Here is a 59,729-nt window from a genome sequence, read left to right as displayed (position 1 = left end):
CCCGGGACCCCCCTTTCTCCCCCGGGAGCGGGACTTGGAGCGCGGCAGCAGCCGGTAACAGCGCCGCGGATGGCAGAAGTACTTTTCCTTCCCCGAGGTTACTCAACTCCTTTCGAAATCGTTTAAAACGAGCCCGGTGCCGTTCCGGGAATCGCCTCCCCGCCCGCGGAGCAGAGGATCACGCAGCGTGTGGGCTCAGAGGACCCGGAACCGGCCCGTGCGGAGCCCTCAGAGCCAGGGGTTCGGACAGGAAGGCTCGGAAGCGAGCTGTTCGGTTTGGGCCGGGCGCTTTGGGGTTTGGGCAGTTTTTTTTCCCCAACGTGTCCAGATTCAGCAGTTTCCATAGTTTCTGTTGGTTCTAAATTAGAAAATATATGAAGTTATGTCCCTGCTTGCAGGCTACGATTTGCAGCTTGTGAAATTATGTGAAAGTACTGTATTCCTTATAGGCCCACATGGTATGTTATTATGCCCTTCTTCTGTCATTTCTATATGAAAATATGTTGGAAGGCAGAAATCTCAGCTTTAAGTCGTAAATAAAAATGGACCAATTTCAAGTTTCTTTTAAGGAGAACCTATCTGCTCGTTTTGAGAGGCTCTTTTCGTATTTACAAGGAGAGATTTATCCAGATGTGCCCTCTCCTGCTTCAGAAATGCAGATATCATTTGTATGTTGCATAGAATTACATTAATAGTAAGTATCCCAAATTACCTGAAGGAGTTTGTGGAACAAGGATGACATTAAAATACTAGTAAAACTGCCTATTTAAAAAAAAAGAATTAAAAAAAAGGATGTAATGCTCCTTTAAAATTCATCACTCTAAAGTTAAATTCCTTCGTTAGCGATCATACTATGAGGCAGGAAATTGTGTTAGATGAGCAGTAAGATGTGTGTTACTCCTTTTAAGATGGGTGGGACAAAGTCCCCCTGACCGGAGAACCTGTAATCTAAGGACCGGGGCATGGATTTGAATTTCTGCCTACAGTAACGTGGTGGTGTATTAATTGACCAGCAAAGGGAGCGATTTACTGTTCAGCTTAGGGAGCACAGAGTGGGAGCTAAGGGGTCTTATCTTTTGACCCTTCATGGGCCAGAGCTGCCATCGATAATTATTGGAACTTCTAAATGTCTCCTGGTCTGCCCTTTCATCTAAATCTCCTCCTTACGGTGATGCACAGGGCTCTCTCCTCGGCTTCCCAGTTCTTGTGACAGCCCGCTTCGTCCAGGACGCCTCCACATGTCACCACGCGTGTCCTTCGTGCAGTTGCCGCTGACAGTCGCGTTGCGTGTCAAAGAGTGGGCATTACAAGTTGTGTAGCAGCCCTTTTGTATAATGGCTGAAAAAATCAATTGAAAGCAGCAATTAAGAAAGATGGAAATTACTAATTACTCTCTTAACTTTTTTCTTTTCAAATTTAGATACAAAATCAGTTGACAAACTCGCTTTGCTGCTGCTACTTATCTCATTTTAGTCTGCAGTCACAGCCAATGTTTTCAACCAGAAAGAGTAAGACAAGAAGTACTTTAATTTTAAAAATTAAAATTTTAAAATAGGGACTGGTCCTTTACCTGTACAGTTGCAACAAGTGTAAACTGCCCAATCTTGTATAGAAATTGCTATGACCAGATTTGGGGGCATGAGTTAGTCTGAGCATAATGGTTTTGCAAATTATGCCTGTAGATTAAATGTGACCCTAATTTATATAGAAGCCCAGACCAGAAGTTGTTCTTGATTTTTTTTTTGATAGTAAATGAAATCTTTTCAATCCTGTAATTTTTTTTTTCAAAAGACAGAAATTGTAAATGATCGAAGCATATAACTTGTGCCAGTAATAACAGAGATCTGCTTCTAGCCCGGATAGACATTACTTTTACTTTTGGGGACGTCACTTACATGTTTTACACCTTACTTTTCTCAAAAATACTGGGATTACTAGGTGTGCTTCAGTATTCTCTGTGTGTGTTATACTTTTTAAAGATTGATATTTCATTATCTGATATAAAGAAAAACTTAAGAGCTAACAGACAGGAAAGCAACTGCCATTTTAAACTTTTCTCCCTTTGCATTGGATTTACATTCCACTATCTTTTTATTTATTTTTTAAAAAAAAGTTTGCAGTTGCATTAGAGCTACGGGTAACTATTTTCATCAACATCTGCCTGCGTATTCTCTTATGGGGGAGATATTTTTGCTCTGCCATCTCCTGATTCATTCGTGTTTATGTGATACAGGATTCTCTGCCAAAGTTTTAAGAGTTTCTTGGAATTCCAGTCATGTGACAGGATTATTCAATATTGGGCTGGAAAGCAAATACCTCCTCTCTTGGGAATTCCAGAAAAAGAGGAGAAGAAGGATTTATTTTTTCTATGCTGAAACAGTTTGCTTGGTTTTTTTTTCCTTTCTAAGCAGCAGCAAAGGCACTTGTGTTCTTCTAAGCAAAAGGTAGTCCTGTGCTCAGTCACGTTTTTTCTGTTCCCAAAACATGAAAAGCTCACCTCCTGAGTAACAGTTTCCTTCAGTATTTATAAGAAATTTGACCCAAATGCATCCAGCAGTAACTGCCTCAGAGAAGGCCACAGAAGAGTTTCCAGTCTAATCTTCTGTTTCTGCTAACAGTGTTCTTATCCCTTTATCTCTAAGGTGGAAATTTTCCATGTTTAATCTTTAGAAGTTTGTGGTCTTCTTTACGAAGGAAAGTGATTTTTCTCTCCCTTACTCAACTGAGAAAAATGTGGCTGCTGCCAGCCTCGGATTTATTCTGTTTGAATGTTTGACAACAAATACTCAGCAGCCGTGCTTGAGAACCTTCCCAGTTTTAGAGAGGAGTTGTTTGAGGGGATGTGGCTTTGGTATCCTCTGTCCTTCTAGGTAGGAAGAACAGTACCTTTACCTTAATTGGGACACTGGAAATAATGTTTTCTCTTGGCACAATTTCAGCACAGCATGTCCTACTGAACCTGGCCAGTGTCAATGATGGCAAGACTCGCGAGTGCTGCACCACATGCCTTGTGGATCCTTTTCTTTTCATACACAACGAATGAAGGTACATTTGTCAATATTTTAAATTATTGTACTGACGTTTCTGTCAAGAGCGTTTTCCTATCACTAGTAGGCAACACTCTTACATTAATTAACTAATATAAAATATGTAAGTTCAAATGTTAGAAATATGTGTGTACTAAAATAAATTCTTAGGTTTTTGTTTGTTGGGGTTTTTTTTACTTTTTATTGACCTTTTCCATATAGGCAAGAAAACCAGGAATTTACAGGAAGGAGAAGCTGAGGTTTGGAAAGTCGCCTCCCTGTTTCCCCGTTTCCTAATCTGTTGAACCCCTTGCTGCAAACAGAGTGCTCTGCAGCGACCCAATGACATCTCTGCAGAAATCCCCTCAGGGCAGACAGCACTAGTCTCCCATTTGCCTGTTTCCATACCTGCCCCAGTTTGCCAGGCAGGACCTTAGTTAACTGCATGTTAAGTTTCTTCATTGTGTTATTCTAGTTGAGGATTAAAAAAGAAATCCAATATTTCAGTTCCCTTTAACTACACAAACTGAAAACAATCTCTCTGCTGTATGTGATTTCAAATGAAAGTTCTCAGATACCTGAGGCTTAAAGAAAATACAGTGTAGCAGAGATGGAAAAGGGAGGAAGTCACAGGAATACAGAAGGTAATTTATAGTTCTGAAAAGATATGAGGACACAGAGAGACAAGTTGCTGACCACCATAACACAGCAGGAAGAGTTTAATTTAATTTAAGAATTCCTGAAAGTGTAAGATCATTAAGACATTGATAAATAATGACATACATCTTTAAAGTGCTTAAAATATTGGTGCTTTTACAAGTGCATCTTGAAATTAAAAAAAAGAAACTATCAATTAAATGACAACCAAATACAAACAACGGCAACACTATAAATAGATAAGGGTTCTTATAAAATCAAGGAGCAGCATGACTGTTACAGTATTGCAGAGGTTTAATCTTTGACTTGAGTGAGTATTCTTAGGTACAAGTTAAATACCTAGCCTTACTAACCAAACCAAAACATTTTCTGAATATTTGGATACCAATGAAACAGTGAGCTGCAGTCACTTCTGAGTTTATAACCAGACAATATACCAGAAAATTTAGGTTATGACTTTGAGAGAGTTATTTTAAAATATTTCCTTGACATTTCCCACGTATCTGTAATTGTGTAAATGAGCCTTGCCAAGGTCATTGAGCTTACTCAAGGGGTCCAGGACTGCTTGGTGGCCAGATTTTGTGGGAGGCCTTTTAGAAAGGCAAATGAAAGCGATGTGTGGATTTTAATAAGGGTGAAAGACCATATGCTGACAGTCCTAAACAGTTGTTTCTCAAGTGGTCAGCTTTTTATTGAAGTACCAGAGGGTCTGGTGGTAGATCCTGTGGTATGGTTTGAACCACGTCTGCTAAAAGGCATCTGACCATCTGTTTATTGCATTCGCAGTTACTGTGCTGTGTCAGAGTATGCAGGAGTTATATCAGAGTAGATAACACAGGTGGACTGAAAAAAGTAGAAATGTAGAAAGGACAAAATGAAATATTTTTTTTCAACGACAGTAGTTTTTGCTTGAGAGGAATAATCTGAAACTGAGGTATTGATTGGAAAAAATAAGCCTGTGAAGCAGCAGTGGCTGAAGGACAAGGACCTTACGGGATGTGAATTTTTGGCAACTTAACCTTGAATTTGCAATGCAAATGACAAGAATGGAGAGGCAGTAATATGCTGGGCTGTGCAAACAAAATTAGCCCTTGTATAATTGCCACACGAACCTTCTAGCAGAATCCCTTAGAAAACTATCAGAAAAATATCAATCAGTAGGATCTAAAAACCTGTCAAAGATAGTCTAAATTTTTATGGGGAATTGAGATGTAGAGCAAGAGAGAAGGATTTAGATCTGTACAACTTGTGCAAGAAAAGGGAGGTATTGTTAATATTTACCAATAACAGAATTCACACGTCAAAGAAGGCGAATAAAAGTGTGGAATGATAAAAGTATTATCTGTTGCTGACTGCTTCATTTAGAAATGACCACATTTCACTACCATGTTTGGCACACTGTTAGTCTTAATAACAGCATGACCTCACTGTTGCACATCTCCTCTTCTGCTCCTCACTTCACTCATGTGAAGCGTGAGTGTGAGTCTGCGTTGAGATAATGGGAAGTGAGGCTGAAATACCGAGGATTGTGTATTGCATTTCCTTTTCCAGTTCTGACAAAGACCATTTGAACCAATTTTGTAAATAGAAACATTGGGAGTGCGTTGGGGAAGCTTAGAACTGTTGTAGATAAAGCACAAGTCCATGCCTGTAGGCAGCGATCTTGGTCTGACTTGGTTAATTATCTGCATTTCGGCCTTTGAAGCTTTTGTATTGCTGCATAGGATGGTGCTGGTTTATCAGATTTTCTACACTTGGAATACTGTGCAGGATGAGTTTTGCCTTTCTGTTTCAGTATTACTACTGCAGACTTTCTTCGTCTTCAAGACTGGAGACATCTCCAGAAAGGTGGAGGCATTTGGTGGCATGGATCTCTTTCCATTTACCCAGAACGTGAAAAATAACAATGTTTTCATTTAATTTGTAGGGGGTTGGTAGCTCTGATTAGATGGAAAAGATAATGTTTCTCCTAGTTCAGTTTATTCTTTCGATTCTCCTGCGTCTCATCATTTGCTGCTTCTCCCTAGTTATGGCTGCAGGACGTGTACAGGAATTTGCATGCTTCACTGACTATGACAAAGAGCTGATTTGTCACTGGAAGGTGCCTGCACAAACAAATTGCTCCAAAGAATTCCTGCTCTACTATGAGAACGAATTTTTATTTCTGCCGTAAGTGTTTAATAAGATGTTTCATTATTATTACTGGAACTTCATGTATCTTATAGCCATTATCAGCTTCAATTTCCTCTACCATGAGTGTCTGGGATGAAATGCAATCCAGATTATTCTGCTTGCCAGGAGGAAAATGGGTTGCTGCAGCTAACAGCAGTTCAGTGTTCAGTGGTCCACACTTCTGCAGACCTCTCGGTGCAGAGGAATGATCAAGTCCTACTTGTGGAGTGGTAGGGCTCCCATAAGTTTACCCAACCTTCATTTCATGCAAAATTTTACCTCATTCAGGAGAAATCTTACCTGATTTTCCAGTCTGTAGCCTGTATGAAAGATACTTTCCCCTGGAGTCCGGGTTATTATCTCTACATGCAGTCTAATTCCATATTCAAGCACAGACTTTTGTCTCTGTTCTGCAACAAGGACAGTAGTCATCCTACGAAGGAAGATGCATCTGGGCTCTCCATATGATTACTCCACACAGACATCCAAATAACTTTGCTTTGTATGCTGTAGTAAACCTGTTCCTATACGAGCAAGCTGTGTTAACTTTTCTTCTTGGGATCAATCCCTAGCCTTTTAGTTTGTGCGATACAGATACCCCAGGGATGTTTGGGGAGAATGGGTTGTTTGGGAGTTTGGGGGAGCTCAGTTACAGTTTGGATTTTTTTGGGCTAAATTCCTGTAGGAACTGAACTTGTTTGTCTCATATTTGATCAGCTCTCCACACTGGAAAGCTTGGTTTCATCTTTTCAAGAACTAGCATACTCTTTGAACATCACGTAATTTTTTGCCTGTTTTTCAGAAGGAATGTATGTGTCCCTGGGAACGTAAAAGACAGTTCGAGGTGCACTTGCACAATATATCCGGATTGTTTTGTATCAGGCCTCACCTATATGCTAGCTCTGCAGTTCAATGGGACTGATACATGGAATTACAGTGTTACACCATCTCTTGTTGGTAAGAAACTGTTTATTTTGTCACTAGGATGTCTGGTTCCAGGCTTTGCAATCCCAGCTAACTCCTTGTTCATGTCACTGGAATGTTTTTTCCTTGTCAGAGGTGAAAAGTGCCATGCTGTCTTAAATGCAAAATCCATTTGACATAGAAACCTGATTCTGGAGTACATTCTTAAGGAAAAAGTACAAGTAGTGGGGCAAGCAGAGAGTGGTTCTTCCTCTAGCTGTATCCTCTCAACTGCCAGTCAGCAGCAGTTTGAGGGCTTACATGTCTTTAGTGCATTTTACTTGGAGCTGTAGAATTCAAGGATGAAGAGGAATGTGCTGTTTCCAGTTTCTGGGAAGACTCTGGGTTATCCCTACCGAAATTTCTTCCTGCCTCTGTCATACTCTGATTTTTCATGTTAGCTTTTCATGTTAGCTGAATCATCGCCCCAAACAGAGATTTTTACATTGATTGCTGTTGAATTATAACTGCCAGTGACTCTGCTCTTTCACAGGACAGAGCATAGACACAGTTTATATGTCTCTGTATAGACACCTGGGTTGTTTAGAATAATGTGCTTGTTCATAACACTTGTCACCTCAGACACTCAGAGAAGTCATTCACATGCCTTAGGCAGGCATTCGTCTGCCTCCACGAGCTGATTCTTTTCAGAATACTTGGTTGTTGTTGCTGCGTACCAGCAGAATAAGCAGGAGCCTGCATCAGTTTCTAAGAGACAGGTAGCCTGGACAGCTTGGCTGCGAAGTTGTCGGAAGCTTCTGTGCCTGCCCCATGGCACAGCTGCTATTTTGAGGGTCAGGCTGTTCCCATTTTTCCAGGCTGAAAGGTGCATCCAGTGCACCAAAAGACTGAACTTGCAGTTTATTCAGCCAACTTGAAGATTCAGTGCTTGTTAATGAATACGTTGCAGTTGCTCTGTTTTGGCCTCTCTGTCCTTGTGCCACAGCGTAGTGAAAAGAGCTAAATGCATTGACTGCGGTGAGATTCTGGTCTCTGGTGAGTGTTTGTCTCTCTGCTTATCCCCATCAGTGCTTCACCATTGCCATGTTCTCCTTAATTGTATTTTTTAACATACAGTTAAGCCAAGGGCCCCCAAAAATCTTGCCATTGAGAAAACTGAAAATGGTAATTTCAATCTGAGCTGGGAGGAGAGCTACTCTCCTTCCTCCATGCTCTCTGGAAAGCCGGTCATCTATGAAGTGAAATACTGGAGGAAGCAGCACCCTACAGAGGTAAGAGGCAGCCAGTCTCTTCATTGTCTCTCTGGAGCTTTCAGGTTTAAAAAGTTCCTCTGAAAACTCTTAACCATTTCATGAATAATGGTGTAGGGGCCAGCAAGGGCAATTCACACAGTGTTCCTGATCACACGGTTGCGACAGGTCACATTGCCCCAGCATGGCTCAGCTGGGCTGTAAAGGATTGAAGCTCTGCCGCTCACAGCAGACAGGGCAGAGATTGAAAATATGATGCCTCTATTCCCTGAACTTCATTTGCTCCTTATACATCAGGAAGCCAGAGGCTGTTCATGACTCTGTGGTGTACTTCAGGCATTTCAGACACTCTGCTGAACTATTCAGCGCTTTAGGGCTGGGCTCTCTCTGGTAAGGGACGAACACACAGGGTGGCATGTCAAAACCAGCACCTGCTCATGATGACGTAATGCAGTATTGCACACGGCAGATTACGTATGGAGTCATTCGTTTATTCATTTATGAAAGGTCGCTGAAACACGTAACACTATTCAGTTCCTGTCACTAACACTTCACCTTATAAAGAAATCAAAGTAAACTTTCTCACTTTCTTTTCAGGTTTCTATAAAAGCAATTAACTACGAGGCAAAAAGCTTTGAAATTACTGCAAGCTCCTTGAGGAGAGGCTATGATTATGTTGCAAGTGTAAGGTGTAACTATACAGGCTACCCAGCCTACTGGAGTGAATGGAGTGAAGAAGTTGAATTTCACTGTGGTAAGTGTTGTAATGAATAGCAGCCTGATAAAGGGGTGGTACAGTTTTATAAACCATGTGATGAATACCTTGCTGCTCTCCTCTAAGAGGAGAGTAGTTATGGAATCATCATGGTGGATGAAAAACGAAATACGAGCCAGCAAGGTGTGCTCACAGCCCAGAAAGCCAATCTCATCCTGGGCTGCATCAAAAGCAGCATGGCCAGCAGGTTGAAGGAGGCGCTTCTGCCCCTCTGCTCTGCCCTTGTCACGCCCCACCTGCAATTCTGCCTTCAGCTCTGGGGCCCCAACATAAAAAGGAAATGGAGTGAGTCCAGAGGCCATGAAGATACTCAGGGGGCTGGAGAACCTCTCCTATGAGGAAAGGCTGAGAGAGTTGGGGCTGTTCAGCCTGGAGAAGAGAAGGCTCCGGCGAGACGTTATAGCATCCTTCCAGTACCTGAAGGGACTACAGGAAAGAAGAGGAGGGACTCTTTTATCAGGGAGCATAGTGATAGGATGGGGAGTAACGGTTTCCCATTGAAAGAGGGTAGATTTAGAATAGATACTAGGAAGAAATTCCTTACTGTGAGGGTGGAACAGGTTGCCCAGAGAAGCTGTGGAAGCTTCCTGCTCCCTGGAAGTGTTGGATGGGGCTTTGAGCAACCTGGGCTGGCAAGAAGTGTCCCTGCCCATGGTGGGGGGTGGAACTGGATGAGCTTTAAGGTCCATTCCAACCCAAACCGTTCTGTGATTCTATTGTATTTAAACTGAAGAACAACATAGAGGTAAGAACAAGGGGGGATAAAGGAATAAGAGATATTTAGACTGCAAATCAAGCACTACTTCTAACTTCCAGGGGGCTGAAGGTTTATAGAAATCTTTGAAGAGAAATAGAGAGGACAAGAAGCCTAGCTGCACTACAGTGGAGATGATAATGCTCTTTTAGGGACAGATTTGTCCCCGAGAGCTGACAAATAGCCTCACAGTACACGTTGGCTCTCCCAGCTCCTAACACTCACAGTAACTGACTGCAGTATCTGCTCTGATCTTTGAGACATGCCACACACCCTTGTCACTGCTAGCTGCGTGTGTGTTCTGTTGTTTATCTCCTGGAGGCTTTATCTTACATCTCAAAATGAGTGAGTTTTTAAGGTGCAAAAGAAGAGCAATTAATTTGGTATTGCCAGTACTTGTATTTGTATGCACATACACGTGTAAACATACCTGCTTATTTAACAGGTTACCAAATAACAGCTGAAGGCATCCTGCGTATGGCTGTTCCCGTATCCTGCATACTGATCATGGCAGTGTCTGTAATTTTTTACTTCTGTTTTACCAAGTATGTATCACACTGTTCACGGGTTTTATAGAGTAGCAGTTTGCACAGAAATCAGTATTGCTTTTGATTAGCTGAGTGTCTGCTCGTACAGGAATCTACTGTTTTGTTCTTCCTCGGCACCTTTGTCTTGCTCTCTCTGAGCAAACATTTTATAAATATGAAACAGTTGCACAGTGTCATTTTCTGAATAGATAACTGAATATTCTCTGTTAATCTTACTAGAATGGGCTTGGTTTAGCATCCAAAACAGTTACGCTATTTGTCAGTTTTGGACTCCAATCTTTGCTGGAGTTCCAGTAATAATGGTCAAATGCCTGTATTTCTTTTTGATTTTTTTTAATGGTTGTGTGAAAGTGGGATCCCATCTGTTTCACACATCTTTTCAATCATGATTAGAAGAACGTGTGACTGTGGTGGTACAGAGCAGTGACACACCAAACATAACAAACATCTTTGCACTTGTTTAGTGAAAAGCAGCACTTGGAGATGCACAGAGCAAGCACTTCATGTTGCTGTGATGGCTGAGAGGGAGAGAAGAACAGAAGAAGGCTGTGGGCACTGATTAAGCCAAAATGCAGTCAGCACAAACCATTTTAATTCTTCCTTTGCAGAGTGAAGAAAGAATGGTGGGATCAAATCCCAAATCCAGCAAACAGCCATTTGGTTGTAAAAAATGTCAAGGTAACCTAAAGACTTTGCAAAAAACACTTTTTCCTCATCACCAGAAATATAATGTGTTATAAGTGCTATTGTCTGGCTAGTGCAAAGGATACTAGATATAATTCATGTGTCCTAAATCTCATTTATATCTTTATTAGTTTTCAGTTTTGTGCTACATTGATGAAATTAAGTTCCCTTTCCATGACTTAAAGCAGAATCACACAGAAAACCAAATGTAAGTAAGATAAAGCAAAAAAAACCCCAACCTCTGCTTTACAGCATAAAATAGTTTCCTGTTACATAAACATTAACTGTCCTTTCCTTTTGACTTTCAAAAACAGGAGCTGCAAGAACTGTCTGGCTCAAAGTTTGTCAGGCCAAAACTTCAAGGTGCAAAACATCAGGAATGTTGAGAAATCTTGCAGATGCCACAGCAAGTCTGGAGAGTGGTTTCCAAAAGGCAGCAGTGCAGTTTTAACCCCTGAGAAAATTCAGGTTGAGGAGTCTGTAGAAGTCTGTGAACGTTTAACAAACATTGAGGCTGAGAGTCAGGAAGAGACTAGTGACCAGCTCACTGTGATTGAGCCTTGTGAGAATAGTGTCAGTGCTTTCAGAGAGCACACTGAACACAATGATGTACTAGCTAGCATGTTTATTGACATCCTGACAGATGAAAACAACATGCAAGACAATAAAGACCCACGCATCATCACAGGTGAGAATCAAACTTTTCAGAAACTTCAGTCAGAAAATCCATCACAGCAAAATCCAGAAGAAAGTGCAGCCCAAAGTCAGCAGCCATGTGATCTTTCTCATACAGTCCCCCTCTTCACCAACGCCTCACAAGATGACTACAACTGTAGTACAGGCAGCAAGAAGTCAGAACAATCAGAAGAATCTTTTGAATCTGGCTATCGGAGCTCTAGCATAAATTCTGCTCTGGATGCAAGAGATCTTCAACATATGGTTAATCAAAGCCTTTTTGCATGCAGTTCTGAAAGTCAACAGGACTCCTGTGTCCTGATCCAGGAATCTCCAAATAAACTATCCTTTGGGACAAAAAAAGACAGAGTAAGCAGCCCTGCATACAGGAGTTTTGATACCCTTGTGTCTTCATCCAAGGGGCTGTGTAGTTCTGCATATAAGACTTTTGACACCCTTATCTCTCCATCAGTGGAGCCCTGTGGGTCTGCCTACAAGAGCTGTGACACCCTTATGTCTTCATCCGTGGAGCCCTGTGGGTCTGCCTACAAGAGCTGTGACACCCTTATGTCTTCATCCATGGAGCCCCATGGGTCAGCCTACAAGAGCTGTGACACCCTTATGTCTTCGTCCGTGGAGCCCTGTGGGTCTGCCTACAAGAGCTGTGACACCCTTATGTCTTCGTCCGTGGAGCCCCATGGGTCAGCCTACAAGAGCTGTGACACCCTTATGTCTTCGTCCGTGGAGCCCCATGGGTCAGCCTACAAGAACTTCGATATTCTCGTGCCTGCATTTAAGGAACCAAGTAGCTGTGTATATAAGAGCCTTGATGTGCCTGCATTTAAGGAACCAAGTAGCTGTGTGTATAAGAGCCCTGACACCCTTATGTCTCGGTCTGTGGCTAGCAGTAGCCTTACTCCGTGTTTGGAAGATGTGTGCTCCTCACCACGTGTGACACGGTTTTCAGAGACACCAGAGCATAACTGCAGAGATCAAATCTATCGCCCGCCTCGCCACTACAGATCTCCCTGCACTGAGCTTGATTTTCAAAACACCTGTTCAGAACATACGGATTTTCCATTGTTCTCCACACATATAAATGGCAGTGCTTCAGCTTTCTTACCAGAGGAAGAAATACATAAGCAGGTAACCTATCAAAATGTTCAAAAGAAAACCAACATAACTTCTGGTCCCATTGGGCTTCAGCCGTCTGGCTATCAAACTTCTGATCGTGCAGTTAAATGTAATGGTACATACTGTGACAACAACAGTGAGTTTATCTCTGGGTCACTCTGTGAACCTTTCATTAATCTTTTGTACAAAAACCTGGGAGAAACACCTCTGGATACTGTAATCTGTGAACCTAGCCAGAGGACAGGTGACCCCCCAGGTTTGACTGTGGAGTGTTTTGACTGCAGCACTGTCCCAGGTTTAGCCTCTAGTGAGAATGTCACACAGACCAGTGATGGCAGCCTTTGGATCGTCAGCTCTAATGAGCTGTCTGGTGGTAGCAAAGATGAAGATACCAGCAGAAATGAACAGATGTTGCATTTGCTAGAGCTGAACCATCAGGATTTTAACAGCAGAGAAAGAACTATAAAGGAGACAAAACCTAACAGCTTTAACGATACTGGTAAAGGAATGCAAGAGAGCAGCAGCAACAGACTAAATATTGACTTTAACTGCATGCACAACCACTTCAGGAAACTTGGAAATGCAGGGGAAAACAAAGAGATGATAAAGCATGTGGTTGGCAGGAGGTGTGGCTCAGCAGCTGGCTTACCAGAAGAATCACTGGGCAGAACTGAGCTGAACTTTAAAACTGCAGAGCCTCTGGAGCTCCTCGTCTCAGACAAGTTGTCACCTTCTCTTTTTGTGGATGACTCCTGTCCTTCTCAGACCAGTCACAGTACGGGCTCCAGGCTGGCACCTGCAGTTAAAAAAAGACCAGTAGAACTATTGAGGGAAAACAACAGGAAGAATGAGAAAAAAATGAAACTTGTACAAGCCCTTGCACAGGAGGACAATTGCTACATGAAGGTAGCCTAGTCACACTTACCAAGACTGAACCAAAGCAGCCTGTGGAAATAAATGATATGGCAAATTGAAATGTCACTTGTTCTTCCAGTCTTACCTGAAGTGAAGGCTGCTGCGGTTCAGACGCGGGTTCGGTGAGTGGCAACACTCATGCCTGCTGCAGGGCTGACGCTGGCCTGTGCTGCCAGCCCCTGGGGTGAGAGGGGACAGCACCTTACCATCATAGCTACCACTCTGTCTACAAAGCTGAGGTTTCTCTGGCCGTGACTGTTCTCTGAAAGTAAGCAGCAGCTGCATAAAGCAGAAGTTCCTAGTCTAGCTCCTGTGGTTATTGCCCTGGCTCTGTGCTTTGCCTGGGAAGCACGCGGAGGTGAGGGGAAGGTGCTGACACACCTGGAAGTGGGACGGAGGTGCCTGTCAAAGGAGAAGGGACAACATCACACAGCTTCCATAATTTACTGGGAAGGAGGGAGGTCCTATGTGCCTTACCCCCAGCATGGGATATATGTCTCTATACTTGTGCAATCAAGACCTGAAATAAAGAATACTGTCCTTTGAGCTTAAGCAGTGCTGTTACTGATGATTCATTTCTTATTCTGTAGAAGCAAGCAGAGTTACTTCAGACTTCAACAGCTGTAAGCGGAATCAGACCTTTCTAAGTGCTGTTCTAGAAGGTTTATCCAGTTATGGTCAGACTGCTGAAACTGATGAAGCATTTTTTCAGCTGCTGCTTCTTGTCCAGTCAGAACAGGAATTACGACTGCAGCTTTAAGGCAGCATATCCTTCTTATTGGGCCATTGTTCCAAAAGTTTTACTCGTGCATCTCAGGGCATTATCACATACTTTTATATGGTAAATTCTACTCTAGTGTGTCGACAGCAGCACAAATTAATTAAGAACCATTAAGGAGTTTTATGTGTAACTGTTACCTTATTTTATGTGTATTCTCAGTACTTAGAAAAGCCCTGCATTGTCATTCCTAAGGAAGGAAACCATAATAATAAGTACAGAAACTGATTTAATGTTTTGTAAGTAAGATTTTTGTACTGCAAATCTCTCTTCAAAGTTCGGATTGGCTAGGAGCAGAGGTGTCTATGAATCAATTTTGAAGTAGTAAAAAAAGAGTATGTAAGCTCTGGCAGGAGACTCACAGTGAAGTGTCTGTAGATGTGAGAGCATTTGTGTAGGCACTGGTTTGTAGCTCACTTGCACTAAGGTGGTGGTTAGTGAAAGGTCTGACTGCTCACCTCATTCAGGTGAGATTTAATTCTATGAGAAATACTCTTTCTCTGCATGAGGGGAGTCACTGCTGTAGTGAACATCAGCACAGGCTGTGAAGTAGGAAGGCTGTGAGGCAGACCGATGAAGAGGTTTTCCGGGGCCCGCACTGAAATGGTGGAACAGGCTGTGGCCTGCCTCGTGAGTCAGCCAGCTCACTTCCCTGATTCCAAGCAAAGATGAGTTTAAGCAAAATCCCACAGCTAGTTATTGCAGCTGCGCGGAAGTAGCTACTCACCATTTCCTGCAGTAGTGTGGGCTGTTGAGGGACACCAGTGGCGCTTTCTTCCCCTGCTGCTCCTGCACCCTCCTGTGTGCTCCTTGCAAAGTCCTCCTGGAATCCTCGCACTTGGCTGGAGCAGGTGGGAGGGGTCTGCGCCGGCCAGGAGTGGGAAGCTGCTTGCTGCACCACTTCCCCGCTGAGCCCCGACTTCATTCAGCCTTTCTCTGGCTTTTTTTTCTTCTAAATAGCTATGACCTCCTCTCTGCTCATTTCCGTTGGATGGCTTTCTGTGCATGGGTATTCTTCCACTTCTCTCCCCTCAGTATTTCTCTGGTGACATTAGACTGACTCTAGGAGAAGGGTGAGTCCTGTTCTTATGCCTCTGTATAACCCAGGCTGGTGGTAAATGCCAGGGCTGGCTGCTGGCTCACCCTCTGCCCCACCGTGGGCTCTGTCGTGCTGTGGTGGGAGCCAAGTTCTTGTTCTGTCCTCCACTGTCTCTGCTTTTGCTGTCTGGAGCTGTTGCTGGGCTATAAAATGCAGGGAGGTTTCAAATGACAGATTTCTGGACCAAGATGATGATTTTTCCAGAGTGTGTGGGAGTTCCAACCTTGGGTGGCTCCCAGGGCTGCCAGCAGGTCATACTGGCCGGAGCCACGGCTCCCAGGGACCAGCTGTGCCCAAGAGAGGAGCTTTGCTCCTAAAGTCAGAATCTCCACGCATGTCCCTTTTAGCTAGTGGAGGGCTCCTAGCGGGTCGGAAAATTGCTGATTATAGTAAGTGATTTTCAGATTGTTTTTTAAGACTACTGTATAACTGGAGGCTTGTGCCAAGTTTTAGGGTAGTTATAATGCAATTTATTACTCACAATCTCTCCGCCTCCACATCTTTTTCACCTGGCTGCCTACCAAGTATAGCAACCTGACTCACCATGAGTGAAATGGTTCCTGAGAAAAGCAGGTGTATTCCCAGTTCAGGATAAACTAGTTCTTATACACTGCTTTTCCTTTGCAGAGAATGCCACAGCCTTGCTTTTCTTCCTTTCTTGTCTTTCTGAACAGTGTTACCTCCTTGGAAATCTGCACCTGTATGGAACAGCTGTTAGTGAATTCCTATCAATCACAAGGTTTGCCTACAGAAAACTAACAATAACCACAACACAAGAGCGAGCCTAGTACGGAGCAAGGGCTTGAGGATGTGGTGTCAGGTTCTTGGGGGTAGGGACAAGTTAATTTAGGGGGATGGAGGGGTCAGCTTTTTTTAATAAATTGTCTCTATATCTTGCTTGGAGACCCTGCATTGTTCAGGCAGGGTGCAAGGGTGTCCATCACAAGCTGTAAAGGAGCTACAAACCACCCCGAGCTACAAACTGTACCTAAGAAAACAAGTTCTTTTAGGTAGTGTATTCTAGCGGTGACATTGCCAAAGGAACAAAGGGCAAGAGAACAAAATGAAGGGGTTGTGACTTCCAAAACCCTGCTTCCTAATGCCTACGTGTGACTGTGGAATTATTTGACAAAACTCCTTAGTGAATAGAGACTGAGAGGACAGTTTGCTTTCTCCTAGCCCTGCCTTTTCTCTAGAAAACTCCTCAGGGAGCATGGCTGGTGCAGTTTGTATTCGAGCTCTGACAGAGCTGCTTCCAAAGTGTGTAATTTCACGTACAGTTGCTTTCACAAAGAATAGGTGATTTTGACTAATTTTCAGGAGAACTGTGCCTGTGCAATGCACAGGCATGTGCGCGTGCACACAGAGATCATTTCTTCCCCTCTGCAGATTGCTGAGTATAAGGTCTGCCACAGGCTGCTACATGATGATGTATCATGATTGCACATTACCTGGAATTTTATTTTTTTCACTATGCTGCCATGACTGAGGCAGCCGTTCATCAGAGGTTGCAGCCACAGCACGCAGCCTTCAAGGCCGCTCTGACTAAACTGTGGTGACGAGTTTGGAAGCCAAGTAACAGCTCCGCATAAATTTGATGACCATCAGAGCAGTGAGACCAATGAACCAGTCTGGTTTTCAGCTCCAGGACTACCGTCTCCGAAAATAGATTGCTCTAAAGTAAAGGGTAAAAAACAGCTGCATGAGGAACTTTAACCAAAGTTAAAGCTTGCTAAATTGCTTAGTGTGTTTTCCCAGAGTACTTAGTAACAACCGTCAGCAGCACTACTGGTTTGACAGCTCCTGACTATCCTCATTCCTTTCACTAGCTGGGTAATCAACATTGAGACGTCTCTGCTGTACTCTGGCCAAAGGTGCTTCACTGCCTTTGTCCTTTGTGCTGCCCCACTTCCATCCTGTCTCTTCTGTGTCTTTCTACAACATGGAAACTCCCACACAGCCACCTTATACCTCTCCGGGAAGGCTGCAACATGAAACAGAAGGAAAAGCTGGCTGCGGCCCTAGATGAGCAGCGTGGGGAACTGGCTGCAATGGCCCATTAAGTTGCAGAGGGGGACAAGCAGATGTTTTCTCTTTCTTTGCACTTATCCAGGATACTTTCTATAAAACTCTGACCATCTTTGCAGAACATCTAAAATTCCATATTCTGAATGCAGAGAGGCGATTGTAATGGCAAGAGCTAGTATAATACCAGCCCATGACCTGCAGCCTGTGTCTGGTAGAGGGATGACTGACTGCTCTAGACCTGCCCTGGTCCATGGAGCATGCAGGTGTCCGCAGGAGCTCCCATCCTGGTTCAGTGATGATCGGCTGCTTCCGTGGTCCTGTCTGTGCTCCAGTGTATAAGAGCAGGACATTCACAGCAGTGTGGTGTTTGTGCTCAGCTTAAAGGTTACTGAGTCAGTGACTAACATCGCTGGGACTTTCCTACTTGCTGCTGTTTCCCCAGCTCTTAGACACGGGGGGAATTAGTCATAAGCTGAAGAATTTGAGGTTGGCTGCTTCGCCTCAGCTCAGCCACTGCTGGTTTCACTTGCAGTGAGCCACCCACACAGCAACAAGAATTACAACAGGATGAGAAAGGACTGGACTGCCTTCTGTGGATAGAATTTCCACACCTGGCTCAGGGTTGTAACCAGTCCCTGGTTCTTGCCTTGATGCTCTAGAGAGCTGCTGTGAGAACCTGAGAACCAGGTCTGGACCGGCTGTGGTTGGCCCTGAAGTTAGTGCTCTTGGCCGGTGGTGAGCAGGGCCCAGCTCTCGAGGAGCTGGCTCTGGGAGGCTCACGCTGTGCTGTGTTCACCAACCAGTGCTTGTGTCTGATGGGCACGCGGTGTGAAGGTTGTGCAGAGCAGTTCGTTGCTGGGTGCTCTGCCCTCCCACTGCCTACCTGAGGCACTCCAGAAGCACAGAGGATGCTCATCCACAACATGAGGAAGGCAACAGAGCCATCTTTTCCAATCTTAATGATTTCATGATCAAGGGCTTCATTTCCTCCACAGTGGCAGGTATTGGGACCCATAGTTTAGCACGTGCTACCTGTTCCATGACCTCATTCAGAGCTGTGCTGGGCCCCTGCAAGAGACACTGTGGTCCAGCAGTGCCAGGGATTCTTCCCATTCTGGTCAGGCCACTTTGCTCTTATGACTTATCTTGAAAACCTCCAGCCATGCTCCCCGATGTGAAGGACCAACACATTCAGCTGCTTTCCATACTGTCTCTGCCATTGTTTTAGCTTCTCACTGCTCCCAGCACATCACTTTCTAAGTTCTGCACATGCCTGGTGGCAGGGTGAGGAGTGTGGAAGCTGGGCTATGCAGAGCTGGTCACGTAACAGCAACCAGGGTACCCAAGCAGCTTCCTCATTTGAGCAAGAGTCTCACACCACAACCAAAGCCACTGTGGAGTGTGGAATCCCCCAGCCCCTGCGTTTTGTGGGAACAACCTTCAGACTCCTCCTCTTCTTGCTGAGCCCTGTAAATGTTTACCACTGCTGATTTGGAGGCAGACACACCAATGTGACAAAATCTCATTGCATTTGTCCCTGTGCTCTAGCAGAGCCAAAACTCCCATGTTTTTGGCCGTTTTAGCCTCAAATTAAACAAGCTCCTGACACCTTACAATGAATTCCTACCAGCATCATAGCAAAGCCACAGCTTCACAGAGCTCACACTGACCCGAGAAAGTCTCACAAAACCTTTTGGCTTCTCTATGCAGAAAAATATTTTGAATTTTTGGAAAAATTGGTTCCTTAAGAGAGATCCGATTCCATGCCCAATGTTATTAATATGGGCCAACATACTGCAAGGTGCTTCTCATAACTCTGCCTGCACCTCCTTCCCACCTTTCCTCCTAAAGGCACGGTACATCCATCCCTGCCAGCGACATGAGAAGCCACTGACTGTGTTAGGGCTGCATGTTCTCCAGGTGTGGGATGCAGCCAGCAGTGCTGCTGGAGTCTGCGGTCTGCCGTGCAGTCATTTCCTGCAGCTCATGGCTTGCCACGCGGAGGCAGCATGCAACGTGAGCCATTAGCTTTTGCTTTGAAAGTGCTTCCCCAGACAGAGCTTGAAAATAGCTAGTGTGGTTTTCACCCTATTAAAAATGCCAGAAGCAATCCAAGGCTCCTGCAGCTGCTGTACTCAGCCCCGGGTGTGGAAGGCCTGCTGTAAAACGTGTGGCCAGGCAGCAGGAGTGAGGCATCTGATTTTTAACAGCTGTGGTAAAGCAAAGAGCCAAGAACCTCCAGTGAGGATCTTGTGCTAAGTAGCTGTATGCCAGCAACAGAATTTTTGTCTTCCTGCATCCCTGTGAGCAGAGATCTATGGACAAGCTGATGGATGTTGTTGCTAAATGGGTCAGTGTCTGCCAACCTGCATGAAAGGCGCAGATAGTTCTGCCAGCATTGCTCACACAGGTGAGCACTGTGGGAGTGCGACAAGACTCGCTGACCCCATGTAGTCAGTGCTCTTTGGAAGCACAAACATAGATGATGTGACATGGGATCAGTCTGAGGATGGCTGTGATAGGGAAGGGTGGAGAGGATGGGACACATCAGTTGAGCAGATGAGAAAAGGCTGATGCTTGGCTTGTGAAGCTGCAGGAACCGAGCTGCGGGGCAGGGCTCCGACAAATACATATGCCAAGAGTACTGCTCTCGGAGGAAAGCACTGTGGAGGCTGCCTTGGGGAGAGCACATTTTTCTGTTGGCTGAGTATGTACAGCGTGGTGAGGCATCTGGGGAGATGTTGTGGGCACGTGTTGCATGGTGCAGATGGGGGTGGTGGGTTTGAGCCTGAGTAGGGCTGTAGGTTTCTGTTCCAGCTGGTCAGGGTGAGTTCACAAGCACAGTCATTCCTGTTTCTGTTTACCAGCATGTGTCTGGTGATTTCCTAAGAGAAGATACAAGCCTCTGCGATCTCGTTCATGTGAGCAAGACATAATCTGGTCAGAGCTCTGTGAAGGTAAGCCCCTTTCCTCTGGCAGGAGCCAAACTTATGTCCTACTACTACAACCTCCAGGCAGAATGGCTTCAGGCTTGATAAATGTCAGGGAAAACAAGAGGCTGAGCGCAGTGCTGGTGGCTACAAAGAGACAACTAACAAAGCCAAAGGAAGGCAGGAGGGCATTGGGGTCGGTAAGTCACCTTCGGCATCCCTCAGCCTGAGAGTGATGCGCAGCCCTCTGTGCAGCATCCTGTGTCAGCTCAGGCTGCCAGCTGGGGAGCTTTGTTGTTTTGCAGGCGACTGCTTTGCTGACTAACACCTCCACTTTCTGCCTCGCTCAGTCATATTTCACCCCATTTCCTGAGCTTTGAGGTGGTTTCTTCTGTTGCCTTCCTTTCCAGTTACTCATGTCTCAGTTGTTATGCCATTTTTTTACTCATTACTTATCATAATGTATGATTATCTTCCTCCTAAATGTGACTAGCCACTAAAAGTGCCTTTACTGTAGAGTTATAGCAGGTCTGTGTCTTTGATAATTCTGAGCATATTGTTTTAATTCCAGTGACAGTTAATTCCAGTGACAGTTATTAGCAGTTTCCCCACAGATTTGTCTTCATGGCTCCAGACTTGGATCAGCAGCCTTTTAAGTCTGGATTTCTCCTTTTCAAACAGATATTATATATGCTGGAAGCAGTAATCTCCTGATTATTTTTCAAATATCTTGTGAGTACATGAGAGAGACAGAGCTGCTACTGCTGAATATGGAGCTGGGACCTCCTATCTTGAGCAGCTTCTGGCAACCTTATGCCCTCTGTGGCCTGCAATTGCTGCATCCTTGCCTACATGAGAGACAGGCTTTATTTTGTTCTTTGACTACCATAAAAATATTTTTTACTTTGACAGACCAGTCATGACTCTGCCATAGCTGTAGCTTCCCTTACAGCTCTCTGAGGAGCCCCGGGGTAGGGGTAAGAGCTGCCCCAGCGCTGTGTACCTGCTGCCCCGGGCTGCTTGGCTGGGCTGTGCTGCACCGAGTCCCTGTGTCCGCCCTTGCCGTACAGTGGCTCGAAGGAGACAGCGGGCCCTTCAGCTCGGCAGGCCTCGGGGCTCACCCTGCACCCAACTGCTTTGTGCCCACTTGGCGGCTGCAGTCTCCCTGAGTTATTCCAGCTCCTTGTTCTTTACCCTCCTACCACCACTGTGCACTGTGTGCGCCGAGTTCTGTCCCCTTGCCCGAGGACACAAGGAGTGTGCACTGGGCTCCTTGGAGCTCCTCTTACAGTTACATGGAGGTGACCTGACCCACCTTCCTTCCACGTCGGCCTCGCAATGTGCAGAACCCCAGCCCAGACAGAAGCTGCAGGCATGAGGTTGGGTAGGGGTGAGCCGCTCCACCTGTGCAGGATCCAGGCCGCTTCCCTGCCTGCGGTCTGAGGTTTGGTGCTGCTGCCCCGGTCCCAGGGGCTGTTTTGGGGAAGGGTAGAAGCGGAGCGTGGTGGCACTTGTCTGTCTCCAGGGTGGCACACACTGTGCTATAGGGTTAGCCGTAACCATTTAATGCCCTGGCACTAATGCCTCCCTGCTGCAAGACTGTGACTCCACCAGCCCCACTATGACCTTTTAGATCTGAGGCTAGTGAGTTTTTATCTGCTCTCCCACATTTTTCTCACATAAGAATAGGACAGTAGAGTGATACAGTAATAAATGTGTGGGTGTTTGTACCTGAATTCATTGCCTCCTCTGCTTACCACATCCTTCTATCGGCACAGTAATACTGACACAGCGGTGACGTCAGCTGCCATTTACCACCGTATATTCCAATACACCACAGCCCCTGGCCGTGCACACGCAGGCTTCACTCTCATTCCGTGCCGATGAGATCCACATGCTTTCCAGTTTTGGCAAATGCAGTCACAGCAATGATTTAGCCAGGCGAGCCGTGGAAGTGTTGGAGGGCTGAAATGGACAGCTGAAAGAATGGGGCAAGGTAACGTCCATGTTTCAACCAATTTTCCCTGCTTCCAGTTTGTTATTGCTCAGTATTACTGTAAATCTTTCTTATAGCTGATGTGGCCCTCATGCCCCTGCTGTCATGGCTGCTGGCCTCTACTGGATGGACAGCTAGGGAATCCTTCCATTTCCCTGTCACTTTAGCTTTCTGGTTAGGTGGCAGTGTACATTGATAATGAATTTTTTCAAGAAGAAAGCTTGTTTTTTGCATAGATCTGGTAGGCTGAGAGACTTCTACTCTTCTTTTCTGGGGTGTAGCTAAGTCATTTATTTTCTCATGCTTGGAAATACCACAGTTTTTTATTTTTTTTATTATTATTTTACTTACACTGTTTTTAATTATGCTTTTTTGTGTGTGTGTGTGTGTGTGTGTGTGTGTGTGTGTGTGTAAGTTTTGTAAGTGCATACATTTCCTGGAGACACTTTGAATTTTGAGTTTAGGTTGCATCCATCACAGGTTATAACATCATATATCCAGATCCTTAACAAAAATAATCTTTGTAAATGTTTGTGTATTATTTCCTATTCTCTGGTATATTAAAATCTTATAACATCATTTACATGTGCACACCTATATGAATGGCTCATCAGCTTTATTACTGTGCTCTCACATGCCGTTCCGTAGGATACTACAGAGTTTGCAGCAATGGTGCTTAGCAGCTGCACAGCGTTTGTCATTTTAAAGAATTAAGCAACTGTGTTTCAAGGCTCCATGAACCTGTCTCAGACTCTCCATTTCACAGACAGAAACTGAAATGAGGTGGTAGAAAGCAGTTTTCTATTGCCAGGTAGGGAATAAGTTCCTGCCTCTGCCCATTGCCCGCTGCCATTCTTCCCTCCAAGTGAAGAATCACATGAGCCAGGGTGCTGATGGGTGGAAGCGAAGGAGAAGGGTGTAACGAATGGAGGGATGGAGGAAAGATGGGGATCTTTATCGGACTGGAACTGAGGCCTGCAGAGAGCCTGACTGGAGGAAGCTTCAGATCGGGGGCTGCTGCACGTCTCTGTGAAGCCATGAGTTCTTCCAGCCATCAAAGACCACAGAGATGCTGCTGCAAGAGCTGCATCTTTCTCAGCTCTGCTGCACACACATCTGTGTCTTGTCATAACGACCTGGAGTACAGCCAGGATACACACAGCACTGACCCTTCCTGTGGTGCTCTCGGAGGCAGCAGTCCTTCCCCACCACCCTGAGGTAGAACTGTGCAAGAAGTGAGTGGTGTAAGCGTTGGGCTAATCTGTGGGCACTGGCAAGGGTGAGAGATGAGACAGTGGAGTCCTAAGTGAGGAAGAATTGTCTCCTTGGTTTACCTGTTTTAACAGATCCTTCTGCTTTTCTGTCTTCTTTTTGCTGCTGTGCTCTGATTTAGGAAGTTTCCTTCTAGAATTCAACCTTGTATCTTAACCTCTATCCAGTGTGTAAGGGCAGCTTCTGATGTCTCTGGAAGACGTCTTCCCTATGAGCTACTTGGGCTGGTCACTCTGACTTTTTCCTGTTCAGTCCTTCCTGTCCCATTGGACTGATAGTACTATTCTCTGAGCAGAGGAAGGAAAACAGGGAAGGCACTTTGAAGAAAACACAGTCCAGTATTGGAAAAGCAGCAAAGATTTCTCTTGCATTGCTCTGTCCATTTAGGCAGGAATGGGGTTAAAATGAGGGAGCTACAGAAATATCGTGAAATGAAACACTAGGGGCACTGCCAGCTGGATTCTGAAACAAGCAGCAGGTCTGCAGAGCTCTCTGAGGACCCAACCCTTCCTTCCTCTGCTGAAGAAGACGCGGCAAGTTGCCTTTCTTGGCCTTACAGGGAGGCCGACACTGTGGAGCACAACAGTCACAAAGCCAAGTGATGCAGGGGTGGGCTTCTGCAGCAGGGCCCGGGATTAGGTGGCCCTGGTCTGTCCCACAGCCCAGGGCGTGTGCTGCAGTCAGTGAGAGGGCATCGAGGCCCGAGGAAGAACAGCAACAGCCCTGGGGACTGTGCACTCTCCTGGGGTGGGAAGGGGCCCATTTGTGCAGGTTGTTGGTATCCTAAGCTGGAGGACCCCTGACTATTCTGAGCACAGCAACAGTAAGTTCTAGGTATTTTTCAGGGAGAAGGACAATTTAAAAATCCAGTGGACAACTGCATGTTTCCTATTTCTAGGGTTAGTGATCTCTAGGCACCAGTGGCCGGTTCATTTGGGATAGTTCTTCTATTAAATGTGCTGCAAGGAATAGGGCCCTCGATGCTAGGAAGTAACAAGCAAATGCTGCACCAGGAGACCATCCATCCTGAGGGAGTCTGTCTTCAGGATGCAGCCAGTCTTAGCATGAAGCCGTGTGAGCAGGTTCAAATGGCAGGATAACAGGATGCCTTCCTCAGAAGAGTGACAATTTGGAGAAGAGCAGTGGAAGGATGAGTGGGAGCACAAGGTGGGGTCAGACACCTGGCTGCGTCTTACTAATCAGGGACTGCACCACCAGAAGTGGTGGTAACGACAACAGTTGTTATACAGAGGAAGTTCGGAGAACTGGGATCAGAGGAGTCCAGAAAGGGTGTTTCTTCAAGGAAATGGTGCAAAAAGAGGGGCTGGAGGGTGGCGAAGGAGTTTCTGTCCTGCCACTTGCAGCAGGTGAGAGAGACAAGCAGGATGCTTGGGGTTCTTGCTGAGCTGGGGTGTCTGCAGGAAAGGTGGGGCGGCAGCAGCGAGGCTGCTCCCACCACAGAGCTGAGGGGCTGCAGCCATGTGGGGTTTGTGCACCTCCTGAGCGAGCCTTGCTGATCTCATCAGGACACTGCGGTGCCTTGAGAGCGAGTCTCTGAGCTCACGTGGGACTGCAGGGGCTTTTTTGTGGCTGCTAAATTTATTTTGCTTTCATTATTTGAGTAAACGTGGGAAATTTTTAAACACCACAAATGTTCCCCGAGTGGGAGAGGCCTTGCTGGCATTCTCTCTGCTAAGAAACTGCGTGTTTGCTGCTGGTGCTGGGGCAGGCACAGGCACCCCAGAACCTGGGTCCTGCACCTGGGCTGAGAAGGCTCAAGGGAGACCTTGTGGTAGATTTACAGTACTTAAAGGAGGCTACAGGAACAAAGGGGACAGACTAATATTCAGCAGGGCCTGTTGTCACAGAACAAGGGGTACTGGTTTCAGATTAAAAGAGGGTAGATTTAGACTAGATATACAGAAGAAATTCTCCACTATAGGGATGGTGAAACACTGGCACAGGTTGCCCGGAGAAGTGATAGCTGCCCTGTCCCTGGAGGTTGGACAGGACTCAGATCTAGTCGAAGATGTTCCTGCTCACTGTAGGGGGTTTGGACTAGACAAGATTTAAAGGTCTCTTCCATCCCAGAGCATTCTGTGATCTACACCAGGCCCTGCCAGGAGCTCTGGGTATCTTCTGGTGGCTGCAGCTTGCTGCCCAGCCGTCACCCATACCGATTTCACAGGTGCCTCTGTGCAATCTAGGGCAGGGCCTTTTGCAGAGCTCTGGGACTCTGCAGAGACACTCCAGTGTGTCCAGTCACTGACAATGTTGTTGCTCTGTGGCATGGCATGTGGGTCTTCCCTGCTGTCTGTGCATCCTTGCAACTTGCTGCCAACAGGTGTATGTCCCCAAAATAATACAAGATGCTGCTCCAAAGTCTTCTCCCCAGACAGCCTAGTGCATTTCAGAATAGCTTGAGAAAACAGTGCTGAAATCTGTACTGCGTATCAACAGCCAGTACTCGGCAGGGAGCTCGGTTAAGTCTTTCCGTGCATGCCCGCGTGTTTCCGTAAATGTGAAATACTGTGAAAACACAGCCTTAATGTGTTCTGTGGCTTGAGGGCCTGGTCTTGTAGCAGGGGCTATGGGCTGAGCAATCATTTGTATGAGATGCAGTTTCCTCATATTGTTGTAAACATCCTGCTGTCTTCTTCTCGAAAGACTTCACTGTAGGTTCTCTTCACCAAACTGCATCAAGACAGTCTTCCCCTGAAGCGAGTGCTGTACATCATTCTTTCCTGTGCCACATAGGAGGCTGTTATCTCTTCTGTCTGATCTGCCTTCCTGGAGTCCTTTGACTAGATATGCGATGCTTATTTAACCATGGGCAGGCCAAAGCAATGAGTTCTCACAAACCTTCCTGATGCAGACCCACAGTGACATTCAGACTCTGTTTGACTAATTCACTGCACAGATGTTTAAGCCACAGCAATGTCACTTCTCTTAGTTGCAAGCCATTTCTAGTTGCAGGAAACAGATGAAGAACAAAATGGGTTAGCACTTAACCCAAGAGGCTTCCTGTTGCATGGATAGACTGAGGCTGCAGTCACTTTGCTGCTTTTATTTTTGCACATGCTGCTGACAGGGAACAGTTTCCACTGGCCTGGTTTACGGCCAGTTGGCAGGGCTGTTGGTCATCTTCCTCCGAGCCTATGGAGTAGATACATACAGAAGAGCTGAGGTGTCTTACCTAAATTAGACATTTTACTTTGAGACATTTAATGCAAGGTGAATGCCACCTCAGCCTTCAACATATGTGTAGATGAGCTGAGCTTTTAACTGGTTGTTAAACTGGTTGTTAAACTGGTTGTTTTTGTTCTTTTTCCCAGGACATCCAGCCAGAATGAACATGAGGAACAAATTGTGGCTCCAGAGTGTTTCCTTCTTCCTTTTATTCCAGTACAGTAAGTTTCCAGATATCTCATCTGAGCTGTACACCCACAGGATTTATCCTAGTGGCTGTTGACAGAGGCTCTGCTGAGATGCGCATGGCACAAGGTTGTCATGCGATAGCAGGCACCAGATAGGGTACCGGGGGAGTGGGTTCCATGGGATAGCAAGTCATGGAAGAGTCCCTGTGGGCAGTGGAGGGCAGGTGCAAGAATGTGCTCAGCTGGGCAGAGCTCAGCCAGCCTGCATGCCACTCCAGGGAGCAGAATTGCAGAAGTAGTGCCTGCCCTGTGTTAAAATGACTCCTGTTGACATTAGATTAAGATTTCCCTGACCAAAAAACAGCTTTGCTGTAGAAAAGGTTCTGGTGGTCATGACCAGAATATCCCCGTGGCTTATGGCCACTGTTGGCAGGCCAGCAAGGGACAGCAGAGCGATCGTCTCCTGGTCTGAGCCTCTTTGCTAAGGACGGCATTGTGCAGTCACTGCCTTTTTCTTGGGGGTTCCTACCCACTGCGCAAGCTTCGTCTTACTCAGAGCTGACTTTCTGAACAGGTCAGCTGGACAGAAAAAGGCAGCGATAATAGTGTCTGCAAGGAACAGGTGCAAGTTTAGCATTTCACATGCTGCTTCTAGACAGAGCATTGGACCTGCTCCAAACCTAAATCAGTAGAAAAGATAAGTTCACAGTCATATCTTCTTGCCGTACAGAACCATTGTGATGTCTGGTCTGAATTTTGTGTAACGCAAGCCGGGAAATTAGCTTGTACTAATTTCAGTTTGGGCCAAACTAGATCAAATACTGTTAAAAGTGTTTGATTTTTGTTTCTGAAGCTGCCAAGGATGAACAAGTCAGTATTTTAGGACACTTAATTGTTCCTTGCAGTTTGAAGTTTACTAGCTACCTAGGAATAGGTAGCATAGAAGAATTCTGCTTAGCAGGGCTTATTAGCTTATTGATACTTGCTGCGCTCTCTAAAGGAAAACAAGAGCTTTAGAATCCCATTTTTGCAGGAGAGTAAAGTTAGGCTAAAGGAGAAAAAGCATGTTTCTCAAGACTCTGGAACAAGCAGTGCTTGTATCAGGGTTTTCAGAAGAATGTACTGGGGGCTCAAAATGAAAAGTTAAAACTTAATGAAAATGTTAGGACAAAGTTCTGAAGTCAGTGTGAAATGAAAAAGTCAAAATGAAACAACGTGATAACCACATAATTTGAATCACTTACAGTTTCATGAGCATATGTTCACCCTTGGGGCCAATTTGTTGCCATCCTGACTTTTTGAGTGGGGTAAAGAGAGGATGGGTCTTGCACACAAATCTGAGTGCTGCCCAGAGCTTATGGAAGGAGAGCAGCGTGTGCTCTGATGCAACAGGACTGGGAAGAAACTCTTGTGATGCGTGAAGTCAGTGGGAAAAGTTGGGCTTTCTTTTCCTTTGAACTTAGTCTGTCCTAGAGTTAGGCTGCTCCCTCCAGCAGGCGTGGCTGCTGTGCATTTTGCTGTAAATGCAGAGACAACTTGTGAGGACTGTCATTTGATCTGGAGCGTGGGACAGATGTTTCAGGTCTGCATCCCATGTTGACTGTTCTCTGCATGCAGCATTCTCTTTAACCCATGTGTGCCTGCCCTCATCTTATGCAGAGAGCTGTTCTGAATACAAAGCATGTTTAACAAAGGGAAGGTATGAAGCCAAGAGTGCAGCTTCTCTACCCAGGCAAGCAGCAGAATAAAAAAGGGAGGTGAACTCACCACATGGTTAACATCAGAGGATTTGGGTGCCTGGCAGCTGTGAAGTAACTGAGGGCAGCCCTGATGGTGGGGGAGGACCCATGCTTGATTTAAGCATGGATGTAGCAACCTTGAGTCATAATTTGGGTATTTCCTGGTATTTTGGCATGCCATTTGCTGCCAAAGCATTTTTAATACATTTTTGATTGACGTTTACCTTGCTGCCCATGACTTGCCTCCCTGAAGAGATGGAACACATCTTATGCTCCAAGACTGGGGACTTTCAGGGGGGCTAGCACAGAGTGGTCTGTTCCCTTCAAATTTAGTGGGAGCCCTGGGGACTCTGTGTGTCGATATAAAGTTCTGCTGGCTTCATCATGGACATTGATATTGTGTTTTCTCTTTCCAATTCTACAGCTACGTGTTGCGAAAACCTCACTTGTTTTGTGGACTATGTACAGACCCTGTCCTGTACCCTGAGAAATGACTTGGGTGCCAGTTCCTATAATCTCACTGCAACATGGTACGTCTCAGTAGGATGAGCCAAGTGCAGCCAGTAGGATGTCTCTTCTAACATGGCCATAGCAAAGTGATGTCCTTCTGTTCTCTGTGTTAGACAGAATTCTTCTTGTTTCCATACTGTTTTTTCTTGGTACTTCACACTTCAGTTATCATCTGGCGTCTCCCCTAGCAAAGGATCTCTGGTTCCTGTGTCCACTGGTTGCACTGCTTGTCACAGACTGCTACACTGACTCTGGCTTTCTTGGCATTGTTTTCTCTCCTGCCCCAGGAATACCTTGCCGTTTGCTGCTGTTAACAATGGACTTTTGCTCGTGTGTGCTGGCAGGGCTCACATAGCTCGTCCAAGCCCCGTATGGTTGCTGTTGTGTGGGTGCAGCCCTGGGATGTGCAGCCCTGGTGGGCACCTTTCCTTTCCACAAACACTTTCCTACTTCTCTCAAAGGTGCTAAGCTGAGCAAACAGGAGGAAGAAACAATCTGTCAAAGTCAAAGACAAACTTTTATTTGAACATGTTGCCTCTTTTTTTTATTATTATTAATTTCTATGCCTAGTGATTCAGCAACAGATTAGTCCAACCACAGGATGTGGACCTGTTTGTTTGTTTTGGTGGTTTTAGGGTTCCAGAGGAAGATCCAGAAAATACAGTGGCTGCCTGCAGTCTCCTGCAATTGTCCAGGAACACCAGCCACACACGGTACATGTGCACTGTGGACATGACTGCACTCCTGGCAGATGTCAAAGTCCAGGTGGATGTTACAGAGATAGCTGATAGGCAACATGTGATTTCCAAACACTTTTACATGGCAGAGAACAGTAAGTACAAAAATGTTGGATTTGATAAAAACTGTCTGATCTTATGTTTATATGCTAGGATAGTCTGGGCAAGGAGCAAGCATAGCACCCAGCGATGTGCCCTCATCCACACAGAGCCCTGTGCTCTTACTGTTGCTGTTGTAAACCACAGAAGCATTTATGATTGAGGCTGAGCTTAGAGCTGGCTTAGCCCCAGCCTTTTCATGGGGAATTCCTTTTCCCCATGAGGCAGTGGGTGATAAATTTCCACTTTAGACTAATGTCATACCTAGACTATGCAAGTGTTTGTTCTTGGCTAGAATCTAAAGGTCAGGAGGAACTGCTTTAATTGCAAACACCATAAATGTCCTCACAGGAATCCCAGAAGGCCCTTGCAGTGGACACCTGAACCAACATGACATTATTGTGTGTGGCATAAGGTGTCCCAAATACCACCAGGTGTCACTTTCCCTTTCTGGGGCAATTCCTAACCATCTGCACTGCATGACAGGAAGACTGGGTGCAATCATATAGTTGCAGCAAACCGTGAAGAAAAGGGGTCGTTAGTCAGGTAGACAGGTACCATGCAGGCATATGAAAAAGGAGTCCTCCTATGTCATGAGAAGAACAATTCTTTCCGTCTCTGAGGACGTATTATCCCCTTGTGCTGTCTTCTGCTGCTCCTTAGGTGGTGAGGAGGTTCAGAAACAGGCAGAAGGCCCATATTCAGAGAAATATGGGCCTGACTTGACCGTGCTGCTGAGGTGTGAGGTTCTGTGCATGGCTCAGGACTGCTCACCTGAGAGGCAGGAATGTTGTAGATGTAGTCCTAAGTGGGAGGATCCACCCCTGCCAGAGCAGTTTCGCTCCCTACTTGCTCTGCATTGCTGATGCCATGCTGGGCCACCTCTTGTCTGCAGTAATGGTATGAAAGGTAACACCATTCTATCTTCTAGTCAAACCGCAGCCTCCGTTCAATCTGACTGCTATGTTCTCAGAGGGCTACAATATTTCTTGGGAAACTGTCTACCAGAACTCTCCTTTCTACTTTCTGAACGAGGAGCTGGAATACCAGCTGCGTTATAAAAGAAGAACTGACAGCTGGGAGGTGAGTGCGATGTCATGTTGCCGTAAAGTAGGCTGTATCAGCAAAGAGGAGGCCAGCACAAGCAGAAGCAGAACACTGGTGTGGAAGAAGCGGTTTCATGGTTTAGAAAAGGTGCCTCTTGGACTGAAAACGGGCAAAACTGAACTTTGGGAAGATGAATAGTTCTTTTGCTTCTCATGCTGTCCTGCATGGGAGGATCCCCATGCAGCTGCTCTCCAGCCAGTGCCTGGCCTTGCAGAAACAAAGTGAAAGCAGAGATTACTTTGCAGGGCTCCTCACCGTGCAGCAGTGAGGATAAAGTGGGAACAGTCACTCCAGCCCTGAGTGTTTGGTGTTTAATTGTTCACAGACTCAGAAGACTAAAGCTGTTCATGAAGATAAACGGACACTGGTGATTCTGCTGCAAGAACTCCAGGCAAACACTGAGTACGAGTTCCAAGTGAGAGCCCGACCCCGAGAAGACACAGGCTACAGTGGATTTTGGAGTGAATGGAGTCATCCACTGATGTTGAAAACCAGCCCTGACGGTACATACTACCATCTCTCCTTGCCCTTCCAGTTGGTCCAGTGTCAGAAAATTCTTATGGAACTCTAATCACATCTGATCAATTAGAACAAATTCTAACTAGCGTAGTAAAGACTTGGCTTCCTTACTGAGTACATGAACCCCAGGCCTGGGCTGATACATGCTGTCTCTACTGACCTTCTAACTGTGCTGCAAAGCGTAACTTACAGCCAGGCTCACAGGAAGAGGGTTTGGTGGGGTTGGCTGGAGGTCTGGGTACCACAGCAGGAGGGCAGCCTCCCCAGCTTCAACTCTCCAGGGTCTTGCTCGCAGCTTTCGGAAATGAGGGAGATCTAGTAGAGGTGCCTTCACCACGGGGCTACTGAGCTGAGGGCAGAGTGCATCCTGCTCTCAGGGCTAGGTTCTGTGAACTCTGATGTTTGGTCATTCTGGGCACGGGCGTTTTGTTTGGTAGCCACCACTCCCGTCCTGCAGGCAGCGCACAGTACCTTATACATGGAAGTACAATGGTGCTTGTCATGGTAGAACAGAAACTATGAAAATAGGGAGTCTTTGTTCAGATAGAGCAGGGCAGGATGACTGTGCTCAATGTCAGCAGCATATGCTTCCCTGCTCTTACTGATCTGCAGCAAACCAAAGTATTACATGGTGCTGTGGCAGCAGGGTCAGGCTCCGTTTGCGAATGGTTTTCTGAGTTCTGCTTCTCAAAGGTGCTCCTTTACATCACGAAAGGGGAGCAGCCAACAAGCACTCACCTAGTCACCTCCTTTTCTTCACATGTCTCTGGCCAGCTGCACTCTTCTCACTTCATGGATTATCTGTGGAGGTGTCCCTAAACTAGGAGTTAGAAACACCACGGGGTTTTGTATCAGGGAACTGTCCTGCCCCAAGTGTGTTGGCTATTGGTCTGTTATGCAGCCAGGACATAGGGCAGCTGATTCACTGCTCCTTTCATTGAGCATCCTCACTCAGATCTCATGTTTGGAGTGCTGAGGCCCAGGTGACTGTTTCTGTAAGAGAAAGTCTTGTTGACCAGAGTAGAAATGCAAAGTGAGCCTAAATGACTCCTTCTCTTTCTCCAGCAGTGACACAGGCAGCAGGCATGGGATGGCTGCTGCTGTTTGGTGTTGTCATGGCAATCATTGCCTCACTCACAACCATTCTGGCCAAACAGTGGAGGTAAGACTGCTTCAAGAAGCTGGAGTAAATGCTCCTATTCTGCCTTGCTAAAGATGGGGTGTTCACATGCAGCCTTCTTTGTGTCTTGTATACCCATGCACGGCCTCTGAAGCCCATCAGAATATGGTCTCCAGCTGGTGTACTGCCAAGAGCATCTTGCTTTTCTCTGGGGTTCTGTTGCCATTCACTGGTTGGGACAAGACTATGGCACATGAGGACCTTCATGGGGCCACCCAGCCTGTTCTCCTGTCTGTGCTGTGCAGCTGCCAGAAGGAAGCAATAGCCAAGGCTGGCCTGCCCCTTTCCAAAGGTGACACGGGCCTCTCTCCTTTTTGGAAGGCCAAGTGCCCTTGCAGAGAAGTGGGGTGCACGCTGCTGTGGAGGAAGGTGCTGGACTAGTGCAGCAACAGGGCTGCCACAGAAGTGCACAAGGCAGAGTTCTGCATGTGCAGACCATGAGCCAGCCCAGACTGCGGGGAAAATGTATTTTCAGTACTTACTGCTTTTCCAGAAAGGAAAAGATTGGAACCTCTTTCCTTGGCATGAATATTGTGTGCACAAGTCCTGAGGGCTGAGGCCCCATCTCCTGTGAGACTCCAAGGAAGGCCATTAGATGGCTCTGACAGCAGGAGACATCCTTGGATCTGTAGCCACTTGCTAGCCTGTGAGGCCAGTGAGGCTGGGCAAGTGATTTCAGCTGCTTGAATTGGATCTGGAGATGCCTTGATTTCCATCTGTAATGTGTGCTTAACCTCAAAGCCTTTCTCTTTTTTCTTCCAGCCTGTGGAAGAAGATGGCTTGCATCCCAGACCCTGCTTCCTTTTTCAAACCTCTTTACCTGGTGCATAATGGAGATTTCAAGGTATAAATGCACTACACAAGCAAGTAGAGCACATGACAAAATGAAACTGAAAGGCCCATCATGCTATTCTGGGCCAGGGAGTCTCATTAAGGCAGTGGGAGGGGGAATCTATCTAAGGGAACACCAACAGCTCCAGAAAAAAGGACCTCTCCAATGTCTAAGTCTTCGTCACAACTGTGCTGATCACTCCCTGTAGGTGCTGTCTCAGTGGGTGAGCTGAGCTCATTTGTGATCTGTAGCCTGAGAACCCAAAGGGAGTGGGCGAGGGGATACCAGGACAGTAACTGTGATTTTTCCAAAGCTCCAGTCCTGTGCAGCCATCAAGGCGGTGGAGCAGACTTCATTGTGGAGCCAGATCTCCTGCTCCAGCCTGTGCAGGGAAATGCACTCAGCATTAAACCTTGTAGTTCTCTCTGAAGAGTCACTCCTACAGACCACAGCTATGCACATCATCCTGGAGAGATAGCTAGAGCTTTGGGAGAAAATAACTGTTATGGGATAGTAACAGTGCAGCTGCCTCCATATGAAGGAAGTGTCTTCGAGTAACTTTGCCTGGCTGTCCCAAATTCTCATTTCACACCAGCCAAACTTGCTCATATGACAAAATGGTTTGCAAAGACTGCAGAGTTTACTGAAGTCTCAGGGTACAAAAGTAAAAGAACATTGAACATCCAGAAGTAATGATTGTATTAAGCTGAAGAGCAACTCACAATGCCATTATGAAACTGTAAAAGTGCTGGCATGTGAGTGTAGACATCACTACCTCTTTCTGAACAAGTTCCTGTTGTTACAGCAGCACTGATCAGAGACACTTCAGTGTCTGCTTTTTGTTTCTGCTTTTTCTAGACCCTCTGTAAGAGGGACACCAGCTGGACCCTAAAGATCTTAATATAATTTCCCACCACTGCATGGCTGATGTTTGCAGTTAGGTTAAGAAAATCTTGGATGGGTGCCATTCAAGCTGAAGCCTGCATTGACTGTCTCCCTTCCTGCCTTCCTATTTCAGCCCTACTGTGGCTCCTAATACCTGCACCAGAGGGGTACTTGCATTCTCTTGTAAGGCCAGTGGCACTAGTTGCTCTTAGGGACCAGTGGACTCAGTGTGGGAATTCCTGAGAGTGACGGGCTAGTGCTCACAGTGGAAATGGAAGCACTCTGCTTGCCAGGAGCCATGCTCCTCACAGGGATGAAGCCATGGGATTCTTTGTTCTGTGGAAATTGCATTCCTGATAGTTTCTAGGTAATCTGCTCAGTGCTGCTGGGAAGGGAATGACCCTCAGCTGCTAAAGCTGAGTCACTGGTCAGTAAATTTGCAGATTAAAAGAGCAGTTGCTCACACAGACACAGCATAAGATACACAGGCTGTCAAGAGGGTGTGGTGACATCGTTAATATGGGAACAGACTCATCATTTTTGACTGGCGAGAAACCAAGTGACGTAGGGCTCATTCAACTGCATCCTGCCTTCATCAAAGCAAGTAGTTTGGTTGTGTCAGTGAATAATGATCAGCAAATTACAACAGCAATGCTCTGCAGACAGCAGTCCTGGATTGGGTAGGAAGCAGTGAAAAAGTTAGAGGAAAAGTTAAGATGAAAAGAGAAGGGAAAGCAGAGGAACAGAGTTTACCCTTGTGTGTACATGGGCCCTCAGAGTCGTAGTGGGTGGGAATTTGCAAAGAACTGTCAAGAAGGAAGAGGAAATATTCTGACTGCTCAACTCTAAGAAAGGGGTTTCTTGCTGTTCCTTCAAATACCTTTTTGCACCTTAGGTGCTTTCTATCCATTACAGCTTTAATAATGAGTTCTTTTTAGCTTAGTGACAAGTGTTAGGGGACACTCAGGTTGAAAATAAATTAAAGTAGACTTGCTGCTTCTTGGTGTAATGAAGGGTTTATTTCCATGCCCTGTCAGAGGGTAATAAGCTATGTCCAGCTGTTTTCTTCTCAAATACGGTCTAGTTATGCTGGGTGCAGTTTAGGACAGGAGGTTGATATGATTAAGGCAGTCTGACAGCTGCGGTAACGCCCAGCACTTTGTCAGAAGACTTCACAGTGCTTATGAAACTCAACACTGTCACCTATTTATACACAGCTGAAAGTGATGTACTTAGAAGAGCATTGACATAGCTCAACCATTAGGCAAGTCTCAGACAGGGAGCAGAACCAGGACTTGAGTTTGTGCTTTGCCCAGCCCCTGGCCTGCAGAATCCTGCAGTAGGACATACTGGCACTCATCAGTGGCACATGGCTAAAATTTGCTGTGATCTCAGTGTCTGGTTCAGAGATTTCTTCAAAAAGAATAGAAGCTTTTACTTTGTTCTTAGAACAGAGAAATCTAGATATGTCTTTATTCCCAGATGTAACAAGGCAAGCAGCTTGTGATCTAGAGATAATGCATGGCACAGGGCAGAATGCAATACTAATGGTGATGCGATGATTCAGTGTGTGGCACTTCCCAATTATCTGAGTAAGTGTTATCTGCAGCAGGTTTTGGCTACAGTTCTTGGAGGTCCTTATGACCTGCCTAGCTTTACTTGCTTCTTGGCACTGTGAGAGAAAAGGCTGTGGCCGGTTAGCTCAGTGGTTTGAGCGCAGTGCTGGCAACAACGACAACACCGAGGTTGCGGGTTCGATTCCCGCTCGGTCCCCATGTGTTGCCTGGTCTAGTCGACAGGTGGTGTCCCTGCCCAAAAGAGGGAGGTTGGACTAGATGATCTCTAAGGTCCCTTCCAGCCTAGGCCATTCTGTGATTCTATGTAGAAGATCGGGAGAAGCCTTCCTGAGTTCCTTCCTAGGGAACTGAGGTGAAGGAAGTGACAGAGCAGCCTGCATTTGTGTTGAGTGCAGAGCAGCCCACAGCAGGGGAAGCTGAGAGAAGCAGTGCCCCAGATAAGAGGGCAGGGGAGACTTGGCTGCTTGAGTTGGGACCTCTGATTGATGCACGAAGGAATGGTGCTATGGGCAGTGGCATTCTGTGCAGCACAGAGAAAACTGCAAAACCATGCAAACCTCTCAGACCTAATTATTTTCAATTGCTTGAGTCAGTTTTCTTGCAGCTGCCTGTGTCTGGTAATAACAGCCTCTCATACCCTGCTGTTTTGGAGGAGTCAGTGATTTTAGAGCTTGAATTTGCCTTTGAAAGCATAAGAACTTTGGTGATTTCTGGGGAACCTCAAACCTGATGATACTAATCTCTCTCTCCCTCTCTCCACTCTCCTCCCCTGAATGCCTTCCTATGCAGAAGTGGGTTGGTGCATCCCATATGAAAATGACCCGTGATTTCTTTGAATGGGTCCTTCCAGAAGTCCTAGAAGTTTACACTATGCATCCTTCCAACAGCCTCTCACGAGAGGAGCTGCGTGAGCTAAGAAATGATCTGCCTTCCAAGCCCTGTGCATCTTGCCTGACTGCCCCAGGTCAGGACAGCCAGTCCCTGCTCTCTAGTGTGAACAGTGGCAGCGGGACTCAGGACCAGTCATATGGGCATTTGTCCATTGATACTGTGACCGTGGCTGATGAATTTACACCTTGCAAGTGCCAGTGCAACTGTAACCGTGTGTTCAGGGGACCCGAGCACATCACTGAGGAAGACAGTGCTGGAGAAACTGTTTACCCCAAGATTAACATTGATGATGAAGACAGAAAGGTAGCCAGTGACTTGCATCTGGCTGACCTGAGCACACAGGACAAAATACTTGCTTCAGGCTCTGTGTCCACAGACCATGTGAGGAGTACAAGTGTTCCAGCCCACCCGCCAGTAGAAAGGGCTTTGGAAGGAGGGATGGGGAGCATCCTAGAAACCCTTTGCTCAGAGCCTAATCAGTGGGATTTGGAAAATCCAGGTTCTCTGCCTTCTCCTGATGATGAAAGTGTTTCCTACAGCGAAGGCTTCTATGACTTCTTCCCTCACATTGCAAGGCCTGGTGACAGTTACCCCATGGTCTGCGTGGATTTGGACACTATTGACAGTGGCTTTGTGGACTCGGACTGTGGGAGTCCAGTTGACTGTGAATTTGAGCAAAACAGTCAGACCAACTGTGGATCCACCCCTCTGGAGGGGGAGGACTTTCCACGGAGCTACGTCAAGCAGTGGGTCTCCTGGCGCTCTGACAGCCCTGTCAATGGCACACAGACAGACTGAGGACTTGATGTTGCCTTGCCAAGTGTAGGGCCTTTCCACCCTGTGCCAGGAGCAAAGTGCCAGCCAAATTCAGAAGAGAAACAAAGTTTACTTTGTGTAAGCTCTGTTGCGTACAACAGAAAACTGTTAGGTCCATAGAAATATATGCCTATTTCTATTGTCACTTATCTGGTTAATGTCTCGAACTTGATTTGATTGATTTTTTTTTTAATCCTAGGTCACTCCCCCCTTATAATCACAGAAAAAAAGCAACTGTACCTTGAAAGTTACCCTTTAGCTTATGTTGATGTGCAAATTTTTTTAACAGTAACCTTATAAACAGTACAAAACACTGAATTTTTTTCCTTTGTGTTCTCACATGTTTTGAGAGTTTGGATTTACATGGAATTTTAGAAGCATAACCCATGGCAAGCACATTTGTTACATTAAAGTTCCTCTACCCTTTCCAGATAACACAGGTGATGCTACTTTTCCTACTAATATCTCTGGCTCTTTAAACCCAACTGTAATAAATAGGTCATTAATTATGGAGGGTCCCAGGCCTGTCTGTGGAGTGAGACCAAAAACGATTCTTTCGTAGTCATCACAGAGCTGTGTGTCCAAGACACCAAACAGAACTCAGGTTTCAGAAGGACTTTGCCTTTCCAGGTAGAATCTGCAAATAAAAAGTCTTCACACAGATTTCCGGACAAACTCATGCTACTAGGGCTTGCTACTGAATCAGCATCTCTCCCAGCATTTTCCAAGCACATTAACTGAAACACTTAACAGCATTTAGAATGATGCAGAAATTTCAGAAGTGTTGTCCTGCCTGCGTACGCCTGCAACGCCTCTGCCTCGGATCCAGTTTGCTGCAGTCAACAGGTCAGTAGCACGAAGTCTGGCTAATTTCTGCCAGCTAATAAAGCCAATCATGAAACTGCTATTGGCACTGTAACTGTGGATAAGTTTCCCTCTGACATCCCTGAATCTCTGTTTTGTTTAGGATGATTGTCTTTAAAAATTACTTTGACACTGGTATCACATGCAAAGACCTACGTCTTATGTAGGCATGGTGCTACTACCCCATGGGCTGCGTGGCTTCAGAAGATCTTGTACTGAGAGAACATTTGTGGTGAATGATGTATGTTTCCAGTGCAGTAATTATCTGTTGTTGCTGTGATACCAATGAACTCCTTTCCCTCTCCTCCACCTCTTACCTAAGACTGTAGCCAACCCCACAGCTCCCTGAACTGTAGGGACTGTAAGGAATGGAAGCCCTTTCTTTCACAGGTGAGTGCTGAGAGAGTTTGTCTCTGCATCCACATCCCTGGTCTGATTGTGCAGAACAGCCATGGCCTCTGCTCTGTTAATTTTGAACCTACAGGGCTCAGCTTTGCCCATGTTGTTATTACTCCCTCAGTATATCCCTAGATCAGGGGCTTCCTTGTCACTGCTCCAAGACATCAGGCGGTTTGGTTCCTTCCTTCCTTGTCTTCCATTTTTCTTGCCACCTTCTGTGGCAAATCGTGGGAGGTATTGTCTGAGCACGCTCATACGTGTCCACGCTGTGCTGCAAGTGCCCTGCGTGCCCTCCACGAGGCAGCACAGGATGGAGCAGGCTCACTCGGCCGCCGGAGCGCTGAGCCTGCGCAGAGCCCACTCGCATCATCCTTGGGCCTGTGCCAACGTGTACCGGGTAGAAGCACCGCTGGTGGTCTGTAACGCAGTTCTGCAGCTTCAGCTTGCAGTTGTGTGCATTTCGGAAACTGCATTGTGGGAGCCGGCCCCAGGCTGCTTAACAGAGAAGGGGAAACTTGCCTGTCTTTTTACGGCCCTTTTACCTCTCAGTCCTGCACAGTCGTTGTAGTAGAGGATGAAGGTTTGGTGCTACGTTGGATAGAAGTTGCCTCTGGTCACCCTAGGAGGCAGAGGAGAGCTTGCTGTATTGGGTCAGGCTGAGGTGGAGTCAATCTTCCCATAGCAGCTCTCTCAGTGCTGGTTGTTTTTGTTTTTCTCCTTGGAGTGGTAGCTAGAAGGGTGTTGATAGCACCCCAGTGTTTTGGCTACTGCTGAGCGGTGCTCACACAGCACCAAGGCTGTGGTTTTTGTTTTTTTTTTCCAACGTTCCCCCAGCAGTAGACTGGGGGTGGGTAACATCTTGGGAGGGGATACAGCCGGGCCAGCTGCCCCAAACAGACCAAAGGGGTATTCCATACCATATGACGTCAGCTCAGACATCAAAGGGAGAAGGAAGAGGGAAGTGGGGGGGCATTCGCTGTTTTGTGCTTGTCCTCCCGAGCAACCGCTACGCGTTCTGGAGCCCTGCTTCCTACAAAAGCGGCTGGACATCGCCTGCTGATGGGAAGTAGAGAATAATCTTTGTTTTGCTTTGCTTCCGCGCGCGGTATTTGCTATTGCTTTATTAAACTGCTTTTTTTTATCTGAACCCACGGGCCTCTTTTTACATCTTCCCTCTCCCCTGTCCATCTAAAAGGGGAGTGATAGAGCGGCTTTGGTGAGTGCCTGGCCTCTGGCCAGGGCCAAACCACCACACTTGCTGTGATATGTGGCATAAGAATATTAAAATAAGGGTGGCTGTTCCCTTTGAAGCTAGCTGTAACAAAAACTTTTAGCCAATGAATTGCTTACCCTGTGGATGTGGTTTGAGGTGTGTTTCTTTCTGTGGCTCCTAGCAGCAAACTGCAAATGTACCTGACCTAGCCATATCTAACTTGGAAAACCCGTGTTTCTTTCCAGGGCCATTAGTAGCATTGTAAGTCCCTGTTTTGTTGGGTTTTCGGAGGCCTCCCTGCTCTCACACAAGCTGTCTCTAAAAGGTGTCACTGCGCTTCTGTGACTTCAGTAACCCACAGCGGCAGATCCCTGAACAGCAGCGCGAAGCACAGGAAGGAGTTACGATAACAGTTTGGTAGAGGCATTTGATGTTTAAGTGCTTGGCCAAGCAGGTCTGCTTAAAAGAACACTTTGCGATAGGCTGCCTAAGCCCGTCACTGCAGGGGAATCTGCGCAGCCACTCCTGCAATGCTCAGGTAACTGGGCCATGTAACTTTAGCCTACCTTGCAAGTGAGGTTAGTCACACGCTGAGCAGTGGGATGAGGTGGTAAGAAGATGCCCGCAGCACCACCCATGTAGACAAAGCCCTTAGAGGGCTGTGGTCTGCTGCACTTTGCACAGCGTTCACAACAGTCAGGGACATGATATTAGCATTAAGATGTTGCACTGACCAGAACAGTGTCCTTTTACTGGGGGACTTGATGAGCAGAGGAAAGGAGGGAGGCCAGATCTCATAGATTCTTGAGTGACAGCATGATCAGGATACAGAAGTGGTCCTGGGCTACAGTATTGACCATCTACTCCAAAAAACTAACAATCTATTCACTAGCCAGTCATAGAAGGAGGTAGACGCAGAAATTCCAGTCTATCTGAGGCTGTGTCAGGTTCAGAAATGTGCATTATTGTACAAGCCGAGGAATGCAACACAGACAGAACAAGTACTGCATGTCCCAGTAGCTTCCGCTGTAAAGTGGTGTTTCTTCTATTCACTACATTTGCCTCTACAGTCATCCAAAACCAGAGGAGATAGCAAAACATATGAATTTGGTACAGGGTTGACTACTGGACATCTATCAAAATGGAGCACTTTGAACAAAAAAAGCTACATCAGACCTCAAGGTAGTTGCAACTTAAATCACCTGGTGATAAAAACCATTAAGCCGATAGAAGCTAATTGTGGGTCAGTGGCACAGGTGTAAATAGGTCCTAGAAAATGTGAAAGAAAGGTTTGAGTGGCCTTTGCAGGACAGGAGTTTAGCTAACGGTCTTTGGGCTGAATGGCACTTGGCATACAGGAGAAGCATGAAAAGACAGAACTTGTAGAGAGCTGTGATGTTCTTGTGAGAAATACTTCTCTGTATTTTGGAATAGTAATATGAAAGGAAACTGGGAAAAAAAGTTTGTGCTTTGCTGTTTGAGCCGAACTATTGCTGAACTCTAGTACTGATTTTTCTGTCTGCCCTGGTATGGTAAAAGCTGTGGGTCTTACACAGCCATAGCATCTTTATGGTGATCTGCAGCAGCAAGTTAGGTAGATATAGGGATGCAATTTGTCCCTACAGGAGACGATATTTTCTGCTGCAGCAGGTGAATTACAGGTGTCTGCACAGTTCTGAGGCAGCAGGTGTTATTTCCTCAAATGACACTCTGATGGCTGCTTGCATCTGAGGGGCTTCCTGTTTCTGCTCCTGTTCAGGATTGTTATAACTATGAAAAGTGTAATATACATTTAGATTGGTAACCATGGGAGTTGGCAGGAGTCTTACTGGATGGGGAAGGCCCCAAAGCAGGTACTGGGAGAAACTCAGTCTGCAGTACCAATTGGGAAACATCTCTCTCCATTTCTGCATGGCCTCTGCCTTCCTGTGTCTTGGTCTTTAAAGCTAATACTGGCAGACTGTTTTCCAGTCTGTGCTTTGCCTGCTTCTCACTTGCCCTTCTCTGGCACTCGACTCACGTGCATGACGGACTTGATGGATCCTGACTGTAACACTACCACTGCAGCATGGCAGATGGGTACGGGAAGATCGATTCCTTATACACCCTAGGGTTTGGACATGGAAGCCCTGCAATCCTTGTTTGTCTTTGCTTCCAGAGCTGGCCCTCTGAGCACGGCACAGCAATGGGAAGTGCAGGACAGGACAGCTCAGGGATGCCTCGAGTACCTGAGCACAGCTGGGCAGAACCTTTGGATGGCAGTAGTCTCACCTTGCATCCAATCATGGCTAGGAAATGGCTTTAGGTCACTTAGAAAGCTCTTCTGCTGGCATTTTTTATATAATTGTTGTAAGAAGGTAATTTTATATTAATCAAATTACTTGGCTTTTTAAATGTTAACTCTTTAACAGTAATTCCTCAGTTTCTCCATCACTAATGAGTAATTGCAGATGCAGCTGCTTTAACTCAATCTGATAATCTGAGCAGTTTTTAATTGGTTCTTGAGATTATCTTTAAAATCAGGTACAGTAAGATCTGCTTTATTATGCCACTGCTACTGCCTGATCATCAAACCGCACAGCCTAAACTACCAAGGGACAGAAGCAGTGCAAAAAGTGAAGCTTCATTTGAGCTGGTAAGATAGTTTAACCTATATCTGGGCTATGCTTGCCAGTAAATAATGACAGGATACATCTACTGAGGTAAGGTGCTGAAAAATAATTTCTTTACCTAAATGTGGAATTCTGTATTGTTTCTTGTACTAGGAACCTAGAACAATAAAATGACCAGAAGGGTCTTTGCACTTTTGTTCTGCTAGTTTACTGTGTGCAAAACCACACTAATGTGTTAATTCTGATACGGATTGTGCTAGAAAGAAACATCGTCTTGAACAAATGATTTTTAGGTACTTGTCTATGGCTGAAACAGATGAATGTAAATGAATCCAGCCCAAACAGGCCCCAGTGTTTGGGACTTTGCAGACAAAAACATGCTCTTAATGCATTCGTGTATATATATGTAGATACATATATATGTGTGTGTATGAATATCGCAGTATTGCAGTAGTCACTCTTTGTAGCAGCTTTTTTTCAGCTTCTGGGATCCAAGTCTGTCAAATCTAGAGGAAGATAGCTATTCATGAGCATCAAATTGTGGAAAAATGGGTCTCCAAAGATGAAGGGTTCTCTCTGATGATCTCTGCAGATGAGGAAGTCCTATTACTTCTTCCTTATTCTTCAGTAGTTTGTATGCTGTTCATAAGAGGCTGCTATATGCAGGCCTTAGGCATTCAGGATGTAGATAATCTACCACGAGTTTTTCTTAAAGGACCTACAAAATATTTTCTTGTAGGCAGGGCTGACCAAAGGAGTGCCCATGATAAACAATCACGCCTGCTAGCACAATGGCTCACTCTGGAGAACGTGTGCTTCAGGCTCACCTTAATAGATGCAGAGATGTGCCTGTTGGTACAGACCCACTACTGCTTGTCGTAGTTTTACTTCATAGGTGCAAGTGAGTGTCCTGCCTTTCTTTAGTGTTCGTTGGTGCTGCCTCTGGAAGAGATTGAAACAAAGGAAGGGAGTATGGCTAAGGGAGAGTAGGCCATTTATGACTAATTGCTGAGATGTAAGGAATGGAAACAGAGTGTTCAAGGGCCCAGGTCTGCTGTGCCTGCTCTCGCTGTGCACTGCTCGTTGTATCTTGCTGTGGGAAGGACAGCAAGCAGAGCATGTTTTGGAACAGCTCAAAGCCACTGCCAGACAAGAACCTGAAGCTTCTGACTTCCTCTAAGATTTAGGTGAGCATAGCAGACCATATGAGTGAGCTGCAACAAGAAAAAGTGCAGTGACAAAACAAAAATGTTGATTGCAGAGGTGGGATAGAACTTAGGAGTCCTGGCTGTGTGCTGTGTGCTGGCATATATACAAACGTCAGAGATACAAAGGTCCTTTTTTGTCTCTGTCACTTTGAAACCATTACATTTCCCTATGAGTCTTCCCTCTGCCTTTCTCTATGAAGTCAAACATAAGCTTCTTGTCCTCATCTTCAAAGTCAGTGACAGCCTCTTCTTCTCGTCCTCTCTCACTTCCATATCAAATAGTCAACTCTATGACGCCAGCTTACACCTCCCACTAGATCATCAAATCGACTCCTCCTCACCTTTCTCCATGATACTGCTTACACATTGAAGGTGTTGCCTACAATTCCCTTGAGCTACCTCGGCTTCATTCTTCAAGTCTCTCCTTCAGTCTGTTCTTTCCTGAGTTGCTAAAACCCAGACCATATCTAGGCTACTTGTGTACTGAGACTTTGCTGTCTCCTTCTTGTATTACTTCCCCTCTCAGTGATATCTATCAAATAATTTCTTTTACCTTAAATTCTTAAAAGCAAAGCCCTCTTTTTATTGTATGTTGTACTGGACCCCAAATGTGGGGATTAGCCAGAACTTTGAATATGGATTTCTAGTAATGCAAACAGATATAGTAATAACAGTCAATCACCTGCCTTTCTGTTCACAAGCAGTTGAGAGCGTTTGGAAAACCTGGGTTGTACAAATTGTGGTTAAAATTGCTTGAAATGGCTTTTGGGAAATGGAAGCAGCTGATGGAACCACAGAAGGGCAGGGGAAAATCATGGCTGCAAAGCTTCATTTCCTTGAGCAGATACCAGGCAGGAGAGCTCTGCTCTGGGAACATTCAGAAAGGTTGGAAACACCATTGCAACCAGCTTGAGACCACCTGGGAACTTGAGGTCACCAGTCGGCTTCTGGTGCCAAACCAGTACCTGGATTTGTGGCAGCATACCTGGTGTATCATTTCAGGGCTTTCTCTCAGACACCTGGTCTCTTTTTTTTCCTGCAGAGTCAAGGTGGTTCTTCTCCTTTCCTCTGACACCTCCCACACCTACAATTTTCACAGCGCTTTTCTGCCTTCACCCACAACTCAGCAGTGTTGCAGAAACTGGGCATTAGAACAAAAGAAAACCCCATCAAGCAGCCTGAGAGGAACTTTGTTTGTCTTCCAGTCCCCCAGCTGCTGTAACAGTGCCCTTGCTGCTAGCGCTGGAGGCAGGGCATGCCAACAAGATGTTGCCTTGCAGTGGTGCCAGCGCCTTTATTGGTTTCTGCTTGATTCCTGGCTTGATAGTTAGCTTCTTGATTTCCTCCTGCTGCAGAGAGAACTGACAGTGTTCAGAAATGATGGTCACTGTGAAGAATGCTGAATGCCTGCTATGTCACCAAGAACCCCTTCCCCCACCCACTCTCACTTGAATTGAAAAGTACTTTTGTACTTGCCTCATTTTTGTCCCATTCTGTGACTGCCTGCTCTGCAACACCAAGAGGTTTGAACCAGCCATGTCCATTTTGCTACAAGGCCTATAAACCCCCTCATATTGACCTACATAAGAGGAAGAGAATTTCACCAAGGCAGTCATTTTCTTCTGGGACTTGCTAAGGCAGCTCATCTGTGGTCAGGCTGGGCCTGCCTTGGGGTAATGGGACAAATCTTTTCCCACAGCTGAGACACTTGAACCAGGTGAGAAGGACAGTGAGTATGAAAGATGAGAAAAGGCATCAGACCATCTCTAGGATTCTAATAAAGTTTGTAGCTGTTTTCTCACAAGGCCAAACTCATTGTAAACATCAGCAGACATTACTCAAGTGACCTCATTAATATGTGTCTATGCTTGTAATTGGTATTTTCCCTGAGCATTGTAAAATATACACTTATTTCCTTTCTTCAAAAGTGGGAAGTGTCTGGCAGTCATTGAGAAGTGATGGGGCCCGTTTGTGAACTAGATTTTTGGGATGTAATATAGGTTTACCTTTGCAAGGGTGAGGATTGCCCATGTTAGGAGAAGAGTATCACGACCACGTTAGAACAGAAAATTGTAACTAAATCCTGCATCAATTTCACAACTTTTGTCTGAGCTAAGGACTTTTATTTTTTTTTTTTACAATACCTAACCAACATCTATAAACTACAAATCCTGGATCATACCTTTAGGTAGGAGGTTCCAGCAACAGAAGTGGTTCCCCTTTATACAAAATCTGCATTTTGTTTCTAATTGTATCTACCTCCAGTGTCCAACTACTGGATTTTTCCTGTTCAGCTACTGGATTCTTTCCATCTCTCTAGCACATTTTAAAAAAACAAACAAGCAAACAAAATCTTCTTCCCAAGATACAGCTAGTGTGAAATGACTACTGAACCTTTCCTTTCGTTAAGTTCAAGAGATTTAGTTGGTCTTTAATTGTTTATTTCTGAGGAAAGTTATCTAGGATTAAATAATTCTCACAGCCCTTTTCAGAACTATTTTCATCTTTTCAGCAATTTTTTGTTTAAAATCTGGATCCCAACAGAAGGAATGAACTAATAATGGTGTTGCAAATGCTACATGCAGCTGCAACAACATTTCTTTTAATCGCTATGCATCCACGGCCTGTGTGTTAGCTCCTCTAATTGCATTAATATACTGCAGAATCTTGTTCAGCTGGCTATGCGCTATTTCCCTAAATAATTTTCTGATAAGCCTTTCAGAATTCAGTGTTCCATGACCTAATTATGACTAATGTTCATGGCTTCTAAAATACAAATTAGGTGAGCTAGAGAGCCAGGAAACATCTCACATGTTTCAAACCTTACAAACTGAACAAAGAACTTCTTGCAGAGTGGGAGGAGAGGTTTATCAAATTAGTAGCAATTACCTGGAAATATTCTGTCCCGGTTTAGTTATCTTGACCTATGTTTGTGTGTGTGCCTGAACAAGTTCTTCTAAGCACATGCATAACTCTACCTAATGCAGCACTCTCTATTTCATATTTAGTCAGCCTTAGTGCAGTTATCACAGGGATCATATGCAACCCTGATTAGAATGATAAGCAGGAGAGACTTCACGCCTCCCAGCATCCCTCAGCTAAAATCAGCTAATGGTGACACTTCCTCTCAATAACCCCCACTCTAAAGAAGGTCTGCAGCAAAACAGGATATTTAAGAAAAAAAAATGTAAATGAAGATGTGGTGAAGTGGAAGGCAGAAAGATCCTTTTCTCTTGGGCAGTTTATGAAACACTGTAATTATCTTACTATTTAATTCAGAAAAGGGACAGTATAAGCAGGCATAATTACAGGAAAGAGGTTGATACGTGGATGCTGCTGTGTAGTTTTGTGAAATCTGGGACTGGAAGAACACTCTTGGTCCTGGAGTCCAGTTCCTGCTACTGTAGCCATCAGACCATTTACTCCCTTCAGTAAAACAATCCTAATGACTGAAGTACCACAGTCCTTGCTAAGCATAGGCTCTTTTTCACCCACTCCTTTTCAAGGCTACTTCAGACCCCTTATTGGTGAGAAACCACAGTCTTATTCTATAGCCAGGCTACACCCATTTGGGCTGTGCTGATGCTGTACTTTGTGTTTCCTATCCTGACATTTCTCGCTCCATTTTCCCCAGCTGCTTCTGAGAGATCATAACCATTGGAAAATTTTTGTTGATTTTTCATTTTTGTATAATAGCTATGCCAAGTTCTTTCACGACAGAACGTTCTCACGCTCTCCCGTTACTCCACCCGTAGAACTTGGTTCGGTGTTCATGCTGGGCAAGCAGTGCCACTGTTGGAGGAACACTCTTCCTCCAGTATTTTTTTGATTTTTCAAGTAACTGTTTTTGTCTATACTTATTGATGGTCTCTGCCTACAAACTCACTCTGTGTTTTCTGGGTTCCAGGCTGAGTCACGGGCTCCTTAGAGCACCATACTGCTTGCAGAGGTCCTGGGCTTGTTTGCTGCCTTAAGGTAACAGCAAATACCACAAACTGGAAGCATCTTAAAAAAAGGTCATCTATTGCTGAGTAGATCAGGTTAGGGCTCTTCATATTAAACTTTGTTTGCTGTAAAATCATCAAATTCAAAACTTTTAATGAAAAAGTATAATTTAAAATGTTATATATATAAAAATTATCATTTCAAATGAAAACTTCAGCAAGAAAGAATTCACAGAATGCAATTTCTAGTTAAAAACGAAGAGAGAAAGTCTACCACTACCTTGTAGAGAGATAGTGTTCCATACTGCTGAAGCAATTTTGGCTACTGGTTTTGGCTACTGTCAGAAACAGGATGTGGGGAAGCATGAACATTTGTTCCAGCCTACCGTAGGTCTCTGCTGCTCTTAAACTGTTACAAACCAGAAGACAAAAATGCAGGAAGAGGGAAAGATTGAACACCCACCCATCCACAATCGAATGGCAGGAATTAGAGATTTCCCTTCAGGCAGCTGGTGCTTTAGATTCCTGTGGAATGTGCTATTTACTGCCGCAAGAACAGTTCCTCCAGAAGAAATTATATAGCTGAGTTGGTGCCCTGTCTGACAGAGTCATGATCAACGTGTGTCAAGGCTGGCAGAAGCATGTAGCTAAAGCTTCAACCTGCTGGCACAGATACTGACAACACTGCTTCTAACAATTGCTCTCTTTTAGATATTGTCTGGAATGGGAGGAGATGTGCAGCAGTTGGGGCTCCACATGTGCGTTACTGCCATGCTGCTCTTCGGTGGAGGAAGAGGGAGAGGTAAGAGATGTGGTCAGCTGTGGGAAGGGAGGCACAGGCATGTGCTCATTTCTCATTCACAGACCCTAAAGTAAGCAACTCAAGATCTTGGGACTGCCCTTCGCCAGGTCCCGGCAACCCATACGGCTGGCTGACAGCGCTAGGCTTAGGGATCTCAGAACATAGTGGGCAAGCTGGGCAGCAGAAAAAATGTAGTCGCTGCCCAAGGTCCCTGCTCTAAGATCTTATCTCATGCAGCGACATGCGGTACAAAAGAGGAAGAAAATAATGAGGAAGGATAGGTGAGGTGTCAGTAAAGGAAGCACTAGAAAGTAATGTGTTTGATGTACCAAGCGAGGCCTCAGCAGGTGATTCATGAACACAGCTCTGGTCTCCTTCCCCTGCAGAGTTCCCTGGCAGCCTGAGCTGCTTGAATAACTACGTGACTACTGTGAGCTGTGTATGGGCAACAGAGGAGCCTGTGGGTGACGGACCTTTCCATCTGCATTTTACCAAGTAAGTGCTGCACGCCACTGCCTGGCATGGGCAGAACGGCACAGAGCAGCAGAGATGGGGCACAGCCATGGGCTTTGCTCCCTGCACAGCAGGAGACCTGTGGCACAGCTGGCTCTGCCACCACATCACCCCATACCTGGGCTGCCTCAGAAGCTGCTCCCCTCACACCCTTCCATGGGCCCACAGCCTTGGGGGTGGGGGGCCAGGGTGCAGCAGATGTCCAGCACACACAGCTACATGAATTCAGGTCAGCTCAGGGCGGTCTTCTGTCCGGCGTCCCCTTCTGGCAAGGGGTTCTCAGCACAGAGAGCCTCCCCATCCTAGCTTCCGCTTCCCCTGATACAGGGGCTTCCAGAGCCCATCCTACATGAAGCTGCCTAATCAATTTCTCACTACTTCTTGTCTTGCTGCCTAGAAATCAAACCCCTAGTGGTTTAATCTAAGTTAGTTAATATATATACACAAAAGGATTTTGAAAGGCCAGTGAATTACAAGCTCTAGTAACAGATTTAGAATATTACGTGAATAATTCTTCCTCTAAGAGAAATCATTTGAATAGTTTGCTAGGTGGTACGATAATAAGCATTATGATATACTAATTTGAGATGGATCTGTTTAGATTATGTAATAATGCTGCCTTGACTACCAATAACTAGTGAACTATTACATGTGGGGAAGCCACACTGCCTCACCTGCGAATATGAAAAAAACCAGCCAAACAACACACCAGCCTCTGGCAGGTTTTGCTGTCAGTACTGGTTTGTTCTTAGTGAATAAGGCTTTCGTGTACAACTTACTAGCTCTGTGCTGTATGCTTATAGCTAACTGTCTACCCAGGGCTACCACCCTACACCAGCTGCATTCCTGGCAGCGACACTGAGCAGCCCTCTCAGAGGGAGCAGGGGGCAGGTGCAGGGTCTTTGTGCAGCTCCTGGGAGTTCAGGTGCTCTCAGCAGTGAGGTTATTAAGGTGTATCCTTCCTCCCTCTGCAGCCTTGCTGTCCAGCCAGCTTTAGCATTGCTTGCTCTGCTGTCTGCACTAAAGAGGTTCATGTTCTTCCAGAATGTGGTGCTGTGCTAAGCTGCCACCCATCTTTCATAAACTGAAAAGCTCTTAATCGTATAACTTAAAATAAACTTTCAGCCCTTCTATTCTTCTAGCCTCTGGTCAAAGGGCCACAACGCCAGCTGCAAACTGACTGCCAGAGAGAGCACGCAGAATCAGCACCACTGCACAGTCCATTTAGTCAGCCAGATCCTGGACACAGACGGTTATAGAGTCTCTCTCCAAGGCAACTTCTTTGGAAGTAATCACACATATGTTACCTTTCCAGAGTACAGTCCCCGCAAACACAGTAAGTATGAACCAGGGCAGATGCGAGCTGAGGTTCTGCTTAGCAGCTTTGGGGTAGGTCTGGTACACTCTCTGACAATGGGTGTTTCAAAGACAGCAAGTGAAAATAACAGAAACAAGCCAGACTGCCCATCCCTGGAGAGTGCACCACGACGACTTCATCAGTAGGGATGCAGTCCCAGTGTTTGTGCATTCTGAGTTGTCCAGAACTTCAGAGAGGTCTGGCTCTGGAACGCCTTTCAAGTATACTTCCCATCTGCACCGTGTTTTGTTGTGCCATGGGTAATGTGCAGTTGGATTGCCTTTATAGTTGGCTTTTTTCTCTAAGAAATTAAGTAATGAATAATCAAAGTGATTGATCAAATTCAATGCCCCATGGCCTGGTACTTCAGCGAAATGCTCTAGTATTTGAAATCTCAGAGCCTATTTGTGTTAGTGATATACTGGAAGAGCCAATTGTGACATCAAAAGTGTTTCCTTGCTTGCAGAACTATACCCAGGGGCTATTTGAGTTACCATTAATTTATGTCGGTTTTGTCACTGCCCTGACCTACTCTGTAAGCTAATTTGGTCTACTGATGGTCTCAGTGTTGGTCTCTTCTCTCAAAGAAGAGCTGTGTGTTGGTCTCTTCTCTCAAATTAGTAATGATAGGATGAGGGGGAATGGCCTCCAGTTGCGCCAGGGGTGGTTTAGATTAGATATTAGGAAGAAATTCTTCACTGAGAGGGTAGTTAGGCACTGGAACAGGCTGCCCAGGGAGGTAGTGGAGTCGCCATCCCTGGAGGTGTTTAAAGAACGAAAAGATGTGGCGCTTGAGGATATGGTGTAGCAGTTAGAGAAATGCTGGGAAAAACACTGAACTTGATGACCCTGGAGGTCCTTTCGAACCATAATGATTCTGTGTGATTCTGTGATTAGTACCACCCTTTAGACCCAGCTTTATCATCCAAGACTTCAGTCAGCCTGGTATCATGCATCTCCTTCTGTGATGTTCATGCCCCAAATACTGTGAAAAAACATACCTCTCTATTTGCAGTAAAACTTGATCCACCTTTGAACATCCAGAGCAACGCTACTGCCAGCAAGTGTCAGATATGGTGGAGTGTGCCTTGGTACCTCGCTGAAATTCTTCAATATGAGTTGCAGTATAAGGAGTACAGCATGTCCTGGGAGGTAACTGGCACACACTGATACTGCCTTGCTCTTTGGGCACAATAGCCTTGCCGCTCAACCCAGAACCTTCCGGCAGCTGACGGTTTTAGGCTGGCCTCTCTGGTTTCCCACATCAAGACTCAAACATTTCATATAAAATATCAGTCCTGAAGATCAATAAATCTTCTCCTGAACCCCACGTTCAGAAGTTATCTATCATCATGCGGGCCCTCTTCCTGCATCTAAAAAAAAGAGGATCTTAAAAGAAAAGGGGGGAACAACAACAACGACAAAAGTATTTGAAAGACCATGCCTTTGCCAGGCCTTTTTAACAGAAACTGTTTGTAATACTTTGCAGATCGCATTGAATAAGTCACTACCCAGTTCACTGCCACAGATAGAGATTGAAGCCACAGAGCTCCGCAGTGGCATCACTTACATGGCGCGCGTTCGCTGCAAAGTTTCTGAAAGTGAGGATTCATACCATAGTCAGTGGAGTGAGTGGAGCCAGACAACAACGTTTCAAAGAGCAGGTACAAAGAATGTTGTTTTTACCATAATTCATGTCTTTTCAAGTCCATGTTCCAAATAAAGGAAGATAACTGGTAAAATGAAGCTTTTAAAATTAGAAATAACTTCCAAGTTTTCATAGCCAAATCACTTTCTTTGAGATCTTTAGCAGTCTGTTTCATTTGCACACTTGATTATTTAGGGTTCTATCTTGACTTGCCGACTTTTTAACAATTTTTTTTGGTGCTGTTTCTCTTTGTAGGTGTGCCAAAACTGTCTGAAAAGATCCTAAATACCAGAACTATGCAGTTCTTCTTCGTTCCTCTGAGTTTTGGCACTCTACTGTATTTATTTTGGAACTGCAAGCTTTCTTCAAGGTATGCTATAGTTTCTCATTAAGTTCCCCTTGATCTTTATAGCCTGAAGAGGGTAAACCAAATGTCCTTATATCCCTTTTGCTTCCTGGCTCTTCTACACAAACTCAATCATTTTCAAAAGCTCTTTTGACAATCTTGGGACATGACATGTTCCTTGGCTGATGATAGTTAATGACCCACTACACAATCCTGAAGTAGACCAAAGTGCCTTTTTGGCACCCAAATACAGCTAAAGCTCAAGGTTGAGGGTCTCTTTGAGTTAAAGAAATTTAAACCCATGGAAACGTTTGTTAAGTTTCATGTACATAAATTAAAAGTGCAAAGATGCAGCAATCCATAAAAGTGGTTAAACTTATGTCAATGTTAAGCTACTTGTGACATACCTGACAGCAGTCAGTATTTAAAATACCAACATAGCCAAACTACACTGACGTAGATTTAGTGTTTCTTAGGTACTAGGACCAAGTTGTAGAGGGAAAAAAATGTCTCTAAAACCTTGGATCAACAATTCTCTATAATTTTTATGCTGGCAGAGTAAAGGTAAATCTCTGACCTCTTCCTTTTCTGCCTTGATGTACGTTATTATGCTCCATATACATGCTGCTCTTGGAGAAACAGAATATATGATGTCCATATGACAAAATATTTTTACACAGACTCTAATAAAGGGACCAAGATGTCTGGCCGAATTTCTCTGTCTAAATGTAATGAAACTAGAACTCTCTAGAACACTTCCAGAAACAGTGGTTTAGATCAAATAAATTGCTAAACAAATGTATAAATAGTGCAGTGCCTATAATGAGTGATAGACTAGTATTGAGTTAGCAGCATAGAGCGTTCCTCAGAAACTTTTAGGACTACTTCAGGCTAGAAACGGGCATGCACAGGAGGCAGACAAACAACTGTATGAGATGTCAGAAACCATGTGACATGGGCTTCTCTTGCAATCTTTCTAACATAAGTGGGGCTTTCATCTCATCGGTGTGCTATATCATCAAGAAAGAATACAGAAAAATTGTCTAGGTTTTTCTATTATTTTTATTTTAAGTATTGTGTTTTCACTTCAGGGCAAAAAGCCTCTCCTGCTTTACCATTCCCACACCAGCTGCTTTCTTTCAGTCACTCTATAATTTGCACAATGGGAATTTTAAGGTAAGATTTAAGTTTCATTTCTTTCTTATGACCCCTATTTCATGAGGGGAGGAATTATTTTTTTTTCTGGGATCCAACATTCCAGCTCCTGAGCAGAGTTACTGACACATGGTTCCGGTCTTCTTGGGAGTTTATATTTTCTCAGTTTGCTGCCTCCACATACTAGCTATACCACCAGAGCTTCTGCCCAGCTTCTCCCTCCTTAGAAATAAAACCCCTCCAGTCACTTGTTCCCTGTCTATGCTGACCATGAAAGGTGCACCCTTCTCTTTGCAAAACAAAAACAATACAAACAGCTTGCATTATATTCTGGAGGTGAAATTCTGAAAAATTATTGTGAAAGCTTGTGAAAACAGCAGCTGGATTTTCTATGCTATTACTCTAACTTTGCCCAGTAGATTTGCGCTAAGCCTCTGGCTTATTGTGCTAAAGCCATATAGAAAGAATAATTATTTTTTAAATTCCAACTCTAAGCAAAATGTCCTGAACTTACTGTTCCTTTCACTAGGACTGGGTTGGAACTAATGAGGCTTGTAGACAACTGAGAGAAGAAGAGGCCAGCAACTCAAACACAATGAATTTAGATGGAGTTTCTGACCCAAACATCCAAGAGCTGATCTCCCAGATCTCCTTGAAACCTATGGAAAACACAAATCTGGTTGCTGCAGAAGAAAATTTTGTATTTGCCTCAGGTCCAAGCCAGCAGTATGTCCCCAGCAGGTATATAAGAGCAGAAGAGATAGAAGTGAGGCTAGGCCTATTGTTTGCACAAAACCATGCTGACCATACAGTTGGCCTGAAAATCTCTGAAATAATTAAAGCCAACCTTGAGAGCCCTCGCATGGGAAGGAATGATCCCGCTCACTCACAGCACGCAAAGGGTGACTTCCTTATGTTTCGGGAATCTTTGGACATAGCAAATGTGTCCTTCAGCAGTAGTGACTATTGTACCTTGTGTGACAATGATACCACAGAAGGTTTGATTCCTGCCGAATTACTGAGGCTCTCCAATGGCAATAGTCTTGTCAAAGATCAGAATGAACAGGGTGACCTTCCCTGAGACATACTGCCTGCAAAGATCTTTGTGATGTCCTCACCTCCCAACACCATCTTCTCAAGTAGCTTAAACAGTGACTGTGCAGAAAATTAAAAACAGATGTCATTTTTAGGTGAATATTCAATTTCTGTACTTCAAAAACAGATGGCAACCAAGTCCTCTGGCTAGCAAACGCTGTCCCTACAGGCATGGCAAGGCCTGGCTCCAGCACCATCTTGTCCCAGGAGAAACATGGCCATGCCCTTCCCTAATTAACGTCCTGGCAGCAGCAGAAGCCCAGTAAACCCCTGGCCTAGCGAAGCAGCAGCAGACCTCATGTTTTTCCTCAGGAAGTGCTGTTGGAATTGTGTGTCTCAGAAGCAGCAATATTTGCAATGTGTTGAACTATGATTTAAACTCCATCATCATTTTAAAACTACCCATCATTCTTCATAAAATCCTGCTAAATAATTTTTTGCTAAAGGTGTTAATTTTGCTTTTTAATATGCTATTGATGACGTCAACTGATTCCTGATTTCATCAGAATTTATAATTGCACTATTTAAACATAATAGGCAGTGGGGCTTGTTCTTTATTATCCTGGAGGACTGTAATTTTTTATTGTGCAGTAACTAAGCCCAATGTACTGCTTTGATTTAAAAAAAACCAAACACACCAAAACAATTCAAGATCAAGTGGCTGGTCTGACCTATTGGGAAAAGACGAAAAGCAAAAACAGCACACACAAGCTTTATTTAGTCACAAAACAGGCCAGGCCCACTGCATCTACAAGGCCTTTATTATTTCTCCAGAACTGACGGATTTACTTTCTGCAGATTACTGGAGTCCTAGTTACATCTAGACTTAAAGGGCTCAACAGTTTTAGCAAGCACACTGAGATGTGTCTGTGTGCATCTACCTCATCTGGCACATGCGTACGGACAGTCACACACATTCAGTCCCTCCTCTTTGGGAATGCTTTCCTTGTCCCTCTGGTGACTGCTAGCACTGATGACTTTTGATAACGCAAAGAAAGATTTCAGTTATAAGTAACAAAGTAGATCAACGCACTCTTCCCAAAAATGTGTGCTAAGCCAGAGAACTGTTAGGGGAAGTACTCTTGGAAGAAACACAGCAACAGAATGAGTTCACATCCAGCTTTGTGTGACAGCCACAGGAGGTGCCAGCAGTGATTTGTTTTCAGTATGGTAGCAGAGGGCTTTTCTTAGACCTGGAAAAAAAAAAATTCCTTTTCTGGTCCTTTGTGCTTTTTATCTTGTAAAAACTATATTCAGGGGTGCTTTTTATACTGTACCCCAATCTAATTGCAGAAGAATGTGATGTTACTGTCATTAGCAGTTGCTATAATTTCATCTGGAGAAGCAAATCTGTAAAACAGGACTACATGCCTGAAGGATTTTGGTGATCCCAAACTTTTAAACCTCCTAGTGGGGCTTGATGTAGTGCCCCAAATTCCAAATCTTCAGGAGAAGAGTGAGGAGTCCTCTCCCAAAGAGAGAGGGAGTGGTGGAAACAGCATTGGATGAACTGACCACAATGTGCATTCCCTGTCCCCCTGTGCCGCTCAAGGTGAGGAGGTGGATAAACTGGGATTGATGTTAAGCCCAGGAAGAAGGGAGGGATGGGGGGAAGGTGAGGCTTTTTGCGTTGTGGGGTTTTTTTTAAGATCTGTTTTTATTTCTCTGATTCGTTCTTTAATAAACTTAACTACTTTCCCCAAAATCGAGCCTGTTTTGCCCAGGATGATACATATGGGTGATCTCCTTGTCCTTATCTCAAACCATGGGCCCTTCGTTGTATTTTCTCCCCCTGTTTAGCAGAGAAGGGGGCGATAGAGCGACTGTGTGGGTACCCGGCTGCTGGCCAGGGTCAAACCACCACAGGGGACCAGCACAGCAAGCTATGCCATGGTGACTAGCACGGGAGCACCAGTATAGTTCCCACAGTATAGTGCCCACCCGACAGCCATACCTCTGCTGAAGTATTCATGTTCCTGGTAATAAGTGACAGAAGCTCCACCTCCATCAGACATTCTGCTGTTAGTCACCTGCATGCTCATTTCAAGAGGGGTAAGAAGATCAGACTGCGTGTTTCTCAGAAGTATAGGTATCGCAGCACATAGGTACCACGGACACAAGCTCATTTTGAAAGAGCAGCAAACAAGTCCCAAACACTGAGACACAGCACTCGACCTGTTGTGCCCTCTCAGTTAGGATGACGTATCTTCACAGGGTGTCAAACAGCAGTGTGTAGCATGCTGAAACACCCCCCACAGCCCTGAGCTTCAGTGCTTTAGAGTATTAATATGCAAACTCCTGCTCAAAGGTGCAGAAGCCTAGCCTGTGAAAACAATCATTTTCCTGAGAATGCCATTAGTCAATGACCAAACAAAGCCATAAATCTTTTCCTGGTTAAGTAAGCAGCTAGGAGGAGAGTAATTCCAGAGCCAAGAGAAAGGAGCTTGCTCTTTTTAGTTTATTTTTTGTAAATTTCATCATTGTGTAAAGAAAGGACAGAGAAGGTTGGTTAGACTCAGAGCAGCAGCAACTTACAAACTGCCCAGTGGGAACTCTGTCAGTTCCAGCTCCACAGCCCTATCGCTCCATCTCTCCTGTATCGCTCTGCTCCTGAGTCACGAATCCTGTGCTGCAGAACTCTTGCCCTATCACCACAGGCCTTCCAGACGAGCATAGTCCTTTGAGTCCCCCAGCAGCCCTCAGCAACGTATGCTCTTTCACAGAGCCATTCACGTGTTCACTCATTTAGCCAGCAAAAGCCCCCCAGATTAAAAATAATCCTCTGGCAGAGGTGTTGAACTAGATGATCTTTCAAAGTCCCTTCAAACTCGTAACATTCTGTGATTCTGTAATCTTCAGTAATTTAATCTGCAGAGCTGTTCCTGCTAGAGGTACAGCAGTTCTGAAGACAGGTGCTAATCAAGTACAGAGATCTAAACTACTGGTTCTAAAGCAAGAACTGTAATATTTGAGGACATACATATTTATGTACTGGTGTTCATAACTGGGAAAGAAGAGGGGACTTTTTTTGCATAAGGAAAGGGAATGAACACACGGGAAAGGTAGTTTTGTTTGTTTTAAACAACATGCAGGCCAAGGATTAAGTTGCAGCACAGAAGTACAGAATTTGGATTGTTTCTTCCTTGGTGCTCATGAAGCCAAGTTAATTGGTGAGATCCAAAATATCAGTGCCAAATCTTACCATTTTAGGGCTAGTGAATAGACTGATTTGATCAACACACTTCCTATTTTCAGTGCATATTGGAGCACAGCACAGAAACTGCTGTGACAGCACTAACTCTAGATATTGTGCATGTACAACAGCCCAGTACTCTGCAGTTTTTGCCTCTGTCTAGAAGCAGTATATTTATATTCATGTGGTATTGCAGGCCCAACACTGATACAGGCAGTACCAGAGCACAGAAGTAACAGTCGTCACGGTCTAAAAGCAAGTAATGAGTTGTCTTGCATGCTATCTTTTTCTAACATAGTCTGCTAAATGCTGAAAACATTGTAAGCCATAGTGAAGTATAAATAAAGCACCACTTTAAGAAAGGAATCACCGTATCAGTGTGGACATCTCAGTGAGGACTTTTTTGTAACATACTTTCACACTCCAAAGCAGTCAGTACACCTATTCGGAATGAGAGTCACAGCACCAGAGAAGAAATTAAGAATGCTTTCACATAAATCAACAGCATGCCTCAGTCTCACTGATTTCAGTGCACAGAATTGGTTACACCATCTTTATAATGGGATTATGTTTTTCAGCAGCTTGCACAGTGTTTTTCACAGCTCATCATATAGCAGTAGGAGGTACACAAATGCCAATCACATTGGTAATACAGCCTTTTGACTCCTAATACCAGTTTCTTCTTTACACAGTTAAAGACTGCATAAGCTACTTAAAGACTAGTGATCCCTTACCTTCATGTCCTAAAATTCACAATGCTGCTACCACCAAACCAAGTTTTTTGTCTGCTGGAGATAAGGTTTAGTCAGCATTCTGGGGGAGGGAGGAAACATGGGAATATTCTTGGGCCAGCTCTGAGCAAGTAATTGCAGTCAGGTCAGCAATATTTCTGCAGCTAGACAGTCCAGTGACATGGAAGGCACCTGCCAATCTGAATGAAACTTGTGTACATGAACTCAGGAAAAGTCCAGAGCTTGGTTATGTCTGTCTTACACCATGTGATGTGTATTATAGTCAGAGTTTTCCCATTGCTGCAATATACTTGCTTGCACTTGCAAACTGTGCACTAAAAATTGTTTCATCTCTCTGGGTCTAGCACCTATAGAGATCTACGGGTGATTTTGTATCTCTATCATCAGTTACAGAAATGCTTTCCATGGCCACCACTCAGAGACTTATGTGAGAACACAGCGTCTCTGTACCAAGAACTGCTGCGAGCGGTCACAACCCCTCAAGTGCACCATTAGGCCTCAACTGCCCTGACCAGTCTCACCTGGAGCACCCACCCTCACCCTCTCGGGGCCTGGGAGCACCATTTAACCTGGCAAGATTTATCTGCAGTTCGTCTGTGCCGTTCCCGGGTGGCCGCCGGGCCTGGGCTTTAGGTAGGCCGTGCTCTGGGCGGCCTTGGGAGGACGGTGCAGCCTGTCGGCAGTCCCCGCTCTGGCGCTGACCCCCGGCAGGACCCTGCAGGTAAGCTGCGGCCCTGGTTCC

The 59,729-nt window shown here is 45.2% G+C and overlaps 2 protein-coding genes across 2 annotated transcripts; both read left to right on the top strand.

The window, feature by feature from the left end:
* The first annotated feature begins 2,949 nt into the window (after window positions 1-2,949).
* On the top strand, window positions 2,950-13,514 carry LOC104269030. Its single transcript, XM_009876547.1, has 7 exons — window positions 2,950-3,045; window positions 5,711-5,852; window positions 6,661-6,812; window positions 7,896-8,050; window positions 8,627-8,783; window positions 10,004-10,103; window positions 11,105-13,514. The coding sequence occupies exons 1-7, from the start codon at window positions 2,973-2,975 to the stop codon at window positions 13,512-13,514; spliced, it is 3,189 nt and encodes a 1,062-aa protein (XP_009874849.1). The 5' UTR covers window positions 2,950-2,972.
* A 13,458-nt stretch (window positions 13,515-26,972) lies between these two features.
* On the top strand, window positions 26,973-37,945 carry IL21R (interleukin 21 receptor). Its single transcript, XM_009876537.1, has 8 exons — window positions 26,973-27,027; window positions 29,158-29,263; window positions 29,879-30,075; window positions 31,011-31,162; window positions 31,512-31,689; window positions 32,771-32,867; window positions 33,648-33,729; window positions 36,969-37,945. The coding sequence occupies exons 1-8, from the start codon at window positions 26,973-26,975 to the stop codon at window positions 37,866-37,868; spliced, it is 1,767 nt and encodes a 588-aa protein (XP_009874839.1). The 3' UTR covers window positions 37,869-37,945.
* Window positions 37,946-59,729: the final 21,784 nt, after the last annotated feature.

The sequence above is a fragment of the Apaloderma vittatum genome, unplaced genomic scaffold (assembly GCF_000703405.1).
Source record: "Apaloderma vittatum isolate BGI_N311 unplaced genomic scaffold, ASM70340v1 scaffold34860, whole genome shotgun sequence".
In the NCBI taxonomy this organism is placed as follows: Eukaryota; Metazoa; Chordata; class Aves; order Trogoniformes; family Trogonidae; genus Apaloderma; species Apaloderma vittatum.
Note: the sequence above shows the minus strand (reverse complement) of the source record. Positions and strands in the feature narration are given on the sequence as shown.

Bases quoted from the DNA above. Each gene is read 5' to 3' on its own strand.
- LOC104269030 (XM_009876547.1), top strand. From the start codon at position 2,973: ATGATGGCAAGACTCGCGAGTGCTGCACCACATGCCTTGTGGATCCTT. The intron at 3,046-5,710 runs GTACATTTGTCA...GCTTCTCCCTAG, and splicing joins TTCATACACAACGAATGAAG to TTATGGCTGCAGGACGTGTA. The intron at 8,784-10,003 runs GTAAGTGTTGTA...CTTATTTAACAG, and splicing joins AGAAGTTGAATTTCACTGTG to GTTACCAAATAACAGCTGAA.
- IL21R (XM_009876537.1), top strand. From the start codon at position 26,973: ATGAGGAACAAATTGTGGCTCCAGAGTGTTTCCTTCTTCCTTTTATTC. The intron at 29,264-29,878 runs GTACGTCTCAGT...TGGTGGTTTTAG, and splicing joins TATAATCTCACTGCAACATG to GGTTCCAGAGGAAGATCCAG. The intron at 32,868-33,647 runs GTAAGACTGCTT...TTTTTCTTCCAG, and splicing joins ATTCTGGCCAAACAGTGGAG to CCTGTGGAAGAAGATGGCTT.